Source organism: Schistocerca gregaria, chromosome 3 (genome assembly GCF_023897955.1).
Source record: "Schistocerca gregaria isolate iqSchGreg1 chromosome 3, iqSchGreg1.2, whole genome shotgun sequence".
NCBI classification, from domain to species: Eukaryota; Metazoa; Arthropoda; class Insecta; order Orthoptera; family Acrididae; genus Schistocerca; species Schistocerca gregaria.
This window is the reverse complement of record NC_064922.1, coordinates 33,551,747-33,623,835: the sequence shown is the minus strand read 5'-3', so window position 1 is coordinate 33,623,835 and position 72,089 is coordinate 33,551,747.

Genomic DNA, 72,089 nt, shown 5'->3' with positions numbered 1-72,089 from the left:
TCCATGGGTGCAATGTCTCAAACTGTCTTTGCTTTGATCGTTAACTGGAAGTCTAGTAGAAGTTTAGGAATCACAGGTGGAGGCGTTCTGTAATGTGTGGACATTCAGAGTGTTGTTGAAAATAGAAATTATATCGAAATTGAATACAACAGGCACTTTGCGGACTTTTCTCCATGGGAGTAATGTCTCAAATTGTCTACGCTTTGATCGTTCCCTGGAAGACCAGTAGTAGTTTCCGAAGCACATCTGGAGGCGTTCTGTAATCTGTGGACCTTCAGAGTGTTGATGAAACACATAAATTGCATCGGGATTGAACACAATAGGCTCCACGAAGACTTTTCTCCATGGGAGTAATTTCTCAAACTCTTATGCTTTGACCGTTCCCTGGAAGACCTGTTGTAGTTTCCGAAGCACATATGGAGGCGTGGTGTTATCTGTGGACCTTCAGAGTGGTGATGAAACAAAGAAATTGCATCGGGATTGAATACAACAGGCACCATGCGGAGTTTTCTCCATGGGAGTAATGTCTTAATCTGCCTACGCTTTGATCGTTCCCTGGAGGAACAGTAGTAGCTTCTGAAGCTCATCTGGAGACCTTTTTTAATCTATGGACAATCAGAGTGTTGATGAAACACTGAAATTGCCTTGGGATTGAAAACAACAGGCACCATGCGGACTTTTCTTTATGGGAATGATGTATCAATCTGCTTACGCTTTGATCGTTCCCTGGAAGACTGGTAGTATTTTCCGAGCACATCTGGAGGCATTCTGTAATCGTTGGACCTTCAGAGTGTTGATGAAACACAGAAAATGCATCCGGATTGAATACAACAGACAAAATGCGTATTTTTCACCATGGGAGTAATGACTCCAACTGTCTACGTTATGATCGTTCCCTGGAAGACGAGTAGAAGTTTCCGAAGCACATCTGGAGGCGTTCTGTAACCTGTGGACCTTCAGAGTGTTGATGAAACACAGAAATTGCGTCGGGATAGAATACATCAGGCACCATGCAGACTTTTCCACATGGGAGTAATGTCTCTATCTGTCTACGCTTTGATAGCTCCCTGGAAAACGAGTAGTATTTTCAGAGCACAGCTGGATTCATTCTGTAACCTGTGGACCTTCAGAGTGTTGATGAAACAGAGAAATTGTTTCGGGATTGAATACAACAGGCAGCATGGGGACTTTTCTACAGGGGAGTAACAACTCAAACTGTCTACGTTTTGATCGTTGTCTGAAAGACCAATTGTAGTTTCCGAAGCACTTCTGGTGGCGTTCTGTAATCTGTGGACCTTCAGTGAGTTGATGAAACACAGAAATTGCATCGGGATTGAATACAACAGGCACCATGCGGACTTTTGCCCATGGGAGTAATGTCTCTATCTGTCTGCGCTTTGATCGCTCCCTGGAAGACCTGTAGTATTTTCCGAGCACAGCTGGGGGCATTCTGTAACCTGTGGACCTTCAGAGTGTTGATGAAACACAGAAATTGTATCGGGATTGAATACAACATGCACCATGCGGACTTTTCTCCATCGGAATAATGTCTCAAATTGTCTACGCTTTGATCGTTCCCTGGAAGACCAGTAGTAGTTTCCGAAGCACATCTGGAGGCGTTCTGTAATCTGTGGACCTTCAGAGTGGTGATGAAACAAAGAAATTGCATCGGGATTGAATACAACAGGCACCATGAGGAATTTTCTCCGTGGGAGTAATGTCTCAATCTGACTACGCTTTGTCTTTCCCTGGAGGAACAGTAGTAGCTTCCATAGCTCATCTGGAGGCATTGTGAAGTGTATGGACCTTCAGAGTGTTAATGAAACTGAGAAATTGCATCAGGATTGAATACAACAGGCACCATGCGGACTTTTCTCCATGCGTGAAACGTCTCAAACTATCTACGATTCGATCGTTCCCTGGAAGACCAATAGTAGTTTCCGAAGCACATCTGGTGGCGTTCTGTAATCCGTGGACCTTCAGAGTGTTAATGAAACTCAGCAATTGCATCGATATTGAATACAACAGGCACCATGCGGACTTTTCTCCATGGGAGTAATGTCTCAAACTGTCTACGCTTTGACGATTCTGGCAGACCAGTAGTAGTTTCCAAAGCACATCTGAAGGCGTTGTGTAATCTGTGGACCTTCAGATTATTGCTGAAACACAGAAAGAGCAATGGGATTGAATACAACAGGCACCATGCTGAATTTTCTCCGTGGGAGTAGTGTCTCAATCTGCCTACGCTTTGATCATTCCCTGGAGGAACAGTAGTAGTTTCCGAAGCTCATCTGGATTCATTTTGTAATGTATGGACTTTCACAGTGTTGATGAAACACTGAAATTGCATCGGGCTTGAATAAAACAGGCACCATGCGGACTTTTCTCCGTTTGAGAAACGTCTCAAACTGTCTACCATTCGATCGTTCCCTGGAAGACCAATGGTAGTTTTCGAAGCACATCTGGTGGCGTTCTGTAATCCGTGGACCTTCAGAGCGTTAAAGCATCTCACAAATTGCATAGGGATTGAATACAACAGGCACCATGCGGACTTTTCTCCATGGGAGAAACGTCTCAAACAGTCTACGATTCGATCGTTCCCTGGAAGACCAATAGTAGTTTCCGAAGCACATCTGGTGTCGTTCTGTAATCCGTGGACCTTCAGAGTGTTAATGAAACAAAGAAATTGCATCGGGATTGAATACAACAGGCACCATGGGGACTTTTCTCCATGGGAGTAATCTCTGTATCTGTCTACGCTTTGATCGCTCCCTGGAAGACCAGTAGTATTTTCCGAGCACCGCTGTAGGCATTCTGTAACCTGTGGACCTTCAGAGTGTTGATGAAACACAGAAATTTTATCGGGATTGAATACAAAAGGCACCTTGGGGACTTTACTCCATCGGAGTAATGTCTCAAACTGTCTACGCTTTGATCGTTAGCTGGAAAACCAGTAGTAGTTTCCGAAGCACATCTAGAGGTATTATGTAATCTGTGGATTTTCAGAGTGTTGATGAAACACAGAAATTGCATCGGGATTGAATACAACAGGCACCATGCGGACTTTTCTCCATGGGAGTAATGTCTCAAACTGTCTACGCTTTGACGATCCCGGGAAGACCAGTAGTAGTTTCCAAAGCACATGTGGAGGCGTTGTGTAATCTGTGGACCTTCAGATTATTGCTGAAACACAGAAAGAGCAATGGGATTGAATACAAAAGGCACCATGCGGACTTTTCTCCATGGGAGTAGTGACTCAAAATATCTACGCTTTGATCGTTCCCTGGAAGACCAGTAGTAGGTTCCTAAGCAGATCTGGAGGCTTTCTGTAATCTTTGGAGCTACAGAGTGTTGATGAAACACAGAAATTGCATTGGGATTGAATACAACAGGCACAATGCTGACTTTTCTCCATGGGAGTAATGTATCAATCTGACTAGGCTTTTATCGCTCCCTGGAAGACCAGTAGTAGTTTCCGAAGCACTTCTGGACGCATTCTGTAATCTGTGGAGCTTCAGAGTGTTGATGAAACACAGAAATTGCATCGGGATTGAATACAACAGTCACCGTGCGGTCTTTTCTCCATGGGAGTAATGTCTCAATCTACCTACGCTTTGATCGACTCCCGGAAGACTAGTAGTAGTTTCCGAAGCACTTCTGGAGGCATTCTGTAATCTGTGGACCTTTAGGGTGTTGATGAAACACATAAATTGCATCGGGATTGAATACAACAGACACCATGCGGACTTTTCTCCATGGGAGAAGTGTCTCAAACAGTCTACGTTCTGATCGATTCCTGGAAGACCAGTAGTAGTTTCCAAAGCACATCTGCAAGCATTCTGTAATCTGTGGAATTTCAGAGTGTCGATGTAATACAGAAATTGCACCAGGATGGATTACAAGAAGCACAATGCGGACTTTTCTCCATGGGTGTAATGTCTCAAATTGTCTACTCTTTGATCGATTCCTGGAAGACCAGTAGTATTTTCCGAAGCTCATCTGGAGGAATTCTGTAATCTGTGGACCTTGAGAGTGTCGATGAAACACAGCAATTGCATCGGCATTGAATACAACAGGCACCATGCGGACTTTTCTCCATGGGTGCAATGTCTCAAACTGTCTTTGCTTTTATCGTTAACTGGAAGTCTAGTAGAAGTTTAGGAATCACAGGTGGAGGCGTTCTGTAATGTGTGGACATTCAGAGTGTTGTTGAAAATAGAAATTATATCGAAATTGAATACAACAGGCACTTTGCGGACTTTTCTCCATGGGAGTAATGTCTCAAATTGTCTACGCTTTGATCGTTCCCTGGAAGACCAGTAGTAGTTTCCGAAGCACATCTGGAGGCGTTCTGTAATCTGTGGACCTTCAGAGTGTTGATGAAACACATAAATTGCATCGGGATTGAACACAATAGGCTCCACGAAGACTTTTCTCCATGGGAGTAATTTCTCAAACTCTTATGCTTTGACCGTTCCCTGGAAGACCTGTTGTAGTTTCCGAAGCACATATGGAGGCGTGGTGTTATCTGTGGACCTTCAGAGTGGTGATGAAACAAAGAAATTGCATCGGGATTGAATACAACAGGCACCATGCGGAGTTTTCTCCATGGGAGTAATGTCTTAATCTGCCTACGCTTTGATCGTTCCCTGGAGGAACAGTAGTAGCTTCTGAAGCTCATCTGGAGACCTTTTTTAATCTATGGACAATCAGAGTGTTGATGAAACACTGAAATTGCCTTGGGATTGAAAACAACAGGCACCATGCGGACTTTTCTTTATGGGAATGATGTATCAATCTGCTTACGCTTTGATCGTTCCCTGGAAGACTGGTAGTATTTTCCGAGCACATCTGGAGGCATTCTGTAATCGTTGGACCTTCAGAGTGTTGATGAAACACAGAAAATGCATCCGGATTGAATACAACAGACAAAATGCGTATTTTTCACCATGGGAGTAATGACTCCAACTGTCTACGTTATGATCGTTCCCTGGAAGACGAGTAGAAGTTTCCGAAGCACATCTGGAGGCGTTCTGTAACCTGTGGACCTTCAGAGTGTTGATGAAACACAGAAATTGCGTCGGGATAGAATACATCAGGCACCATGCAGACTTTTCCACATGGGAGTAATGTCTCTATCTGTCTACGCTTTGATAGCTCCCTGGAAAACGAGTAGTATTTTCAGAGCACAGCTGGATTCATTCTGTAACCTGTGGACCTTCAGAGTGTTGATGAAACAGAGAAATTGTTTCGGGATTGAATACAGCAGGCAGCATGGGGACTTTTCTACAGGGGAGTAACAACTCAAACTGTCTACGTTTTGATCGTTGTCTGAAAGACCAATTGTAGTTTCCGAAGCACTTCTGGTGGCGTTCTGTAATCTGTGGACCTTCAGTGAGTTGATGAAACACAGAAATTGCATCGGGATTGAATACAACAGGCACCATGCGGACTTTTGCCCATGGGAGTAATGTCTCTATCTGTCTGCGCTTTGATCGCTCCCTGGAAGACCTGTAGTATTTTCCGAGCACAGCTGGGGGCATTCTGTAACCTGTGGACCTTCAGAGTGTTGATGAAACACAGAAATTGTATCGGGATTGAATACAACATGCACCATGCGGACTTTTCTCCATCGGAATAATGTCTCAAATTGTCTACGCTTTGATCGTTCCCTGGAAGACCAGTAGTAGTTTCCGAAGCACATCTGGAGGCGTTCTGTAATCTGTGGACCTTCAGAGTGGTGATGAAACAAAGAAATTGCATCGGGATTGAATACAACAGGCACCATGAGGAATTTTCTCCGTGGGAGTAATGTCTCAATCTGACTACGCTTTGTCTTTCCCTGGAGGAACAGTAGTAGCTTCCATAGCTCATCTGGAGGCATTGTGAAGTGTATGGACCTTCAGAGTGTTAATGAAACTGAGAAATTGCATCAGGATTGAATACAACAGGCACCATGCGGACTTTTCTCCATGCGTGAAACGTCTCAAACTATCTACGATTCGATCGTTCCCTGGAAGACCAATAGTAGTTTCCGAAGCACATCTGGTGGCGTTCTGTAATCCGTGGACCTTCAGAGTGTTAATGAAACTCAGCAATTGCATCGATATTGAATACAACAGGCACCATGCGGACTTTTCTCCATGGGAGTAATGTCTCAAACTGTCTACGCTTTGACGATTCTGGAAGACCAGTAGTAGTTTCCAAAGCACATCTGAAGGCGTTGTGTAATCTGTGGACCTTCAGATTATTGCTGAAACACAGAAAGAGCAATGGGATTGAATACAACAGGCACCATGCTGAATTTTCTCCGTGGGAGTAGTGTCTCAATCTGCCTACGCTTTGATCATTCCCTGGAGGAACAGTAGTAGTTTCCGAAGCTCATCTGGATTCATTTTGTAATGTATGGACCTTCACAGTGTTGATGAAACACTGAAATTGCATCGGGCTTGAATAAAACAGGCACCATGCGGACTTTTCTCCGTTTGAGAAACGTCTCAAACTGTCTACCATTCGATCGTTCCCTGGAAGACCAATGGTAGTTTTCGAAGCACATCTGGTGGCGTTCTGTAATCCGTGGACCTTCAGAGCGTTAATGCATCTCACAAATTGCATAGGGATTGAATACAACAGGCACCATGCGGACTTTTCTCCATGGGAGAAACGTCTCAAACAGTCTACGATTCGATCGTTCCCTGGAAGACCAATAGTAGTTTCCGAAGCACATCTGGTGTCGTTCTGTAATCCGTGGACCTTCAGAGTGTTAATGAAACAAAGAAATTGCATCGGGATTGAATACAACAGGCACCATGGGGACTTTTCTCCATGGGAGTAATCTCTGTATCTGTCTACGCTTTGATCGCTCCCTGGAAGACCAGTAGTATTTTCCGAGCACCGCTGTAGGCATTCTGTAACCTGTGGACCTTCAGAGTGTTGATGAAACACAGAAATTTTATCGGGATTGAATACAAAAGGCACCTTGGGGACTTTACTCCATCGGAGTAATGTCTCAAACTGTCTACGCTTTGATCGTTAGCTGGAAAACCAGTAGTAGTTTCCGAAGCACATCTAGAGGTATTATGTAATCTGTGGATTTTCAGAGTGTTGATGAAACACAGAAATTGCATCGGGATTGAATACAACAGGCACCATGCGGACTTTTCTCCATGGGAGTAATGTCTCAAACTGTCTACGCTTTGACGATCCCGGGAAGACCAGTAGTAGTTTCCAAAGCACATGTGGAGGCGTTGTGTAATCTGTGGACCTTCAGATTATTGCTGAAACACAGAAAGAGCAATGGGATTGAATACAAAAGGCACCATGCGGACTTTTCTCCATGGGAGTAGTGACTCAAAATATCTACGCTTTGATCGTTCCCTGGAAGACCAGTAGTAGGTTCCTAAGCAGATCTGGAGGCTTTCTGTAATCTTTGGAGCTACAGAGTGTTGATGAAACACAGAAATTGCATTGGGATTGAATACAACAGGCACAATGCTGACTTTTCTCCATGGGAGTAATGTATCAATCTGACTAGGCTTTTATCGCTCCCTGGAAGACCAGTAGTATTTTCCGAGCACAGCTGGAGGCATTCTGTAACTTGTGGACCTTCAGAGCGTTGATGAAACACATAAATTATATCGGGATTGAATACAGCAGACACCATGCGGACTTTTCTCCATGGGAGTAATGTCTCAAACTGTCTACGCTTTGATCGTTCCCTGGAAGACCAGTAGTAGTTTCCGAAGCACATCTGGAGGCATTCTGTAATCTGTGGAGCATCAGAGTGTTGATGAAACACAGTTATTGCATCTGGATTGAAAACAACAGGCACCATGCGGACTTTCCTCCATGGGAGTAGTGTCTCAAACTGTCTACGCTTTGACGATTCCGGGAAGTTCAGTAGTAGTTTCCAAAGCACATCTGGAGGCGTTGTGTAATCTGTGGAACTTCAGATTGTTGCTGAAACACAGAAAAAGCATCGGGATTGAATACAACAGGCACAATGCGGACTTTTCTCCATGGGAGTAATGTCTCAAATTGTCTACGCTTTGATCATTCCCTGGAAGACCAGTAGCAGTTTCCGAATCACATCTGGAGGCGTTCTGTAATCTGTGGACCCTCAGAGTGTTGTTGAATCACAGAAATTGCATCGGGATTGAATACAATAGGCTCCATGAAGACTTTTCTCCGTGGTAGTACTGTTTCAGACTGTTACGCCTGGATCGTTCCCTGGAAGACCAGTTGTAGTTTCCAGAGCACATCTGGAGGCGTTCTGTAATCTGTGGACCTTCAGTGTGGTGATGAAAGAAAGAAATTGCATCGGGATTGAATACAACAAGCACCATGCGGAATATTCTCCGTGGGAGTAATGCCTCAAACTGTCTACGCTTTGACCGTTCCCTGGAACACCAGTTGTAGTTTCCGAAGCACATCTAGAGGCATTATGTAATCTGTGGATTTTCAGAGAGTTGATGAAACACAGAAATTCCATCGGGATTGAATACAACAGGCACCATGCGGAGTTTTCTCCATGGGAGTAATGTCTCAAACTGTCTATTCTTTGACGATTCCGGGAAGACCAGTAGTAGTTTCCGAAGGACATCTGGAGGCGTTCTGTAATCTGTGGACCTTCAGAGTGTATGTGAAAAACAGAAATTTCATCAGGATTGAATACAACAGCCACCATGCGGACTTTTCTCCATGGGAGTAATGTCTCAAAATGTCTATGCTTTGATCGTTCCCTGGCAGACCAGTAGTAGTTTCCGAAGCAGATCTGGAGGCGTTCTGTAATCTGTGGAGCATCAGAGTGTTGATGAAATACAGAAATTGTATCGGGATTGAATACAACAGGCACCAAGCGGACGTTTTTTCATGGGAGTAATGCCTCATACTGTCTACGCTTTGATCGCTCCCTGGAAGACCAGTAGTAGTTTCAAAGTACATGTGGCGGCATTCTGTAATCTGTGGACCTTCTGAGTGTTGATGAAACACAGAAATTGCATCGGGATTGAATACAACAGGCACCATGCGGACTTTTTTCCATGGGAGTAATGTCTCAAACTGTCTACGCATTGATTGTTTCGTGGAAGACCTGTAGTAGATTCCGAAACACATCTGGAGGCATTCTGTAACAGAATGTTGATGAAAAACAGAAAATGCATCGGGATTGAATACAACAGGCACCATGCTGACTTTTCTCCTCGGGAGTAATGTATCATACTGTCTACGTTGTGAACGTTTCCTGCAAGACCTGTAGTAGTTTCCGAACCACATCTGGGGACATTCTGTAATCTGTGGAGCTTCAGAGTGTTGATGAAATACAGAAATTGCATCGGGATTGAATACAACAGGCACCATGCTGACTTTTCTCCACGGGAGTAATGTATCATACTGTCTACGTTGTGAACGTTTCCTGGAAGACCTGTAGTAGTTTCCGAACCACATCTGGGGGCATTCTGTAATCTGTGGAGCTTCAGCGTGTTGATGAAATACAGAAATTGCATCGGGATTGAATACAACAGGCACCAAGCGGACGTTTTTTCATGGGAGTAATGCCTCAGACTGTCTACGCTTTGATCGTTCCCTGGAAGACCAGTAGTAGTTTCAAAGCACATGTGGGGGCATTCTGTAATCTGTGGACCTTCAGAGTGTGGATGAAACACAGAAATTGCATCGGGATTGAATACAACAGGCACCATGCGGACTTTTCTCCATGGGAGTAATGTCTCAAATTGTCTTCGCTTTGATCGCTCCTTGGAAGACAGTATCAGTTTCCAACGCGCATGTGGAGGCGTCCTGTGTCTGTGGACCTTCAGAGTGTTGATGAAACACGTAAATTGCATCGGTATTGAATACGACGGGCATCATGCGGACTTTACTCCATGGGAGTAATGTCTCAAACTGACTACAGTTTGATCGAATCCCGGAAGACCAGTAGTACTTTCCAACGCACATCTAGAGGCATTCTGTAATCTGTGGACCTTCAGAGTGTTGATGAAACACATAAATTGCATCGGGATTGAATACAACAGGCACCATGCGGGATTTTCTCCATGGGAGTAATGTCTCAAACTGTCTAGGCTGTGATTGCTTACTGGAAGACCAGTAGTAGTTTCCGAAGCACATCTGGAGGCATTCTTTAATCTGTGGAGCATCATAGTGTTGATGAAATACAGTAATTGCATCATGATTGAAAATAACAGGCAGCATATGGACTTTATTCCATGGGGGTAATGTCTCAAAATATCTACGCTTTCATCGTTCATTGGAAGACCAGTAGTACATTCCGAAGCACATCTGGAAGAAACCTGTCTGTGGACCTTCAGAGTGTTGATGAAACACAGAAACAGCATCGGGATTGAATACAACAGGCACCATGCGGTGTATTCTCCACTGGATTAATGTCTCAAACGGTCTGCGCTTTGATCGTTCAATCGAAGACCAGTAGTAGTTTCCGAAGCACATCTCGACGCATTCTGTAATCTGTGGACCTTCAGAGTAGTGATGAAACACAGCAATTGCATCGGGATTGAATACAACAGGCACCATTAGGTCTTTTCTCCATGGGAGTAATGTTTCAATCACTCTTCGTTTTGATCGTTCCCTGGAAGACCAGTATCAGATTCCAAAGCACATGTGAAGGCGTCCTGTAATCTGTGGATCTTCAGAGTGTTGATGAAACACAGAAATTTCAAGGGATTGAATACAACAGGCACCATGTGGACTTCTCCCATGGGAGTAATGTCTCAAACTGACTAGGCTTTGATCGATTCCTGGAAGACCAGTAGTAGTTTCCGAACCACATCTGTAGGCATAATGTAATCTGTGGTGCTTCAGAGTGTTGATGAAATACAGAAACTGCATCGGGATTGAATACAACAGGCACCATGCGGACTTTTTGCATGGGAGTAATGCCTCATACTTTCTAAGCTTTGATCGTTCGATGGAAGACCAGTAGTAGTTTCGAAGCACATCTGGAGGCATTGTGTAATCTGTGGACCTTCAGAGTGTTGATGAAACACAGAAATTGCATCGGGATTGAATACAACTGACAATATGCCGACTTTTCTCCATGGGAGTAATGTCTCAAACTGTCTTCGCTTTGATCGTTCCCTATAAGACCAGTAGAAGTTTCCGAAGCACATCTGGAGTCATTCTGTAATCTGTGGACCTTCAGAGTGTTGATGAAACACAGAAATTGCTCGGAAGTGAATACAACAGGCCCATGCGGACTTTTCCCCATGGGAGTAATGTCTCAAACGGTCTACGCTTTGATCGTTCAATCGAAGCCAGTAGTAGTTTTCGAAGCACATCTCGACGCATTCTGTAATCTGTGGACCTTCAGAGGGGTGATGAAACACAGCAATTGCATCGGGATAGAATACAACAGGCACCATGATGACTTTTTCCATGGGAGTATGGTCTCTATCTGTCTACGCTGTGAACGTTTTGTGGAATACCAGTAGTAGTTTCCGAAGCACATCTGAGGCATTCTGTAATCTGTGGACTTTCAGAGTGTTGATGAAACACAGAAATTGCATCGGAATTGAGTACAACAGGCACCATGCGTACCTTTCTTCATGGGAGTAATGTCTCAAATTGTCTTCGCATTGATCGTTACCAGGAAGACCAGTAGCAGTTTCCAAAGCACATGTGGAGAAGTCCTGTACTCTGTGGACGTTCAGAGTGTTGATCAAACATAGAAACTCCATCGGAATTGATTACATCATACACACTTTTCTCCATGAGAGATATGTCGCAAGCTGCCTACGCTTCGATCGTTCCCTGGAAGACCTGTAGTAGTTTGCGAAGCACATCTGAGGGCATCCTGTAATCTGTGGACCCTCACAGTGTTGATGAAACACAGAAATTGCGTAGGGATTGAATACAAGGGGCAGCATGCGGACTTTAATCCGTGGGAGGAATGTCTCAAACTGTCTATGGTTTGATCGATTCCTGGAAGACCAGTAGTAGTTTCCGTAGCACATCTGGAGTTATTCTGTAATCTGTGGACCTTCAGAGTGTTGATGAAACACAGAAATTGCATCGGGATTGAATACAACATGCACCATGCGGTCTTTTCCCCATAGGTTTAATGTCTCAAACTGTCTACGCTTTGATAGTTCCCTGGAAGACCAGTAGTAGTTTCCGAAGCAAATCTGGAGGCGATCTGTAATCTGTGGAGCTTCCGAGTGTTAACGAAACACAGAAACTGCATCTGGATTGAATGCAACAGGCACCCTGCGGTATTTTCTCCATGGGAGTAATGTCTCAAACCGTCTACGCTTTGATCGATTCCTGGAAGACCAGTAGTAGTTCCGAAGCACATCTGGAGGCATTCTGTACCCTGTAGAAATTCAGAGTGTTGATGAAACACACATATTGCTTCGGGATTGAATACAACAGGCACCATGCGGACTTTTCTCCATGGGAGTGATGTCCAAAATTGTCTTTGCTTTGATCGTTCCCTGGAAGACCAATAGCAGTTTCCAAAGCACATGTGAAAGCGTCCTGTAATCTATGGATCTTCAGAGTGTTGATGAAACACAGAAATTGCAACGGATTGAATACATCACGTACCATGTGGACTTCTCCCCATGCGAGTAATGTCTCAAACTGACTACGCTTTGATCGATTCCAGAAAGACCAATAGTAGTTTCCGCAGCACATCCAGTTGCACCCTGTAATATGTGGCCCTTCAGAGTGTTGATGAAACACAGAAAATGCATCGGCATTGAATACAACAGACACCATGCGAACTTTTCTCCATGGGAGCAATGTGTCTAATTGTCTACGTTGCCAACGTTCCCTGGAAGACTAGTAGTAGTTTCCGAAGCACTTCTGGATTCATTCTGTAATCTGTGGAGCATCAGAGTGTTGATGAAATACAGAAATTGCATCGGGATTGAATACAACAGGCACCAAGCGGACTTTATTCCATGGGAGTAATGTCTCAAAATGTCTACGGTTTGATCGTTCATTGGAAGACCAGTGGTAGTTTCCGAAGCACATCTGGAGGATTTCTGTTATCTGTGGACGTTCAGAGTGTTGATGAAATGCAGAATCACCATCTGGATTGAATACAACAGGCACCATGCGGGGTATTCTCCATGGGAGTAATGTCTCAAACGGTCTACGCTTTGATCGTTCAATCGAAGGCCAGTAGTAGTTTCCGAAGCACATCTCGACGCATTCTGTAATCTGTGGACCTTCAGATGGGTGATGAAACACAGCAGTTGCATCGGGATAGAATACAACAGGCACCACGAGGACTTTTCTCCATGGGAGTATGGTCTGTATCTGTCTACGCTGTGAACGTTTTGTGGAAGACCAGTAGTAGTTTCCGAAGCACATCTGAGGCATCCTGTAATATGTGGCCCTTCAGAGTGTTGATGAAACACAGAAATTGCATCGGGATTGATACACAACACTCACCACGTGAACATTTCTCCACGGGAGTAATGTCTCTAATTGTCTACGCTGTGAACGTTTCCTGGAGGACAAGTACTACTTTCCGAAGCACATCTCGACGCTTTCTGTAATCTGTGGACCTTCAGAGTGGTGAAGAAAAACAGCAACTGCATCGGGATTGAATACAACATGCACCATGCGGTCTTTTCCAGATAGGTTTAATGTCTCAAACGGTCTACGCTTTGATAGTTCGCTGGAAGACCAGTAGTAGTTTCCGAAGCAAATCTGGAGGCGATCTGTAATCTGTGGAACTTCCGCGTGTTAATGAAACACAGAAACTGCATCGGGATTGAATGCAACAGGCACCCTGCGGTATTTTCTCCATGGGAGTAATGTCTCAAACCGTCTACGCTGTGAGCGATTCCTGGAAGACCAGTAGTAGTTCCGAAGCACATCTGGAGGCATTCTGTAACCTGTGGAAATTCAGAGTGTTGATGAAACACAAATATTGCATCGGGATTGAATACAACAGGCACCATGCGGACTTTTCTCCACGGGAGTAATGTCTCTAATTGTCTACGCTGTGAACGTTTCCTGGAGGACCAGTACTAGTTTGCGAAGCACATCACGACGCTTTCTGTAATCTGTGGACCTTCAGAGTGGTGAAGAAAAACAGCAACTGCATCGGGATTGAATACAAAAGGCACCATGCGGTCTTTTCTCCATGGGGGTAATGTCTCAAACTGTGTACGGTTTGATCGTTCCCTGGAAGACCAATAGTAGTTTCGAAGCAAATCTGGAGGCATTCTGTAATCTGTGTACCCTCAGAATTTTTATGAAACACACAAATTGCATAGGGATTGAATACAAGGGGCAGCATTAGGACTTTTATCCATGGGAGGAATGTCTCAAACTGTCTACGGTTTGATCGGATCCTGGAAGACCAGCAGTAGTTTCCGTAGCACATCTGGTGGCATTCTGTAATCTGTGGATCTTCAGAGTGTTGATGAAACACAGAAATTGCATCGGGACTGAATAAAAAATCACAATGTCGACTTTTCTCGAAGGGAGTAATGTCTCAAACTGTCTTCGCTTCGATCGTTCCCAGGAAGACCAGTAGTAGTTTTTGAAGCACATGTGGAAGCCTTCTGTAATATCTGTGGGCCTTCAGAGTGTTGATCAAACACCGAAATTGCATCTGGACTGCATACAGCAGGCACCATGCTGACTTTTTTCCATGGGAGAAATGTTCCGAAATGTCTACGCTTTTATCGATTTCTGGAAGTCCCGTAGTAGTTTCCGTAGCACATCTGTAGGCATTCTGTCATCTGTGGCCTTCAGAGTGTTGATGAAACACAGAAATTGCATCGGGATTGAATATAACAGGCACCATGCGGACTTTCTTCCATGGAAGTAAAGTCTCAGTATGTCTATGCTATGATATATTTCTGGATGACCGGTAGTAGATTCCGAAGCACATTTGGAGGCATTCTGTAACAGAATGTTGATGAAACACAGAAATTGCATCGGGTTGAATACAACAGGCACTATACGGACTTATCCCCATGGGCGTAATGTCTCAAACTGACCACGTTTTGATCGATTCCTGGAAAACCAGCAGTACTTTCCGAAGCACATCTAGAGGTTTCTATAATTTCTGGACCTTCAGAGTGTTGATGAAACACAGCAATTGCATCGGGATTGAATACAACAGACACCATATTGACTTTTCTCCATGGTAGTAATTTTATCAAACTTTCTACACTTTGATCGATTCCAGGAAGCCCAGTAGTAGTTTCCGAAGCACATCTGGAGGCATTCTGTAACAGAATGTTGATGAAACACAGAAATTGCATCGGGTTGAATACAACAGGCACGATACGGACTTTTCTCCATGGGAGTAATGTCTTAAACTACCTACAATTTAATCGTTCTCTAGAAGACAAGTAGTAGATTGAGAAGCACATCTGAGGGCATCCTGTAATTTGTGGACCATCAGAGTGTTCATGAATCACAGAAATTGCATCGGGATTGAATACAACAGGCACCATGCGGACTTTTCTCAATGGGAGGAATGTCTCAAACTGTCTACGCTTTGATCGATTCCTTGAAGACCAGGAGTACTTTCCATAGCACATCTGGAGGCATTCGGTAATCTGTGGACTTTCAGAGTGTTGATGTAATACAGAAAATGCATCGGGATTGAATACAACAGGCTCCATGCTGACTTCTCTCATCTGGAGTAAAGTCTAAAACTGTTTACGATGTGACCGTTTCCTGGAAGACCAGTAGTAGTTTCCGGAGCACATCTGGAGGCATTCTGTAATCTGTGTACCTTCAGAGTGTTGATGAAACACAGAAATTGCATCGGGATTGAATGCAACAGGCACCATGCGGACTATTCTCCATGGGAGTAATGTTTTAAACTGACTTCGCTTTGATCGTTAACTGGAAGACCAGTAGCAGTTTCCGAAGCACATGTGGAGGCGTTCTGCAAACTGTGGACCTCCAGAGTGTTGTTCAAACATAGATATTACATCGGTATTGAATACAAAAGGCACCATGCGGACTTTTCTCAACAAGAGTAATGTCTCAAACTGTCTACGCTGTAATCGTTACCTAGAAGATTAGTAGTAGTTTCCGGAGCACATCTGGAGGCATTCTGTAACAGAATGTTGATGAAACACAGAAAATGCATCGGGATTGGATACAACGGGCACTACGCGGACTTTTCTCCATGGGAGTAATGTCTCAAACTATCTACGATTTGATCGTTCCCTAGAAGACCAGTAGTAGATTGCGAAGCACATCTGGGGGCATCCTGTAATCTTTGGACCATCCGAGTGTTGAAAAAACACATAAATTGCATCGGGATTGAATGCAACAGGCACCATGCGGACTATTCTCCATGATAGTAATGTTTCAAATTGACTTAGCTTTGATCGTTCCCTGGAAGTCCAGTAGAAGTTTCCGAAGCACAGGTGGAGGCGTTCTGTAATCTGTGGACCTTCAGAGTGTTGATGAAACGTAGAAATTATATCGGAATTGAATACAACAGGCACCATGCGGACTTTTCTCACTGGGAAAAATGTTTGAAACTGTCTACGCTATGATCGGTTGCTGGACGACCAGTAGTAGTTTTCGAAGCACATCTGGATGCATTTGTAATCTGTGGACCTTCAGAGTGTTGATGAAACACAGAGATTGCATCGGGATTGAATACAACAGGCACCATGCGGAGTTTCATCCATAGGAGTAATGTCCCAAACTGTCTTCGCTATGAAAGTTCCCTGGAAGTCCAGTAGAAGTTTCCGAAGCACAGGTAGAGCCGTTCTGTAATCTGTGGACATTCAGAGTGTTGATGTAACGTAGAAATTATATCGGAATTAAATACAACAGGCACCATGCGGACTTTTCTCAATGGGAATAATGTTTCAGACTGTCTACGCTTTGATACATTTCTGGAAGACCAGTAGTAGTTTCCGAAGCACATCTGGAGGCATTCTGTAACTGAATGTTGATTAAACACAGAAATTGCAACAGGATTGAATACAACAGGCACCATGCGGAGTTTTCTCCATGGGCGTAATGTCTTAAATGGTCTTCGCTTTCATCGTTCCCTGGAAGACCAGTAGCAGTTTCCGAAGTACATCTGGAAACATTCTGTAATATCTGTGGGACTTCAGAGTGTTGATCAAACACAGAAATTGCATCTGGACTGCATACAACAGGCACCATGCTGACTTTTCTATATGGGAGTAATGTTCCGAAATGTCTACGCTTTGATCGATTTCTGGAAGTCCCGTAGTAGTTTCCGTAGCACATCTGTAGGCATTCTGTCATCTGTGGCCTTCCGAGTGTTGATGAAACACAGAAATTGCATCTTGATTGAATACAACAGGCACCATGCGGACTATTCTCCATGGGAGTAATGTTTTAAACTGACTTCGCTTTGATCGTGAACTGGAAGACAAGTAGCAGTTTCCGAAGCACATGTGGAGGCGTTCTGCAATCTGTGGACCTCCAGAGTGTTGTTTAAACATAGATATTGCATCGGTATTGAATACAAAAGGCACCATGCGGACTTTTCTCAACGCGAGTAATGTCTCAAACTGTCTACGCTGTAATCGTTACCAAGAAGACCAGTAGTAGTTTCCGAAGCACATCTGGAGGCATTCTGTAACAGAATGCTGATGAAACGCAGAAAATGCATCGGGATTGGATACAACGGGCACTACGCGGACTTTTCTCCATGGGAGTAATGTCTCAAACTATCTACGATTTGATCGTTCCCTAGAACACCAGTAGTAGATTGCGAAGCACATCTGAGGGCATACTGTAATCTGTAGACCATCAGAGTGTTGAAAGAACACATAAATTGCCTCGGGATTGAATACAACAGGCTCCATGCTGACTTCTCTCCACTGGAGTAATGTCTAAAACTGTTTACGCTGTGACCGTTTCCTGGAAGACCAGTAGTAGTTTCCGGAGCACATCTGGAGGCATTCTGTAATCTGTGTACTTTCAGAGTGTTGATGAAACACAGAAATTGCATCGTGATTGAATACAACATTCACCATGCGGTCTATTCTCCATGATAGTAATGTTTTAAATTGACTTCGATTTGAAGGTTCCCTGGAAGTCCAGTAGAAGTTTCCGAAGCACAGGTGGAGGCGTTCTGTAATCTGTGAACCTTCAGAGTGTTGATGAAACGTAGAAATTATGTCGGAATTGAATACAACAGGCACCATGCCGACTTTTCTCACTGGGAATAATGTTTCAAACTGTCTACGCTTTGATCGATTGCTGGACGACCAGTAGTAGTTTTCGTAGCACATCTGGAGGCATTTGTAATCTGTGGACCTTCAGAGTGTTGATGAAACACAGAGATTGCATCGGGATTGAATACAACAGGCACCATGCGGAGTTTCTTCCATGGGAGTAATGTCTCAGTATGTTTACGCTTTGATACATTTCTGGAAGACCAGTAGTAGTTTCCGAAGCACATCTGCAGACCTGTGGAGCTTCAGAGTGTTGATGAAATACTGAAATTGATTCGGGATTGAATACAACAGGCATCATGCGGACTTTTTTCCATTGGAGTAATGTCTCAAACTGTCTACGCTTTCATCGTTCATTGGAAGACCAGTAGTAGTTTCCGAAGCACATCTGGAGGCGTTCTGTAATCTGTGGACCTTCAGAGGGCCGATGAAACACATAAATTGCATCGGAATTGAATACAATAGGCACCATGCGGTCTATTCTCCATGGGAGTAATGTCTCCAACTGTCTACGCTTTGATCGTTCCCTGATAGACCAGTTGTAGTTTCCGTAGCACATGTGGAGGTGATCGGTAATCTGTGGACCCTCAGAGTGTTGATCACACATTGAAATTGCATCGGGATTAAATACAACTAGCACCATTGGGGACTTTTCTCCATGGGAGTAATGTCTCAAACCGTCTACGCTTTGATCTATTCGTGGAAGACCAATAGTAGTTTCCGAAGCACATCTGGAGGCATTCTGTAATCTGTGACCTTCAGAGTGGTGATGAAGCACATAAATTGCATCGGGATTGAATACAAAAAGCACCATGCGGACTTTTCTTCATCGGAGTAATGCCTCAAACTATCTACGGTTTGATCATTCCCTGGAAGATCAGTAGCAGTTTCGAAGCACATCTGGAGGTATTCTGTAATCTGTGGACCTACAGAGTGTTGATGAAACACAGAAATTTCATCGCGATTGAATACAACAGGCACCGAGCAAACTTTTGTCCATGGGAGTAATGTCTCAAAACATCTACGGTTTGATCGATTCCTGTAAGACCAATAGTAGTTTCCGAAGCACAGCTGGAGGCATTCTGTAAACTGTGGACCTTCAAAGTGGTGATGAAACACAGCAATTGCATCGTGTTTGAGTACAAATGGCGCCATGCTGTCATTTCTCCATGGGAGTAATGTCACAAACTGTCTACTGTTTGATCATTCCCTGGAAGACCAGTAGTAGTTTCGAAGCACATGATGAGGTATTCTGCAATCTGTGGACCTTGAGAGGCTTGATGGAACACTGAAATTGCATCGGGATTGAATAGAACAGGCACCATGCGGCCTAATCTCCACGGGAGTAATGTCTCAAACTGTCTACGGTTTGATCGTTCCCTGGAGGACCAGTAGTAGTTTCAAGGCACATCTGGAGGCATTCTGTAATCTAAGGACCTTTAGAGTGTTGATGAAACACAGAAATAGAATCGGGATTGAATACAACAGGCACCATGCGGAATTCTCTCCATGGGGGTAATGTCTTAACTGTTTACGCTGTGACCGTTTTCTTGAAGACCAGTAGCAATTTCCGAAGCACATCTAAAGGCATTCTGTAATATGTGGACCTTCAGAGTGTTTATGAAACACAGAAATTGCATCGGGATTGAATTCAACAGGCACCATGCGGACTTTTCTCCATGGGAGTCATGTTTTAAACTGTCTTCGCTTTGATCGTTCCCTCGAAGAAAAGTAGCAGTTTCCAAAGCACATGTGGAGGCGTCCTGTGATCTGTGGACCTTCAGAGTGTTGATGAAACATAGAAATTACATCGGGATTGAATACAACAGGCACCATGCGATCTATTCTCCACGGGAGTAATGTCTCAAACTGTCTAGGCTTTGATGGTTCCCTGGAAGACTAGTAGTAGTTTCCGAAGCACATATCGAGGCATTCTGTAATCTGAGGACCATCAGAGTGCTGATGAAACAGAGAAATTGTATTGGGATTGAAGACAACAGGCGCCATGCGGACATTTCTCCATGGGAGTAATGTCTCCAAATGTCTATGCCTTGATCGTTCCCTGGAAGACCAGTAGTAGCTGCGAAGCACATCTGGAGAAATTCTGCAATCTTTGGACCTTCAGAGTGTTTATGAAACACAAACTGCATTGGGATTGAATACAACAGGCACCGTGCGGACTTTTCCCCATGGGAGTAATGTCTCAAACTGACTACGTTTCGATCGATTTCTGGAAGACCAGTAGTACTTTCTGAAGCACATCTAGGGGCATTCTGTAATCTGCGAACCTTCATAGTGTTGATGAAAAACATAATTTGCATCGGGGTGAATACAACAGGCACCATGCGGTCTATTCTGAATGGGAGTAATGTCTCAAACTGTCTACGGTTTAAACATTCCCTGGAAGACCAGTAGTAGTTTCGAAGCACATGTGGAGTTATTCTGCAATCTGTGGACCTTCATAGGGTTGATGAAACACAGAAATTGCATCGGGATCGGATACAACAGGCACCATGCGGCCTAATCTCCAAGGGAGTAATGTCTCAAACTGTCTACGGTTTGATCGTTCCCTGGAGAACCAATAGTAGTTTCGAGGCACATCTGGAGGCATTCAGTAATCTAAGGACCTTCAGAGTGTTGATGAAGCACAGAAATTGCATCGGTATTGAATACAAAACACACCATGCGGACTTCTCTCCAATGGAGTAATGTCCTTACTGTCTACGTTGTGACCGTTTCCTTGAAGAGCAGTAGCAGTTCCGAAGCACATCTAAAGGCATTCTGTAACCTGTGGACCTTCTGAGTGTTGATGAAACAGAGAAATTAGATTGGGATTGAATAAAACAGGCACCATGCGGACATTTCTCACTGGGAGTAATGTTTCCAAATGTCTACTCCTTGATCTTTCCCAGGAAGACCAGTAGTAGTTCCGAAGCACATCTAGAGGCATTCTGTAATCTGTGGATCTTCAGAGTGTTAATGAAACACAAACTGCATCGGGATTGAATACAACAGGCACCATGCGTTCTTTTCTTCATGGGAGTAATGTCTCAAACTATCTACGGTTTTATCATTCCCTGGAAGACCAGTAGTAGTTTCGAAGCACATCTGAATGTATTCTGTAATCTGTGGACCTTCACAGTGGTGATGAAACACAGCAATTGCATCGTGATTGAATACAACAGGCACCATGCGGTCTTTTCCCCATGGGAGTAATGTCTCAAACTGTCTACGGTTTGATCATTCCCTGGAAGATCAGTAGTAGTTTCGAAGCACATCTGGAGGTATTCGGCAATGTGTTGACCTTTAGAGGGTTGATGAAACACAGAAATTGCATCGGGATTGAATACAACAAGCACCATGCGGACTTCTCTCCACGGGAGTAATGTCTCTAACTGTCTACGCTGTGATTGTCTACTGGAAGACCAGTAGCAGTTTCCGAAGCACATCTAAAGGCATTCTGCAATATGTGGACATTCAGAGTGTTGATGAAACACAGAAATTGCATCGGGATTGAATTCAACAGGCACCATGCGGACTTTTCTAAATGGGAGTCATGTTTTAAACTGTCTTCGCTTTGATCGTTTCCTCGAAGAAAAGTAGCAGTTTCCAAAGCACATGTGGAGGCGTCCTGTAATCTGTGAACCTTCATAGTGTTGATGAAAAACATAATTTGCATCGAGGTGAATACAACAGGCACCATGCGGTCTATTCTGAATGGGAGTAATGTCTCAAACTGTCTACGCTTTGATCGTTCCCTGATAGACAAGTAGTAGTTTCAAAAGCACATCTGGAGGCATTCTGTAATCTGTGGACCTTCAGAGTGGTGATGAAACACTGCAATTGCAACGGGATTGAATACAACAGGCACCATGTTGACTTTTCTCCATGGGAGTAGTGTTTTAAACTGTCTTCACTTCGATCGTTCTCTCGAAGACCAGTAGCAGTTTCGGAAGCATATGTGGAGGCGTTTTGCAATCTGTCTACCTTCAGAGTGTTGATGAAACACAGAAATTGTATCGCGATTGAATACAACAGGCTCCATGCTGACTTTTTTCCATGGGAGTAATGTCTCAAATTGTCTTGGGTTTAATCGTTCCCTGGAAGACCAGTAGCAGTTTCCAAAGCAGATGTGGAGGCGTCCTGTAATCTGTGGACCTTCACAGTGTTGATCAATCATAGAAATTGCATCGGGATTCAATACAACAGACACCATTCGCACTTTTCTATATGGGAGTAATGTTTTAAACAGTCTAAGCTGTGAATGTTTACTGGAAGACCAGTAGTAGTTTCCGAAGCACATCTGGGGGCCTTCTGTAACAGAGTCTTGATGAAACACAGAAATTGCATCGGGATTGAATGCAACAGGCACCATGCGAACTTCTTTCCATGATAGTAATGTCTTAAACTGTCTTCGCTTTGATCGTTCCCTGGAAGACCAGTAGCAGTTTCCAAAGCACATGTGGAGGCGTCCTGTAAATTGTGGACCTTGAGAGTGTTGATTAAATATAGAAATTGCATCGGGATTGAATACAACAGACACCATTCGCACTTTTCTCCATGGGAGTAATATCTTAAACTGTCTACGTTTTGATCTTTACCTGGAAGACCTGTACTAGTTGCGAAGTACATCTGAGGTCATCTTGTAATCTGTGGACCTTCAGAGTGTCGATGAAACACAGAAATTGCATCGGGATTGAATACAACAATCACCATGCGGATTTTTCTCCATGGGAGTAATGTTTTAAACTGTCTTCACTTTGATCGTTCCCTCGAAGACCAGTAGTAGTTTCCAAAGCACATCTCGAGGCATTCTGTAATCTGTGGACCTTCAGATTGGTGATTAAACACAGCAATTGCATTGGGAATGAATACAACAGGCACCATGCGGTCCTTTCTCCATTGGAGTAATGTCTCAAACGGTCTAAGGTTTGGTCGTTCCCTGGCAGACCAGTAGTAGTTTCGACGCACATCTGGAGGCACTCTGTAATCTGTGGACCTTCAGAGTGTTGATGAAACACAGAAGTTGCATCGGGATTGAATACAACAGGCACCATGCGGAGTTCTCTCCACGGGAGTAATGTCTTAACTGTCAAAGCTGTGACCGTTTCCTTGAAGACCAGTAGCAGTTTCCGAAGCACATCTAAAGGCATTCTGTAGTATGTGGACCTTTAGAGTGTTGATGAAACCAAGAAATTGCATCGGGATTGAATACAACAGGCACCATGCGGACTTTTCTCCATGGGAGTCATGTTTTAAACTGTCTTCGCTTTGATTGTTCCCTCGAAGACCAGTAGCAGTTTCCGAAGCACATGTGGAGGCGTTCTGCAATCTGTGGACCTTCAGAGTGTTGATGAAATACAGAAATTGCATCGGGATTGAATCCAACAGACACCATTCGCACTTTTCTCCATGGGAGTAATATCTTCAACTGTCTACGCCTCGATCGTTCCCTGGAAGACCAGTAGTAGTTGCGAAGCACATCTGGAGGCATTCTGTAATCTGTGGTCCTCAGAGTGTTGATGTAACACAGAAATTGCTTCAGGATTGAATACAAAATGCACCATGCGGACTTTTCCCCATGGGAGTAATGTCTCAAACTGACTACGTTTTGATCGTTTCCTGGAAGACCAGTAGTACTTTCTGAAGCACATCTGGAGGCATTCTGTAATCTGTGGACCTTCAGAGTGATGATGAACACAGCAATTGCAACGGGATTGAATACAACAGGCACCATGCAGTCTTTTCTTCATGGGAGTAATGTCTCAAACTGTCTACGGTTTGATCATTCCCTGGAAGATCAGTAGTAGTTTCGAAGCACATCTGGAGGTATTCTGCAATCTGTGGACCTTCAGAGGGTTGATGAAACACAGAAATTGCATCGGGATTGAATACAACAGGCACCATGCGGACTTTTCTCCAAGGGAGTAATGTCTCAAACTGTCTACGCTGTGATTGTTTACTGGAAGACCAGTAGTAGATTCCGAAGCACATCTGGAGGCCTTGTGTAACAGAGTGTTGATGAAACACAGAAATTGCATCGGGATTGAATGCAAGAGGAACCATGCGAACTTTTCTCAATGGGCGTAAAGTCTCTAACTGTCTAAGTAGTGAACGTTTCCTGGAAGACCAGTAGTAGTTTCCGAACCACATCTGGAGGCATTCTGTAATCTGAGGAGCTTCAGAGTGTTGATGAAATACAGAAATTGCATCGGGATTGAATACAACAGGCACCATGCAGTCTTTTCTCCATGGGAGTAATTTCTCAAACTGTCTACAATTCGATCGTTCCCTGGAATACCAATAGAAGTTTCCGAAGCACATCTGGTGGCGTTCTGTAATCCGTGGACCTTCAGGGCGTTAATGAATCTCAGAAATAGCATAGGGATTGAATACAACAGGCACCATTTGGACGTTTCTACATGGGAGTTACAACTCAAACTGTCTAATCTTTGATCGTTGTCTGGAAGACCAATTGTAGTTCCCGAAGCACATCTGGTGGCGTTCTGTAATCGGTGGACAGTCAGTGAGTTGATGAAACACAGAAATTGCATCGGGATTGAATACAACAGGCACCATGCGGACTTTTGCCCATGGGAGTAATGTCTCTATCTGTCTACGCTTTGATCGCTCCCTGGAAGACCAGTAGTATTTTCCGAGCACAGCTGGAGGCATTCTGTAATCTGTGGACCCTCAGCGTGTTGATGAAATACAGAAATTGCATCGGGATTGAATACAACAGACTCCATGCGGAGTTTAGTCCATGGGAGTAATGTCTCAAACTGTCTTTGCTTTGATCGATCCCTGGAAGACCAGTAGTAGTTTTAGAAGCACATTTGGAGGCGTTCTGTAATCTGTGGACATTCAGAGTGTTGATGAGACACAGAGATTGCATCGGTATTGAATACAACATGCACCATGCGGACTTTTCTCGTTAGAAGTAATGTCTCAAACTGTGTACGCTTTGATCGTTCCCTGGATGACCAGTAGTAGTTTCCGAAGCACATCTGGATTCATTCTGTAATCTGTGGACCTTCAGAGTGTTGATGAAACACAGAAATTGCTCTGGGATTGAATACAACAGGCACCATACGGACTTTTCTCCATGGGAGAAACGTCTCAAACTGTCTACGATTCGATCGTGCGTGGAAGACAAATTGTAGTTTCCGAAGCACATCTGGTGGCTTTCTGTAATCCGTGGACCTTCAGAGTTTTAATGAAACTCGGAAATTGCGTGGGGATTGAATACAACAGGCACCATGCGGACTTTTCTCCATGGGAATAATGTCTCAATTTTATTACGATTTGATCGTTCCCTGTAAGACCAGTAGTAGTTTCCGAAGCACATCTGGAGGCATTTTGTACTCTATAGACTTTCAGAGTGTTGATGAAACACTGAAATTGCATCGGGATTAAATACAACAGGCACGATTTGGACTTTTCTACGTGGGAGTAACGTCCCAAACTGTTTACGATTTGATCGTTCCCTGGAAGACCAGTAGTAGTTTCCGAAGCACATCTGGATGCGTTTTGAAATCTGTGGAGCTTCAGTGTGTTGTTGAGACACAGAAAAACATCGTCATTAAATACAACAGGCACCATGCGTACCTTTGTCCATGGGAGTAATGTCTCAAACTGACTACCTTTTGATCGATTCCTGGAAGACCAAAAGTAGTTTTCGAAGCACATCTGGAGGCATTCTGTAATCTGTGGACTTTCAGAGTGTTGATGAGACACAGAGATTGCATCGGTATTGAATACAACATGCACCATGCGGACTTTTCTCGTTAGAAGTAATGTCTCAAACTGTGTACGCTTTGATCGTTCCCTGGATGACCAGTAGTAGTTTCCGAAGCACATCTGGATTCATTCTGTAATCTGTGGACCTTCAGAGTGTTGATGAAACACAGAAATTGCTCTGGGATTGAATACAACAGGCACCATGCGGACTTTTCCCCATGGGAGTAATGTCTCAAACTGACTAAATTTTGATCGATTCCTGGAAGACCATTAGTAGTTTTCGAAGCACATCTGGAGGCATTCAGTAATCTGTGGACTTTCAGAGTGTTGTTGAAACACAGAAATTGCATCGGGATTGAAAACAACATGCTCCATGCGGTCTTTTCTCCATAGGAGTAATGTCTCAAACTCTCTACGCTTTGATCGTTCCCTGGAAGACCAGTAGTAGTTTCCGAAGCACATCTGGAGGCATTCTGGAATTTGTGGAGCTTCAGAGTGTTGATGAAACACAGAAATTGCATCGGGATTGAATACAACAGACAACATGCGGAGTTTTTCTCCATCGGAGTATTGTCTCAAACTGTCTTCGTTTGATCGTTCCCTGGGAGACCAGTAGTATTTTCCGAAGCTCATCTGGAGGCATTCTGTAATCTGTGGACCTTCAGAGTTTTGATGAGACACAGAAATTGCTTCGGGATTGAATACAACATGCACCATGCGGACTTTTCTCCATAGGAGTAATGTCTCAATCTGTCAACGATTTGATCGTTCCCTGGAAGACCAGCGGTATTTTCCGAAGCTCATCTGGAGGCATTCTGTAATCTGTGGACCTTCAGAGTGTTGATGAAACACAGCAATTGCATCGGGATTGAATACAACAGGCACAATGCGGACTTTTCTCCATGGGTGTAATGTCTCAAACTGTCTTTGCTTTGATCGTTCCCTGGAAGAACAGTAGTAGTTTCCGAAGCACATCTGGAGGCATTCTGTAATCTGTGGAGCTTCAGAGTGTTGATGAAACACCTAAATTGCATCGGGATAGAATACAACAGGCACCATGTGGACTTTTCTCCATGGGTGTAATGTCTCAAACTGTCTTTGCTTTGATCGTTCCCTGGAAGACCAGTAGTAGTTTCCGAAGCACATCTGGAGGCATTCTGAAATCTGTGGAGCTTCAGAGTGTTGACGAAACACAGAAATTGCATCGGTATTGAATACAACATGCACCATGCGGACTTTTCTCCTTAGAAGTAATGTCTCAAACTGTGTACAGTTTGATCGTTCACTGGAAAGACCAGTAGTAGTTTCCGAAGCACGTCTGGATGCGTTTTGTAATCTGTGGAGCTTCAGTGTGTTGATCAAACACAGAAAAGCATAGTCATTAAATACAACAGGCACCATGCGGACTTTTGTCCATGGGAGTAATGTCTCAAACTGACTACCTTTTGATCGATTCCTGGAAGACCGAAAGTAGTTTTCGAAGCACATCTGGAGGCATTCTGTAATCTGTGGACTTTCAGAGTGTTGATGAAACACAGAGATTTCATCGGGATTAAATACAATAGGCTCCACGAAGACTTTTCTAAATGGGAGTAATTTCTCAAACTGTCTACAATTCGATCGTTCCCTGGAATACCAATAGTAGTTTCCGAAGAGCATCTGGTGGCGTTCTGTAATCCGTGGACCTTCAGGGCGTTAATGAATCTCAGAAATAGCATAGGGATTGAATACAACAGGCACCATGCGGACTTTTATTTGCCTACGATTTGATCGTTCCCTGTAAGACCAGTAGTAGTTTCCGAAGCACATCTGGAGGCATTTTGTAATGTATGGACCTTCAGAGTGTTGATGACACACCGAAATTGCATCGGGATTGAATACAACAGGCACCATTTGGACGTTTCTACATGGGAGTTACAACTCAAACTGTCTAATCTTTGATCGTTGTCTGGAAGACCAATTGTAGTTCCCGAAGCACATCTGGTGGCGTTCTGTAATCTGTGGACCTTCAGTGAGTTGATGAAACACAGAAATTGCATCGGGATTGAATACAACAGGCACCATGCGGACTTTTGCCCATGGGAGTAATGTCTCTATCTGTCTACGCTTTGATCGCTCCCTGGAAGACCAGTAGTATTTTCCGAGCACAGCTGGAGGCATTCTGTAATCTGTGGACCCTCAGCGTGTTGATGAAATACAGAAATTGCATCGGGATTGAATACAACATACTCCATGCGGAGTTTAGTCCATGGGAGTAATGTCTCAAACTGTCTTTGCTTTGATCGTTCCCTGGAAGACCAGTAGTAGTTTCCGAAGCACATCTGGAGGCGTTCTGTAATCTGTGGACATTCAGAGTGTTGACGAAACAAAGAAATTGCATCGGGATTGAATACAACGGGCAACATGCGGACTTTTCTCCGTGGGAGAATCGTCTCAAACTGTCTACGCTTTGATCTTTCCCTGGAGGAACAGTAGTAGCTTCCGAATTTCATCTGGAGGCATTATGTATTCTGTGGACCTTCGGAGTGTTGATGAAACACTGAAATTGCATCGGGCTTGAATACAACAGGCACCATACGGACTTTTCTCCATGGGAGAAACGTCTCAAACTGTCTACGATTCGATCGTGCCTGGAAGACAAATTGTAGTTTCTGAAGCACATCTGGTGGCTTTCTGTAGTCCGTGGACCTTCAGAGTTTTAATGAAACTCGGAAATTGCGTCGGGATTGAATACAACACGCACCATGCGGAATTTTCTCCATGGGAGTAGTGTCTCAAACTGTCTACGCTTTGACGATTCCGGAAGACCAGTAGCAGTTTCCAAAGCACATCTTTAGGCATAGTGTAATCTGTGGACCTTCAGATTGTTGCTGAAACACAGAAAAAGCATCGGGATTGAATACAACAGGCACCATTTGGACTTTTCTACATGGGAGTAACAACCAAACTGTCTACGCTTTGATCGTTGCCTGGAAGACCAATTGTAGTTTCCGAAGCACACCTGGTGGCGTTATGTAATCTGTGGACCTTCAGTGAGTAGATGAAACACAGAAATTACATCGGGATTGAATACATCAGTCACCATGCGGACTTTTCCCCATGGGGGTAATGTCTCTATCTGGCTACGCTTTGATCGCTCCCTGGAAGACCAGTAGTATTTTCCGAGCACAGCTGGAGGCATTCTGTAATCTGTGAACCCCCAGAGTGTTGATGAAACACAGAAATTGCATCGGGATTGAATACAATAGGCTCCAAGAAGACTTTTCTCCATGGGAGTAATGTCTCAAACTTTTACGCTTGGATCATTCCCTGGATGATCAGTTGTAGTTTTCGAAGCACATCTGGAGGCGTTCTGTAATCTGTGGACCTTCAGAGTGGTGATGAAACAAAGAAATTGCATCGGGATTGAATACAATAGGCTCCATGAAGACTTTTATCCATGGGAGTAATGTCTCAGACTGTTACGCTTTGATCGTTCCCTGGTAGACCAGTAGTAGTTTCCGAAACACATCTGGAGTCATTCTGTAATCTGTGGACACAGAAATTGCATCGGGATTGACTAAAACAGACACCATGCGGAGTTTTCTCCATTGGAGTATTGTCTCAAACTGTCTTCGTTTGATCGTTCCCTGGAAGACCAGTAGTAGTTTCCTAAGTACATCTGGAGGCATTCTGTAATCTGTGGAGCTTCAGAGTGTTGATGAAACACAGATATTGCATCGCGATTGAATACAACAGACACCATGCGGAGTTTTCTCCATGGGAGTAATGTCTCAAGTTGTCTTCGCTTTGATCGTTCCCTTCAAGACCAGTAGTAGTTTCTGAAGCACATCTGGAGGCATTCTGTAATCTGTGGAGCTTCAGAGTGTTGATGAAACACTGAAATTGCATCGGGATTAAATACAACAGGCACGATTTGGACTTTTCTACGTGGGAGTAACGTCCCAAACTGTCTACGATTTGATCGTTCCCTGGAAGACCAGTAGTAGTTTCCGAAGCACATCTGGATGCGTTTTGAAATCTGTGGAGCTTCAGTGTGTTGATGAAACACATAAAAACATCGTCATTAAATACAACAGGCACCATGCGGACCTTTGTCCATGGGAGTAATGTCTCAAACTGACTACCTTTTGATCGAATCCTGGAAGACCGAAAGTAGTTTTCGAAGCACATCTGGAGGAATTCTGTAATCTGTGGACTTTCAGAGTGTTGATGAAACACAGGGATTGCATCGGTATTGAATACAACATGCACCATGCGGACTTTTCTCCTTAGAAGTAATGTCTCAAACTGTGTACGCTTTTGATCGTTCCCTGGAAGACCAGTAGTAGTTTCCGAAGCACATCTGGAGGCACTCTGTAATCTGTGGACCTTCAGAGTGTTGATGAAACACAGAAATTGCATCGGGATTGAATACAACATGCACCATGCGGACTTTTCTCCATAGGAGTAATGTCTCAAATTCTCTACGCTTTGATCGTTCCCTGGAGGAACAGTAGTAGCTTCTGAAGCTCATCTGGAGACATTTTTTAATCTATGCACAATCAGAGTGTTGATGAAACACTGAAATTGCATTGGGATTGAAAACAACAGGCACCATGCGGAATTTTCTCCATAGGAGTAATGTCTCAAACTCTCTACGCTTTGATCGTTCCCTGGAAGACCAGTAGTAGTTTCCGAAGCACATGCGGAGGCATTCTGGAATTTGTGGAGCTTCAGAGTGTTGATGAAACACAGAAATTGCATCGGGATTGAATACAACAGACACCATGCGGAGTTTTCTCCATTGGAGTATTGTCTCAAACTGTCTTCGTTTGATCGTTCCCTGGGAGACCAGTAGTATTTTCCGAAGCTCATCTGGAGGCATTCTGTAATCTGTGGACCTTCAGAGTGTTGATGAAACACAGAAATTGCTTCGGGATTGAATACAACATGCACCATGCGGACTTTTCTCCATAGGAGTAATGTCTCAATCTGTCAACGATTTGATCGTTCCCTGGAAGACCAGCAGTATTTTCCGAAGCTCACCTGGAGGCATTCTGTAATCTGTGGACCTTCAGAGTGTTGACGAAACACAGCAATTGCATCGGGATTGAATACAACAGGCACCATGCGGACTTTTCTCCATAGGAGTAATGTCTCAAACTCTCTATGCTTTGATCGTTCCCTGGAAGACCAGTAGTAGTTTCCGAAGCACTTCTGGACGCATTCTGTAATCTGTGGAGCTTCAGAGTGTTGATGAAACACAGAAATTGCTCTGGGATTGAATACAACAGGCACCATGCGGACTTTTGCACATGGGAGTAATGTCTCAAACTGACTAAATTTTGATCGATTCCTGGAAGACCGTTAGTAGTTTTCGAAGCACATCTGGAGGCATTCTGTGATCTGTGGACTTTCAGAGTGTTGTTGAAACACAGAAATTGCATCGGGATTGAATACAACATGCACCATGCGGACTTTTCTCCATAGGAGTAATGTCTCAAACTCTCTACGCTTTGATCGTTCCCTGGAGGAACAGTAGTAGCTTCTGAAGCTCATCTGGAGACATTTTTTAATCTATGCACAATCAGAGTGTTGATGAAACACTGAAATTGCATTGGGATTGAAAACAACAGGCACCATGCGGAATTTTCTCCATAGGAGTAATGTCTCAAACTCTCTACGCTTTGATCGTTCCCTGGAAGACCAGTAGTAGTTTCCGAAGCACATGCGAAGGCATTCTGGAATTTGTGGAGCTTCAGAGTGTTGATGAAACACAGAAATTGCATCGGGATTGAATACAATAGACACCATGCGGAGTTTTCTCCATTGGAGTATGGTCTCAAACTGTCTTCGTTTGATCGTTCCCTGGGAGACCAGTAGTATTTTCCGAAGCTCATCTGGAGGCATTCTGTAATCTGTGGACCTTCAGAGTGTTGATGAAACACAGAAATTGCTTCGGGATTGAATACAACATGCACCATGCGGACTTTTCTCCATAGGAGTAATGTCTCAATCTGTCAACGATTTGATCGTTCCCTGGAAGACCAGCAGTATTTTCCGAAGCTCAGCTGGAGGCATTCTGTAATCTGTGGACCTTCAGAGTGTTGATGAAACACAGCAATTGCATCGGGATTGAATACAACAGGCACCATGCGGACTTTTCTCCATACGAGTAATGTCTCAAACTCTCTACGCTTTGATCGTTCCCTGGAAGACCAGTAGTAGTTTCCGAAGCACTTCTGGACGCATTCTGTAATCTGTGGAGCTTCAGAGCGTTGATGAAACACAGAAATTGCTCTGGGATTGAATACAACAGGCACCATGCGGACTTTTGCACATGGGAGTAATGTCTCAAACTGACTAAATTTTGATCGATTCCTGGAAGACCGTTAGTAGTTTTCGAAGCACATCTGGAGGCATTCTGTGATCTGTGGACTTTCAGAGTGTTGTTGAAACACAGAAATTGCATCGGGACTGAATACAACATGCACCATGCGGACTTTTCTCCATAGGAGTAATGTCTCAAACTCTCTACGCTTTGATCGTTCCCTGGAGGAACAGTAGTAGCTTCTGAAGCTCATCTGGAGACATTTTTTAATCTATGCACAATCAGAGTGTTGATGAAACACTGAAATTGCATTGGGATTGAAAACAACAGGCACCATGCGGAATTTTCTCCATAGGAGTAATGTCTCAAACTCTCTACGCTTTGATCGTTCCCTGGAAGACCAGTAGTAGTTTCCGAAGCACATGCGGAGGCATTCTGGAATTTGTGGAGCTTCAGAGTGTTGATGAAACACAGAAATTGCATCGGGATTGAATACAACAGACACCATGCGGAGTTTTCTCCATTGGAGTATTGTCTCAAACTGTCTTCGTTTGATCGTTCCCTGGGAGACCAGTAGTATTTTCCGAAGCTCATCTGGAGGCATTCTGTAATCTGTGGACCTTCAGAGTGTTGATGAAACACAGAAATTGCTTCGGGATTGAATACAACATGCACCATGCGGACTTTTCTCCATAGGAGTAATGTCTCAATCTGTCAACGATTTGATCGTTCCCTGGAAGACCAGCAGTATTTTCCGAAGCTCACCTGGAAGCATTCTGTAATCTGTGGACCTTCAGAGTGTTGATGAAACACAGCAATTGCATCGGGATTGAGTACAACAGGCACCATGCGGACTTTTCTCCATAGGAGTAATGTCTCAAACTCTCTACGCTTTGATCGTTCCCTGGAAGACCAGTAGTAGTTTCCGAAGCACTTCTGGACGCATTCTGTAATCTGTGGAGCTTCAGAGTGTTGATGAAACACAGAAATTGCATCGGGATTGAATACAACAGTCACCGTGCGGTCTTTTCTCCATGGGAGTAATGTCTCAATCTACCTACGCTTTGATCGACTCCCGGAAGACTAGTAGTAGTTTCCGAAGCACTTCTGGAGGCATTCTGTAATCTGTGGACCTTTAGGGTGTTGATGAAACACATAAATTGCATCGGGATTGAATACAACAGACACCATGCGGACTTTTCTCCATGGGAGAAGTGTCTCAAACAGTCTACGTTCTGATCGATTCCTGGAAGACCAGTAGTAGTTTCCAAAGCACATCTGCAAGCATTCTGTAATCTGTGGAATTTCAGAGTGTCGATGTAATACAGAAATTGCACCAGGATGGATTACAAGAAGCACAATGCGGACTTTTCTCCATGGGTGTAATGTCTCAAATTGTCTACTCTTTGATCGATTCCTGGAAGACCAGTAGTATTTTCCGAAGCTCATCTGGAGGCATTCTGTAATCTGTGGACCTTGAGAGTGTCGATGAAACACAGCAATTGCATCGGCATTGAATACAACAGGCACCATGCGGACTTTTCTCCATGGGTGCAATGTCTCAAACTGTCTTTGCTTTGATCGTTAACTGGAAGTCTAGTAGAAGTTTAGGAATCACAGGTGGAGGCGTTCTGTAATGTGTGGACATTCAGAGTGTTGTTGAAAATAGAAATTATATCGAAATTGAATACAACAGGCACTTTGCGGACTTTTCTCCATGGGAGTAATGTCTCAAATTGTCTACGCTTTGATCGTTCCCTGGAAGACCAGTAGTAGTTTCCGAAGCACATCTGGAGGCGTTCTGTAATCTGTGGACCTTCAGAGTGTTGATGAAACACATAAATTGCATCGGGATTGAACACAATAGGCTCCATGAAGACTTTTCTCCATGGGAGTAATTTCTAAAACTTTTATGCTTTGACCGTTCCCTGGAAGACCAGTTGTAGTTTCCGAAGCACATCTGGAGGCGTGGTGTTATCTGTGGACCTTCAGAGTGGTGATGAAACAAAGAAATTGCATCGGGATTGAATACAACAGGCACCATGCGGAGTTTTCTCCATGGGAGTAATGTCTTAATCTGCCTACGCTTTGATCGTTCCCTGTAGGAACAGTAGTAGCTTCTGAAGCTCATCTGGAGACCTTTTTTAATCTATGGACAATCAGAGTGTTGATGAAACACTGAAATTGCCTTGGGATTGAAAACAACAGGCACCATGCGGACTTTTCTTTATGGGAATGATGTATCAATCTGCTTACGCTTTGATCGTTCCCTGGAAGACTGGTAGTATTTTCCGAGCACATCTGGAGGCATTCTGTAATCGTTGGACCTTCAGAGTGTTGATGAAACACAGAAAATGCATCCGGATTGAATACAACAGACAAAATGCGTATTTTTCACCATGGGAGTAATGACTCCAACTGTCTACGTTATGATCGTTCCCTGGAAGACGAGTAGAAGTTTCCGAAGCACATCTGGAGGCGTTCTGTAACCTGTGGACCTTCAGAGTGTTGATGAAACACAGAAATTGCGTCGGGATTGAATACATCAGGCACCATGCAGACTTTTCCACATGGGAGTAATGTCTCTATCTGTCTACGCTTTGATAGCTCCCTGGAAAACGAGTAGTATTTTCAGAGCACAGCTGGATTCATTCTGTAACCTGTGGACCTTCAGAGTGTTGATGAAACAGAGAAATTGTTTCGGGATTGAATACAACAGGCAGCATGGGGACTTTTCTACAGGGGAGTAACAACTCAAACTGTCTACGTTTTGATCGTTGTCTGAAAGACCAATTGTAGTTTCCGAAGCACTTCTGGTGGCGTTCTGTAATCTGTGGACCTTCAGTGAGTTGATGAAACACAGAAATTGCATCGGGATTGAATACAACAGGCACCATGCGGACTTTTGCCCATGGGAGTAATGTCTCTATCTGTCTGCGCTTTGATCGCTCCCTGGAAGACCTGTAGTATTTTCCGAGCACAGCTGGGGGCATTCTGTAACCTGTGGACCTTCAGAGTGTTGATGAAACACAGAAATTGTATCGGAATTGAATACAACATGCACCATGCGGACTTTTCTCCATCGGAATAATGTCTCAAATTGTCTACGCTTTGATCGTTCCCTGGAAGACCAGTAGTAGTTTCCGAAGCACATCCGGAGGCGTTCTGTAATCTGTGGACCTTCAGAGTGGTGATGAAACAAAGAAATTGCATCGGGATTGAATACAACAGGCACCATGAGGAATTTTCTCCGTGGGAGTAATGTCTCAATCTGACTACGCTTTGTCTTTCCCTGGAGGAACAGTAGTAGCTTCCGTAGCTCATCTGGAGGCATTGTGAAGTGTATGGACCTTCAGAGTGTTAATGAAACTGAGAAATTGCATCAGGATTGAATACAACAGGCACCATGCAGACTTTTCTCCATGCGTGAAACGTCTCAAACTATCTACGATTCGATCGTTCCCTGGAAGACCAATAGTAGTTTCCGAAGCACATCTGGTGGCGTTCTGTAATCCGTGGACCTTCAGAGTGTTAATGAAACTCAGCAATTGCATCGATATTGAATACAACAGGCACCATGCGGACTTTTCTCCATGGGAGTAATGTCTCAAACTGTCTACGCTTTGACGATTCTGGAAGACCAGTAGTAGTTTCCAAAGCACATCTGATGGCGTTGTGTAATCTGTGGACCTTCAGATTATTGCTGAAACACAGAAAGAGCAATGGGATTGAATACAACAGGCACCATGCTGAATTTTCTCCGTGGGAGTAGTGTCTCAATCTGCCTACGCTTTGATCATTCCCTGGAGGAACAGTAGTAGTTTCCGAAGCTCATCTGGATTCATTTTGTAATGTATGGACCTTCACAGTGTTGATGAAACACTGAAATTGCATCGGGCTTGAATAAAACAGGCACCATGCGGACTTTTCTCCGTTTGAGAAACGTCTCAAACTGTCTACCATTCGATCGTTCCCTGGAAGACCAATGGTAGTTTTCGAAGCACATCTGGTGGCGTTCTGTAATCCGTGGACCTTCAGAGCGTTAATGCATCTCACAAATTGCATAGGGATTGAATAAAACAGGCACCATGCGGACTTTTCTCCATGGGAGAAACGTCTCAAACAGTCTACGATTCGATCGTTCCCTGGAAGACCAATAGTAGTTTCCGAAGCACATCTGGTGTCGTTCTGTAATCCGTGGACCTTCAGGGTGTTAATGAAACAAAGAAATTGCATCGGGATTGAATACAACAGGCACAATGGGGACTTTTCTCCATGGGAGTAATCTCTGTATCTGTCTACGCTTTGATCGCTCCTTGGAAGACCAGTAGTATTTTCCGAGCACAGCTGTAGGCATTCTGTAACCTGTGGACCTTCAGAGTGTTGATGAAACACAGAAATTTTATCGGGATTGAATACAAAAGGCACCTTGGGGACTTTACTCCATCGGAGTAATGTCTCAAACTGTCTACGCTTTGATCGTTAGCTGGAAAACCAGTAGTAGTTTCCGAAGCACATCTAGAGGTATTATGTAATCTGTGGATTTTCAGAGTGTTGATGAAACACAGAAATTGCATCGGGATTGAATACAACAGGCACAATGCTGACTTTTCTCCATGGGAGTAATGTATCAATCTGACTAGGCTTTTATCGCTCCCTGGAAGACCAGTAGTATTTTCCGAGCACAGCTGGAGGCATTCTGTAACTTGTGGACCTTCAGAGCGTTGATGAAACACATAAATTGTATCGGGATTGAATACAGCAGACACCATGCGGACTTTTCTCCATGGGAGTAATGTCTCAAACTGTCTACGCTTTGATCGTTCCCTGGAAGACCAGTAGTAGTTTCCGAAGCACATCTGGAGGCATTCTGTAATCTGTGGAGCATCAGAGTGTTGATGAAACACAGTTATTGCATCTGGATTGAAAACAACAGGCACCATGCGGACTTTTCTCCATGGGAGTAATGTCTCAAACTGTCTACGCTTTGATCATTCCCTGGAAGACCAGTAGCAGTTTCCGAATCACATCTGGAGGCGTTCTGTAATCTGTGGACCCTCAGAGTGTTGTTGAATCACAGAAATTGCATCGGGATTGAATACAATAGGCTCCATGAAGACTTTTCTCCGTGGTAGTACTGTTTCAGACTGTTACGCTTGGATCGTTCCCTGGAAGACCAGTTGTAGTTTCCAGAGCACATCTGGAGGCGTTCTGTAATCTGTGGACCTTCAGTGTGGTGATGAAAGAAAGAAATTGCATCGGGATTGAATACAACAAGCACCATGCGGAATATTCTCCGTGGGAGTAATGCCTCAAACTGTCTACGCTTTGACCGTTCCCTGGAACACCAGTTGTAGTTTCCGAAGCACATCTAGAGGCATTATGTAATCTGTGGATTTTCAGAGAGTTGATGAAACACAGAAATTCCATCGGGATTGAATACAACAGGCACCATGCGGAGTTTTCTCCATGGGAGTAATGTCTCAAACTGTCTATTCTTTGACGATTCCGGGAAGACCAGTAGTAGTTTCCGAAGGACATCTGGAGGCGTTCTGTAATCTGTGGACCTTCAGAGTGTATGTGAAAAACAGAAATTTCATCGGGATTGAATACAACAGCCACCATGCGGACTTTTCTCCATGGGAGTAATGTCTCAAAATGTCTACGCTTTGATCGTTCCCTGGCAGACCAGTAGTAGTTTCCGAAGCAGATCTGGAGGCGTTCTGTAATCTGTGGAGCATCAGAGTGTTGATGAAATACAGAAATTGTATCGGGATTGAATACAACAGGCACCAAGCGGACGTTTTTTCATGGGAGTAATGCCTCATACTGTCTACGCTTTGATCGCTCCCTGGAAGACCAGTAGTAGTTTCAAAGTACATGTGGCGGCATTCTGTAATCTGTGGACCTTCTGAGTGTTGATGAAACACAGAAATTGCATCGGGATTGAATACAACAGGCACCATTCTCCACTGGGAGTAATGTCTCAAACTGTCTACGCATTGATTGTTTCGTGGAAGACCTGTAGTAGATTCCGAAACACATCTGGAGGCATTCTGTAACAGAATGTTGATGAAAAACAGAAAATGCATCGGGATTGAATACAACAGGCACCATGCTGACTTTTCTCCTCGGGAGTAATGTATCATACTGTCTACGTTGTGAACGTTTCCTGCAAGACCTGTAGTAGTTTCCGAACCACATCTGGGGACATTCTGTAATCTGTGGAGCTTCAGAGTGTTGATGAAATACAGAAATTGCATCGGGATTGAATACAACAGGCACCATGCTGACTTTTCTCCACGGGAGTAATGTATCATACTGTCTACGTTGTGAACGTTTCCTGGAAGACCTGTAGTAGTTTCCGAACCACATCTGGGGGCATTCTGTAATCTGTGGAGCTTCAGCATGTTGATGAAATACAGAAATTGCATCGGGATTGAATACAACAGGCACCAAGCGGACGTTTTTTCATGGGAGTAATGCCTCAGACTGTCTACGCTTTGATCGTTCCCTGGAAGACCAGTAGTAGTTTCAAAGCACATGTGGGGGCATTCTGTAATCTGTGGACCTTCAGAGTGTGGATGAAACACGGAAATTGCATCGGGATTGAATACAACAGGCACCATGCGGACTTTTCTCCATGGGAGTAATGTCTCAAATTGTCTTCGCTTTGATCGCTCCTTGGAAGACTGTATCAGTTTCCAACGCGCATGTGGAGGCGTCCTGTGTCTGTGGACCTTCAGAGTGTTGATGAAACACGTAAATTGCATCGGTATTGAATACGACGGGCATCATGCGGACTTTACTCCATGGGAGTAATGTCTCAAACTGACTACAGTTTGATCGAATCCCGGAAGACCAGTAGTACTTTCGAACGCACATCTAGAGGCATTCTGTAATCTGTGGACCTTCAGAGTGTTGATGAAACACATAAATTGCATCGGGATTGAATACAACAGGCACCATGCGGTATTTTCTCCATGGGAGTAATGTCTCAAACTGTCTAGGCTGTGATTGCTTACTGGAAGACCAGTAGTAGTTTCCGAAGCACATCTGGAGGCATTCTTTAATCTGTGGAGCATCATAGTGTTGATGAAATACAGTAATTGCATCATGATTGAAAATAACAGGCAGCATATGGACTTTATTCCATGGGGGTAATGTCTCAAAATATCTACGCTTTCATCGTTCATTGGAAGACCAGTAGTACATTCCGAAGCACATCTGGAAGAAACCTGTCTGTGGACCTTCAGAGTGTTGATGAAACACAGAAACAGCATCGGGATTGAATACAACAGGCACCATGCGGTGTATTCTCCACTGGATTAATGTCTCAAACGGTCTGCGCTTTGATCGTTCAATCGAAGACCAGTAGTAGTTTCCGAAGCACATCTCGACGCATTCTGTAATCTGTGGACCTTCAGAGTAGTGATGAAACACAGCAATTGCATCGGGATTGAATACAACAGGCACCATGAGGTCTTTTCTCCATGGGAGTAATGTTTCAATCACTCTTCGCTTTGATCGTTCCCTGGAAGACCAGTATCAGTTTCCAAAGCACATGTGAAGGCGTCCTGTAATCTGTGGATCTTCAGAGTGTTGATGAAACACAGAAATTTCAAGGGATTGAATACAACAGGCACCATGTGGACTTCTCCCATGGGAGTAATGTCTCAAACTGACTAGGCTTTGATCGATTCCTGGAAGACCAGTAGTAGTTTCCGAACCACATCTGTAGGCATAATGTAATCTGTGGTGCTTCAGAGTGTTGATGAAATACAGAAACTGCATCGGGATTGAATACAACAGGCACCATGCGGACTTTTTGCATGGGAGTAATGCCTCATACTTTCTAAGCTTTGATCGTTCGATGGAAGACCAGTAGTAGTTTCGAAGCACATCTGGAGGCATTGTGTAATCAGTGGACCTTCAGAGTGTTGATGAAACACAGAAATTGCATCGGGATTGAATACAACTGACAATATGCCGACTTTTCTCCATGGGAGTAATGTCTCAAACTGTCTTCGCTTTGATCGTTCCCTATAAGACCAGTAGAAGTTTCCGAAGCACATCTGGAGTCATTCTGTAATCTGTGGACCTTCAGAGTGTTGATGAAACACAGAAATTGCTCGGAAGTGAATACAACAGGCCCATGCGGACTTTTCCCCATGGGAGTAATGTCTCAAACGGTCTACGCTTTGATCGTTCAATCGAAGCCAGTAGTAGTTTTCGAAGCACATCTCGACGCATTCTGTAATCTGTGGACCTTCAGAGGGGTGATGAAACACAGCAATTGCATCGGGATAGAATACAACAGGCACCATGATGACTTTTCTCCATGGGAGTATGGTCTCTATCTGTCTACGCTGTGAACGTTTTGTGGAATACCAGTAGTAGTTTCCGAAGCACATCTGAGGCATTCTGTAATCTGTGGACCTTCAGAGTGTTGATGAAACACAGAAATTGCATCGGAATTGAGTACAACAGGCACCATGCGTACCTTTCTTCATGGGAGTAATGTCTCAAATTGTCTTCGCATTGATCGTTACCAGGAAGACCAGTAGCAGTTTCCAAAGCACATGTGGAGAAGTCCTGTACTCTGTGGACGTTCAGAGTGTTGATCAAACATAGAAACTCCATCGGAATTGATTACATCATACACACTTTTCTCCATGAGAGATATGTCGCAAGCTGCCTACGCTTCGATCGTTCCCTGGAAGACCTGTAGTAGTTTGCGAAGCACATCTGAGGGCATCCTGTAATCTGTGGACCCTCACAGTGTTGATGAAACACAGAAATTGCGTAGGGATTGAATACAAGGGGCAGCATGCGGACTTTAATCCATGGGAGGAATGTCTCAAACTGTCTATGGTTTGATCGATTCCTGGAAGACCAGTAGTAGTTTCCGTAGCACATCTGGAGTTATTCTGTAATCTGTGGACCTTCAGAGTGTTGATGAAACACAGAAATTGCATCGGGATTGAATACAACATGCACCATGCGGTCTTTTCCCCATAGGTTAAATGTCTCAAACTGTCTACGCTTTGATAGTTCCCTGGAAGACCAGTAGTAGTTTCCGAAGCAAATCTGGAGGCGATCTGTAATCTGTGGAGCTTCCGAGTGTTAACGAAACACAGAAACTGCATCTGGATTGAATGCAACAGGCACCCTGCGGTATTTTCTCCATGGGAGTAATGTCTCAAACCGTCTACGCTTTGATCGATTCCTGGAAGACCAGTAGTAGTTCCGAAGCACATCTGGAGGCATTCTGTACCCTGTAGAAATTCAGAGTGTTGATGAAACACACATATTGCTTCGGGATTGAATACAACAGTCACCATGCGGACTTTTCTCCATGGGAGTGATGTCCAAAATTGTCTTTGCTTTGATCGTTCCCTGGAAGACCAATAGCAGTTTCCAAAGCACATGTGAAAGCGTCCTGTAATCTATGGATCTTCAGAGTGTTGATGAAACACAGAAATTGCAACGGATTGAATACATCAGGTACCATGTGGACTTCTCCCCATGCGAGTAATGTCTCAAACTGACTACGCTTTGATCGATTCCAGAAAGACCAATAGTAGTTTCCGCAGCACATCCAGTTGCACCCTGTAATATGTGGCCCTTCAGAGTGTTGATGAAACACAGAAAATGCATCGGCATTGAATACAACAGACACCATGCGAACTTTTCTCCATGGGAGCAATGTGTCTAATTGTCTACGTTGCCAACGTTCCCTGGAAGACTAGTAGTAGTTTCCGAAGCACTTCTGGATTCATTCTGTAATCTGTTGAGCATCAGAGTGTTGATGAAATACAGAAATTGCATCGGGATTGAATACAACAGGCACCAAGCGGACTTTATTCCATGGGAGTAATGTCTCAAAATGTCTACGGTTTGATCGTTCATTGGAAGACCAGTGGTAGTTTCCGAAGCACATCTGGAGGATTTCTGTTATCTGTGGACGTTCAGAGTGTTGATGAAATGCAGAATCACCATCTGGATTGAATACAACAGGCACCATGCGGGGTATTCTCCATGGGAGTAATGTCTCAAACGGTCTACGCTTTGATCGTTCAATCGAAGGCCAGTAGTAGTTTCCGAAGCACATCTCGACGCATTCTGTAATCTGTGGACCTTCAGATGGGTGATGAAACACAGCAGTTGCATCGGGATAGAATACAACAGGCACCACGAGGACTTTTCTCCATGGGAGTATGGTCTCTATCTGTCTACGCTGTGAACGTTTTGTGGAAGACCAGTAGTAGTTTCCGAAGCACATCTGAGGCATCCTGTAATATGTGGCCCTTCAGAGTGTTGATGAAACACAGAAATTGCATCGGGATTGATACACAACACTCACCACGTGAACTTTTCTCCACGGGAGTAATGTCTCTAATTGTCTACGCTGTGAACGTTTCCTGGAGGACAAGTACTACTTTCCGAAGCACATCTCGACGCTTTCTGTAATCTGTGGACCTTCAGAGTGGTGAAGAAAAACAGCAACTGCATCGGGATTGAATACAACATGCACCATGCGGTCTTTTCCAGATAGGTTTAATGTCTCAAACGGTCTACGCTTTGATAGTTCGCTGGAAGACCAGTAGTAGTTTCCGAAGCAAATCTGGAGGCGATCTGTAATCTGTGGAACTTCCGCGTGTTAATGAAACACAGAAACTGCATCGGGATTGAATGCAACAGGCACCCTGCGGTATTTTCTCCATGGGAGTAATGTCTCAAACCGTCTACGCTGTGAGCGATTCCTGGAAGACCAGTAGTAGGTCCGAAGCACATCTGGAGGCATTCTGTAACCTGTGGAAATTCAGAGTGTTGATGAAACACAAATATTGCATCGGGATTGAATACAACAGGCACCATGCGGACTTTTCTCCACGGGAGTATTGTCTCTAATTGTCTACGCTGTGAACGTTTCCTGGAGGACCAGTACTAGTTTGCGAAGCACATCACGACGCTTTCTGTAATCTGTGGACCTTCAGAGTGGTGAAGAAAAACAGCAACTGCATCGGGATTGAATACAAAAGGCACCATGCGGTCTTTTCTCCATGGGAGTAATGTCTCAAACTGTGTACGGTTTGATCGTTCCCTGGAAGACCAATAGTAGTTTCGAAGCAAATCTGGAGGCATTCTGTAATCTGTGTACCCTCAGAATTTTTATGAAACACACAAATTGCATAGGGATTGAATACAAGGGGCAGCATTAGGACTTTTATCCATGGGAGGAATGTCTCAAACTGTCTACGGTTTGATCCGATCCTGGAAGACCAGCAGTAGTTTCCGTAGCACATCTGGTGGCATTCTGTAATCTGTGGATCTTCAGAGTGTTGATGAAACACAGAAATTGCATCGGGACTGAATAAAAAATCACAATGTCGACTTTTCTCGAAGGGAGTAATGTCTCAAACTGTCTTCGCTTCGATCGTTCCCAGGAAGACCAGTAGTAGTTTTTGAAGCACATGTGGAAGCGTTCTGTAATATCTGTGGGCCTTCAGAGTGTTGATCAAACACCGAAATTGCATCTGGACTGCATACAGCAGGCACCATGCTGACTTTTTTCCATGGGAGAAATGTTCCGAAATGTCTACGCTTTGATCGATTTCTGGAAGTCCCGTAGTAGTTTCCGTAGCACATCTGGAGGCATTCTGTCATCTGTGGCCTTCAGAGTGTTGATGAAACACAGAAATTGCATCGGGATTGAATATAACAGGCACCATGCGGACTATTCTCCATGGGAGTAATGTTTTAAACTGACTTCGCTTTGATCGTTAACTGGAAGACCAGTAGCAGTTTCCGAAGCACATGTGGAGGCGTTCTGCAATCTGTGGACCTCCAGAGTGTTGTTCAAACATAGATATTACATCGGTATTGAATACAAAAGGCACCATGCGGACTTTTCTCAACAAGAGTAATGTCTCAAACTGTCTACGCTGTAATCGTTACCTAGAAGATTAGTAGTAGTTTCCGGAGCACATCTGGAGGCATTCTGTAATCTGTGTACTTTCAGAGTGTTGATGAAACACAGAAATTGCATCGGGATTGAATACAACATTCACCATGCGGTCTATTCTCCATGATAGTAATGTTTTAAATTGACTTCGATTTGAAGGTTCCCTGGAAGTCCAGTAGAAGTTTCCGAAGCACAGGTGGAGGCGTTCTGTAATCTGTGAACCTTCAGAGTGTTGATGAAACGTAGAAATTATGTCGGAATTGAATACAACAGGCACCATGCCGACTTTTCTCACTGGGAATAATGTTTCAAACTGTCTACGCTTTGATCGATTGCTGGACGACCAGTAGTAGTTTTCGTAGCACATCTGGAGGCATTTGTAATCTGTGGACCTTCAGAGTGTTGATGAAACACAGAGATTGCATCGGGATTGAATACAACAGGCACCATGCGGAGTTTCTTCCATGGGAGTAATGTCTCAGTATGTTTACGCTTTGATACATTTCTGGAAGACCAGTAGTAGTTTCCGAAGCACATCTGCAGACCTGTGGAGCTTCAGAGTGTTGATGAAATACTGAAATTGATTCGGGATTGAATACAACAGGCATCATGCGGACTTTTTTCCATTGGAGTAATGTCTCAAACTGTCTACGCTTTCATCGTTCATTGGAAGACCAGTAGTAGTTTCCGAAGCACATCTGGAGGCGTTCTGTAATCTGTGGACCTTCAGAGGGCCGATGAAACACATAAATTGCATCGGAATTGAATACAATAGGCACCATGCGGTCTATTCTCCATGGGAGTAATGTCTCCAACTGTCTACGCTTTGATCGTTCCCTGATAGACCAGTTGTAGTTTCCGTAGCACATGTGGAGGTGATCGGTAATCTGTGGACCCTCAGAGTGTTGATCACACATTGAAATTGCATCGGGATTAAATACGACTAGCACCATTGGGGACTTTTCTCCATGGGAGTAATGTCTCAAACCGTCTACGCTTTGATCTATTCGTGGAAGACCAATAGTAGTTTCCGAAGCACATCTGGAGGCATTCTGTAATCTGTGACCTTCAGAGTGGTGATGAAACACATAAATTGCATCGGGATTGAATACAAAAAGCACCATGCGGACTTTTCTTCATCGGAGTAATGCCTCAAACTATCTACGGTTTGATCATTCCCTGGAAGATCAGTAGCAGTTTCGAAGCACATATGGAGGTATTCTGTAATCTGTGGACCTACAGAGTGTTGATGAAACACAGAAATTTCATCGCGATTGAATACAACAGGCACCGAGCAAACTTTTGTCCATGGGAGTAATGTCTCAAAACATCTACGGTTTGATCGATTCCTGTAAGACCAATAGTAGTTTCCGAAGCACAGCTGGAGGCATTCTGTAAACTGTGGACCTTCAAAGTGGTGATGAAACACAGCAATTGCATCGTGTTAGAGTACAAATGGCGCCATGCTGTCATTTCTCCATGGGAGTAATGTCACAAACTGTCTACTGTTTGATCATTCCCTGGAAGACCAGTAGTAGTTTCGAAGCACATGATGAGGTATTCTGCAATCTGTGGACCTTGAGAGGCTTGATGGAACACTGAAATTGCATCGGGATTGAATAGAGCAGGCACCATGCGGCCTAATCTCCACGGGAGTAATGTCTCAAACTGTCTACGGTTTGATCGTTCCCTGGAGGACCAGTAGTAGTTTCAAGGCACATCTGGAGGCATTCTGTAATCTAAGGACCTTTAGAGTGTTGATGAAACACAGAAATAGAATCGGGATTGAATACAACAGGCACCATGCGGAATTCTCTCCATGGGGGTAATGTCTTAACTGTTTACGCTGTGACCGTTTTCTTGAAGACCAGTAGCAATTTCCGAAGCACATCTAAAGGCATTCTGTAATATGTGGACCTTCAGAGTGTTTATGAAACACAGAAATTTCATCGGGATTGAATTCAACAGGCACCATGCGGACTTTTCTCCATGGGAGTCATGTTTTAAACTGTCTTCGCTTTGATCGTTCCCTCGAAGAAAAGTAGCAGTTTCCAAAGCACATGTGGAGGCGTCCTGTGATCTGTGGACCTTCAGAGTGTTGATGAAACATAGAAATTACATCGGGATTGAATACAACAGGCACCATGCGATCTATTCTCCACGGGAGTAATGTCTCAAACTGTCTAGGCTTTGATGGTTCCCTGGAAGACTAGTAGTAGTTTCCGAAGCACATATCGAGGCATTCTGTAATCTGAGGACCATCAGAGTGCTGATGAAACACAGAAATTGTATTGGGATTGAAGACAACAGGCGCCATGCGGACATTTCTCCATGGGAGTAATGTCTCCAAATGTCTATGCCTTGATCGTTCCCTGGAAGACCAGTAGTAGCTGCGAAGCACATCTGGAGAAATTCTGCAATCTGTGGACCTTCATAGGGTTGATGAAACACAGAAATTGCATCGGGATCGGATACAACAGGCACCATGCGGCCTAATCTCCAAGGGAGTAATGTCTCAAACTGTCTACGGTTTGATCGTTCCCTGGAGAACCAATAGTAGTTTCGAGGCACATCTGGAGGCATTCAGTAATCTAAGGACCTTCAGAGTGTTGATGAAGCACAGAAATTGCATCGGTATTGAATACAAAACACACCATGCGGACTTCTCTCCAATGGAGTAATGTCCTTACTGTCTACGTTGTGACCGTTTCCTTGAAGAGCAGTAGCAGTTCCGAAGCACATCTAAAGGCATTCTGTAACCTGTGGACCTTCTGAGTGTTGATGAAACAGAGAAATTAGATTGGGATTGAATAAAACAGGCACCATGCGGACATTTCTCACTGGGAGTAATGTTTCCAAATGTCTACGCCTTGATCTTTCCCAGGAAGACCAGTAGTAGTTCCGAAGCACATCTAGAGGCATTCTGTAATCTGTGGATCTTCAGAGTGTTAATGAAACACAAACTGCATCGGGATTGAATACAACAGGCACCATGCGTTCTTTTCTTCATGGGAGTAATGTCTCAAACTATCTACGGTTTTATCATTCCCTGGAAGACCAGTAGTAGTTTCGAAGCACATCTGAATGTATTCTGTAATCTGTGGACCTTCACAGTGGTGATGAAACACAGCAATTGCATCATGATTGAATACAACAGGCACCATGCGGTCTTTTCCCCATGGGAGTAATGTCTCAAACTGTCTACGGTTTGATCATTCCCTGGAAGATCAGTAGTAGTTTCGAAGCACATCTGGAGGTATTCGGCAATGTGTTGACCTTTAGAGGGTTGATGAAACACAGAAATTGCATCGGGATTGAATACAACAAGCACCATGCGGACTTCTCTCCACGGGAGTAATGTCTCTAACTGTCTTCGCTGTGATTGTCTACTGGAAGACCAGTAGCAGTTTCCGAAGCACATCTAAAGGCATTCTGCAATATGTGGACATTCAGAGTGTTGATGAAACACAGAAATTGCATCGGGATTGAATTCAACAGGCACCATGCGGACTTTTCTAAATGGGAGTCATGTTTTAAACTGTCTTCGCTTTGATCGTTTCCTCGAAGAAAAGTAGCAGTTTCCAAAGCACATGTGGAGGCGTCCTGTAATCTGTGAACCTTCATAGTGTTGATGAAAAACTTAATTTGCATCGAGGTGAATACAACAGGCACCATGCGGTCTATTCTGAATGGGAGTAATGTCTCAAACTGTCTACGCTTTGATCGTTCCCTGATAGACAAGTAGTAGTTTCAAAAGCACATCTGGAGGCATTCTGTAATCTGTGGACCTTCAGAGTGGTGATGAAACACTGCAATTGCAACGGGATTGAATACAACAGGCACCATGTTGACTTTTCTCCATGGGAGTAGTGTTTTAAACTGTCTTCACTTCGATCGTTCTCTCGAAGACCAGTAGCAGTTTCGGAAGCATATGTGGAGGCGTTTTGCAATCTGTCTACCTTCAGAGTGTTGATGAAACACAGAAATTGTATCGCGATTGAATACAACAGGCTCCATGCTGACTTTTTTCCATGGGAGTAATGTCTCAAATTGTCTTGGGTTTAATCGTTCCCTGGAAGACCAGTAGCTTTTTCCAAAGCAGATGTGGAGGCGTCCTGTAATCTGTGGACCTTCACAGTGTTGATCAATCATAGAAATTGCATCGGGATTCAATACAACAGACACCATTCGCACTTTTCTATATGGGAGTAATGTTTTAAACAGTCTAAGCTGTGAATGTTTACTGGAAGACCAGTAGTAGTTTCCGAAGCACATCTGGGGGCCTTCTGTAACAGAGTCTTGATGAAACACAGAAATTGCATCGGGATTGAATGCAACAGGCACCATGCGAACTTCTTTCCATGATAGTAATGTCTTAAACTGTCTTCGCTTTGATCGTTCCCTGGAAGACCAGTAGCAGTTTCCAAAGCACATGTGGAGGCGTCCTGTAAATTGTGGACCTTGAGAGTGTTGATTAAACATAGAAATTGCATCGGGATTGAATACAACAGACACCATTCGCACTTTTCTCCATGGGAGTAATATCTTAAACTGTCTACGTTTTGATCTTTACCTGGAAGACCTGTACTAGTTGCGAAGTACATCTGAGGTCATCATGTAATCTGTGGACCTTCAGAGTGTCGATGAAACACAGAAATTGCATCGGGATTGAATACAACAATCACCATGCGGATTTTTCTCCATGGGAGTAATGTTTTAAACTGTCTTCACTTTGATCGTTCCCTCGAAGACCAGTAGTAGTTTCCAAAGCACATCTCGAGGCATTCTGTAATCTGTGGACCTTCAGATTGGTGATTAAACACAGCAATTGCATTGGGATTGAATACAACAGGCACCGTGCGGTCCTTTCTCCATTGGAGTAATGTCTCAAACGGTCTAAGGTTTGGCCGTTCCCTGGCAGACCAGTAGTAGTTTCGAAGCACATCTGGAGGCACTCTGTAATCTGTGGACCTTCAGAGTGTTGATGAAACACAGAAGTTGCATCGGGATTGAATACAACAGGCACCATGCGGAGTTCTCTCCACGGGAGTAATGTCTTAACTGTCAAAGCTGTGACCGTTTCCTTGAAGACCAGTAGCAGTTTCCGAAGCACATCTAAAGGCATTCTGTAGTATGTGGACCTTTAGAGTGTTGATGAAACCAAGAAATTGCATCGGGATTGAATACAACAGGCACCATGCGGACTTTTCTCCATGGGAGTCATGTTTTAAACTGTCTTCGCTTTGATTGTTCCCTCGAAGACCAGTAGCAGTTTCCGAAGCACATGTGGAGGCGTTCTGCAATCTGTGGACCTTCAGAGTGTTGATGAAATACAGAAATTGCATCGGGATTGAATCCAACAGACACCATTCACACTTTTCTCCATGGGAGTAATATCTTCAACTGTCTACGCCTCGATCGTTCCCTGGAAGACCAGTAGTAGTTGCGAAGCACATCTGGAGGCATTCTGTAATCTGTGGTCCTCAGAGTGTTGATGTAACACAGAAATTGCTTCAGGATTGAATACAACATGCACCATGCGGACTTTTCCCCATGGGAGTAATGTCTCAAACTGACTACGTTTTGATCGTTTCCTGGAAGACCAGTAGTACTTTCTGAAGCACATCTGGAGGCATTCTGTAATCTGTGGACCTTCAGAGTGATGATGAACACAGCAATTGCAACGGGATTGAATACAACAGGCACCATGCCGTCTTTTCTTCATGGGAGTAATGTCTCAAACTGTCTACGGTTTGATCATTCCCTGGAAGACCAGGAGTAGTTCCGAAGCACATCAGGAGGTATTCTATAATCTGTGGACCTTCAGAGTGTTGATGTAACACAAAAATTGCATCGGGATTGAATACAACAGGCACCATGGGGATTTTTTTCCATGGGAGTAATGTAGATCGATTCCTGTAAGACCAGTTGTAGTTTCCGAAGACCATCTGGAGGCATTCTGTAATCTGTGGACCTTTCAGAGAGGTGATGAAACACAGCAATTGCATCGTGATGGAATACAACAGTCACCATCGCCATGCGGTCTTTTCTCCATGGGAGTAATGTCTCAAACTGTCTACGGTTTGATCATTCCCTGGAAGATCAGTAGTAGTTTCGAAGCACATCTGGAGGTATTCGGCAATGTGTTGACCTTTAGAGGGTTGATGAAACACAGAAATTGCATCGGGATTGAATACAACAAGCACCATGCGGACTTCTCTCCACGGGAGTAATGTCTCTAACTGTCTACGCTGTGATTGTCTACTGGAAGACCAGTAGCAGTTTCCGAAGCACATCTAAAGGCATTCTGCAATATGTGGACATTCAGAGTGTTGATGAAACACAGAAATTGCATCGGGATTGAATTCAACAGGCACCATGCGGACTTTTCTAAATGGGAGTCATGTTTTAAACTGTCTTCGCTTTGATCGTTTCCTCGAAGAAAAGTAGCAGTTTCCAAAGCACATGTGGAGGCGTCCTGTAATCTGTGAACCTTCATAGTGTTGATGAAAAACATAATTTGCATCGAGGTGAATACAACAGGCACCATGCGGTCTATTCTGAATGGGAGTAATGTCTCAAACTGTCTACGCTTTGATCGTTCCCTGATAGACAAGTAGTAGTTTCAAAAGCACATCTGGAGGCATTCTGTAATCTGTGGACCTTCAGAGTGGTGATGAAACACTGCAATTGCAACAGGATTGAATACAACAGGCACCATGTTGACTTTTCTCCATGGGAGTAGTGTTTTAAACTGTCTTCACTTCGATCGTTCTCTCGAAGACCAGTAGCAGTTTCGGAAGCATATGTGGAGGCGTTTTGCAATCTGTCTACCTTCAGAGTGTTGATGAAACACAGAAATTGTATCGCGATTGAATACAACAGGCTCCATGCTGACTTTTTTCCATGGGAGTAATGTCTCAAATTGTCTTGGGTTTAATCGTTCCCTGGAAGACCAGTAGCAGTTTCCAAAGCAGATGTGGAGGCGTCCTGTAATCTGTGGACCTTCACAGTGTTGATCAATCATAGAAATTGCATCGGGATTCAATACAACAGACACCAATCGCACTTTTCTATATGGGAGTAATGTTTTAAACAGTCTAAGCTGTGAATGTTTACTGGAAGACCAGTAGTAGTTTCCGAAGCACATCTGGGGGCCTTCTGTAACAGAGTCTTGATGAAACACAGAAATTGCATCGGGATTGAATGCAACAGGCACCATGCGAACTTCTTTCCATGATAGTAATGTCTTAAACTGTCTTCGCTTTGATCGTTCCCTGGAAGACCAGTAGCAGTTTCCAAAGCACATGTGGAGGCGTCCTGTAAATTGTGGACCTTGAGAGTGTTGATTAAACATAGAAATTGCAACTGGATTGAATACAACAGACACCATTCGCACTTTTCTCCATGGGAGTAATATCTTAAACTGTCTACGTTTTGATCTTTACCTGGAAGACCTGTACTAGTTGCGAAGTACATCTGAGGTCATCTTGTAATCTGTGGACCTTCAGAGTGTCGATGAAACACAGAAATTGCATCGGGATTGAATACAACAATCACCATGCGGATTTTTCTCCATGGGAGTAATGTTTTAAACTGTCTTCACTTTGATCGTTCCCTCGAAGACCAGTAGTAGTTTCCAAAGCACATCTCGAGGCATTCTGTAATCTGTGGACCTTCAGATTGGTGATTAAACACAGCAATTGCATTGGGATTGAATACAACAGGCACCATGCGGTCCTTTCTCCATTGGAGTAATGTCTCAAACGGTCTAAGGTTTGGTCGTTCCCTGGCAGACCAGTAGTAGTTTCGAAGCACATCTGGAGGCACTCTGTAATCTGTGGACCTTCAGAGTGTTGATGAAACACAGAAGTTGCATCGGGATTGAATACAACAGGCACCATGCGGAGTTCTCTCCACGGGAGTAATGTCTTAACTGTCAAAGCTGTGACCGTTTCCTTGAAGACCAGTAGCAGTTTCCGAAGCACATCTAAAGGCATTCTGTAGTATGTGGACCTTTAGAGTGTTGATGAAACCAAGAAATTGCATCGGGATTGAATACAACAGGCACCATGCGGACTTTTCTCCATGGGAGTCATGTTTTAAACTGTCTTCGCTTTGATTGTTCCCTCGAAGACCAGTAGCAGATTCCGAAGCACATGTGGAGGCGTTCTGCAATCTGTGGACCTTCAGAGTGTTGATGAAATACAGAAATTGCATCGGGATTGAATCCAACAGACACCATTCGCACTTTTCTCCATGGGAGTAATATCTTCAACTGTCTACGCCTCGATCGTTCCCTGGAAGACCAGTAGTAGTTGCGAAGCACATCTGGAGGCATTCTGTAATCTGTGGTCCTCAGAGTGTTGATGTAACACAGAAATTGCTTCAGGATTGAATACAACATGCACCATGCGGACTTTTCCCCATGGGAGTAATGTCTCAAACTGACTACGTTTTGATCGTTTCCTGGAAGACCAGTAGTACTTTCTGAAGCACATCTGGAGGCATTCTGTAATCTGTGGACCTTCAGAGTGATGATGAACACAGCAATTGCAACGGGATTGAATACAACAGGCACCATGCCGTCTTTTCTTCATGGGAGTAATGTCTCAAACTGTCTACGGTTTGATCATTCCCTGGAAGACCAGGAGTAGTTTCGAAGCACATCAGGAGGTATTCTATAATCTGTGGACCTTCAGAGTGTTGATGTAACACAAAAATTGCATCGGGATTGAATACAACAGGCACCATGGGGATTTTTTTCCATGGGAGTAATGTAGATCGATTCCTGTAAGACCAGTTGTAGTTTCCGAAGACCATCTGGAGGCATTCTGTAATCTGTGGACCTTTCAGAGAGGTGATGAAACACAGCAATTGCATCGTGATGGAATACAACAGTCACCATCGCCATGCGGTCTTTTCTCCATGGGAGTAATGTCTCAAACTGTCTACGGTTTGATCATTCCCTGGAAGATCAGTAGTAGTTTCGAAGCACATCTGGAGGTATTCTGCAATCTGTGGACCTTCAGTGGGTTGATGAAACACAGAAATTGCATCGGGATTGAATACAACAGGCACCATGCGGACTTTTCTCCAAGGGAGTAATGTCTCAAACTGTCTACGCTGTGATTGTTTACTGGAAGACCAGTAGTAGATTCCGAAGCACATCTGGAGGCCTTGTGTAACAGAGTGTTGATGAAACACAGAAATTGCATCGGGATTGAATGCAAGAGGAACCATGCGAACTTTTCTCAATGGGCGTAAAGTCTCTAACTGTCTAAGTAGTGAACGTTTCCTGGAAGACCAGTAGTAGTTTCCGAACCACATCTGGAGGCATTCTGTAATCTGAGGAGCTTCAGAGTGTTGATGAAATACAGAAATTGCATCGGGATTGAATACAACAGGCACCATGCGGACTTTTCTCCATGGGAGTAATGTCTTAAACTGTCTACGCTATGAGCGACTCCTGGAAGACCAGTAGTAACTTCCGAAGCACATCTGGAGGATTTCTGTTATCTTTGGAACCACTGAGTGTTGATCAAACAGAGAAATTGCATCGGTATTGTATATATCAGGCACCATCCGAACTTTTCTCCATGGGAGTAATGTCTCAAACTGTCTACGATTTGATCGATTCGTGGAGGACCAGTAGTAGTTTCCGAAGCACATCAGGAGAAATTCTGCAATTTGTGGACCTTCAGTGTGTTGATGAAACACAGAAATTGCATCGCAATTTATTACAATAGGCCCCATGCGGCTTTTCTCCATGGGAGTAATGTCTCAATCTGTCTACGTTTTGATCGTTCCCTGGAAGACAGGTAGTAGTTTGCTAAGCACATCTTAGGGCATTCTGTAATCTGTGGACCTTCAGAGTGTTGATGAAACACAGAAATTTCTTCGAGATAGAATTCAATAGGCACCATGCGGAATTTTCTCCATGTTAGAAATGTCTCAAACTGTCTACGATTTGATCGATCCCTGGAAGACCAGAAGTAGTTTCCGAAGCACATCCGTAGGCATTCTGTAATCTGCGGACCATCAGAGTGCTGATAAAACAAAAAATTGCATCTGGATTGAATACAACAGGCACCATGCGTACTTTTCTCCATGGGAGTAATGTCTCATACTGTCTACGGTTTGATCGTTCCCTGGATGACCAGTAGACGTTTCCAAAGCACATCTGAGGGCATTCTGTAATCTCTGGACCTTCAGGGTGTTGATGAAACACAGACACTGCTTCTGGATTGTTTACAACAAGCAACGTGAGGACTTTTTTCCATGGGAGTAATATCTCAATCTGTCTACGCTGTGATCGTTTTCTGGAAGACCAGTAGTAGTTCCCGAAGCACATCTGGAGGCATTCAGTAATCTGTGGATGTTCAGAGTGTTGGTGAAACACAGAAAAATCATCGAAATTGAATACAATAGGCACCATGCGGACTTTTCTACACGGGAGTAATGTCTCAAACTGTCTACGATGTAATCTTTACCTGGAACAACAGTAGTAGTTTCAGTAGCACATCTGGAGGCATTCTGTAATCTGTTGATCTTCAGAGTGTTGATGAAACAGAAATTGCATCGGGAGTTGAATACAGCAGGCACCATGCGGTCTATTTCCATGGGAGTACTGTCACAAACTGTCTACGATTTGATCGTTCCCTAGAAGACCAGTAGCAGTTTCCGAAGCACATGTGGAGGCGTTCTGCAATCTGTGGACCTTCAGAGTGATGATCAAACATAGAAATTGCATGGGGATTGAATACAACAGGCACCATGCGGACTTTTCTTCACGGGAGTAATGTCTCAAACTTTCTACGCTGTAATCGTTCCCTGGAAGACCAGTAGTTGTTTCGAAGCACATCTGGAGGCATTCTGTAATCTGTGGACCATGAGAGTGTTGATGAAACACAGAAATTGCATCGGGATTGAATACAACAGGCACCATGCGGTCTTATCTCCACAGGAGTAATGTTTCAATCTGTCAACGCTGTAATCGTTACCTGGAAGACCAGTAGTAGTTTACGAAGCACATCTGTAGGCGTTCTGCAATATTTGGACCTTCAGAGTGTCGATCAAACATAGAAATTGCATCGGGATTGAATACAACATGGACCATGCCGACATTTCTCCTTTGGAGTAATGTCTCAAACGGTCTACCCTTTGATCGATTCCTGGAAAACCAGTACTAGTTTCCGAAGGACACCTGGAGGCATCCTGTAATGTCTTCACCTTCAGAGTGTTGATGAAACACAGAAATTGCAATGGGATTGAATACAACAGGCACCCAGCGGACTTTTCTCCATGGGAGTAATGTCTCAAACTGTCTACGCTTTGATCGTTCCCTGGAAGACCAGTAGTAGTTTCCGATGCTGATCTGGAGGATTTCTGTAACATGTATAACTTCAGTGTTGATAAAACACAGAAATTGCATCGTGATTGAATACTAAAGGCACCATGCTGAATTTTCTATATGGGGGTAATGTCTCAAGCTGGCTACTCTTTGATCGTTCCTTGGAAGACCAGTAGTAGTTTCCGAAGCACAAATGGAGGCGTTCTGTAATATCTGGACCTTCTGAGTGTTGATGAAACACAGAAACTGCAGCAAGGTTGAATATTAACGGCACCATGCCTGCTTTTCTCCATGGGAGTAATGCTTCAAACTGTCAACGCTTTGATCGACTCCTGGAAGACCATTAGTAGTGTCCGAAGCACATCTGGTGGCATTCTGTAATCTGTGGACCTTCAGAGTGATGATGAAACACAGAAAATGCGTCAGGATGGAATACAACAGGCACCATGCGGACTTTTCTCCAAGGGAGTAATGTCTCAAACTGTCTACGATTAGATCGTTCCCTGGGAGACTAGTAGTAGTTTCGGAGCTCATGTGGAGCCGATCTGTAATCTGTGGACTTTCAGAGTGTTGATGAAACACGGAAATAGAAGCGGGAGAGAATACAACAGGAACCATGTGGACTTTTCTCCATGGGAAAAATGTCACACACTGTCAACGCATTGTTCGACTCCCGGAAGCCCAGTAGAAGTTTCTGAAGCTCATCTTGAGGCATCCTGTAATCTGTGGACCTTTAGAGTGTTGATGAAACACAGAAATTGCATCGGGATTGAATACAACATGCACCATGCGGGCTGTTCTCCAAGGGAGTAATGTCTCAAACTGTCTGAGATTTAATCGTTTTCTGAAAGACCAGTAGTAGTTTTCGAAGCACATCTGTAGTCATTCTGTAATCTGTGGACCTTCAGAGTGTTGATGAAACACAGAAATTGCATCGGGATTGAATACAACAGGCACCATGTGGACTTTCCTCCATGGGAGTAATGTCTCAAACTGTCTGAGATTTAATCGTTTTCTGAAAGACCAGTAGTAGTTTTCGAAGCACATCTGTAGTCATTCTGTAATCTGTGGACCTTCAGAGTGTTGATGAAACACAGAAATTGCATCGGGATTGAATACAACAGGCACCATGTGGACTTTCCTCCATGGGAGTAATGTCTCAAACTGACTACGCTTTGATCGTTCCCAATAAGACCCGGAGGTAGTTTCCGAAGCACATCTGTAGGCATTCTGTAATCTGTGGACCTTGAGAGTGAGGATGGACTACAGAAATTGCATCGGGATTGAATACAACAGGCACCGTGTGGACTTTTCTCCATGGGAATAATGTCTCAAACTGTCTACGCTTTTATCGTTCCGATTAAGACCAGTAGTAGTTTCTAAAGCACGTCTGAAGGCATTCTGTAATATGTGGACCTTCAGCGTGTTGATGAAACACAGAAATTCCATCAGGTTTGTTTACAACAGGCACCATGCGAACTTTTCTCCATGGGTGTAATGTCTGAAAGCGTCTACGCTTTGCTCGTCACCTGGAAGACCAGTAGTAGTATCCTATGCACATCTGGTGGCATTTCGTTATCTGTGGACCTTCAGAGTTTTGATGAAAATCAAAAATTTCATCTTCATTGAATCTAATAGGCACCATGCTGACTTTTCTCCATGGGAGTAATGTCTCAAACTGTCTACGGTGTGATCGATTAATGGAACAGATTTAGTAGCATCCGAAGCAGATATGGAGGCATTGTGTAATTTGTGGTTCTTCAGAGTGTTGATGAAACACAGAAATTGCATCGCGATTGAATACAACAGGTACCATGCGGACCTTTTTCCATGGAAATAATGTCTCAAACCGTCTATTGTTTGTTTGTTCCCTGGAAGATCAGTATGAGTTTCCAAAGCACATCTGGAGACATTGTGTAATCTGTGGACCTTCAGAGTGTTGGTGAAACACAGAAGTTGCATCGGGATTGAATACAACAGGCACCACGCGGACTTTCCTACATGGGAGTAATGTCTCAAACTGTCTACGATTCGATTGTTCCGTTCAAGGCAAGTGGCAGTTTCTGAAGCACATCTGGAGGCATTCCGTAATCTGTGGACCTTCAGAGTGTTGATGAAACACTGAAATTCCATCGGGATAGAATACAACAGGCACCATGCGATCTTTTCTCCATGATAGTAATGTCTCAAAACGTCTACGCTTTGCTCGTCACCTGGAGGACCAGTAGTAGTTTCCGAAGCACATCTGGAGGCATTTCGTAATCTGTGGACCTTCAGAGTGTTGGTGAAACACAGAAATTGCATCGGGATTGAATACAACAGGCACCATCGGACTTTCCTCCATGGGAGTAATGTCTCAAACTGTCTACGCTTTGATAGTTTCCTGGAAGACCAGTAGTAGTTTCCGAAGCACATCTGGAGGCATTCTGTAATCTGTGGACCTACAGAGTGTTGATGAAACACAGAAATTTCATCGGGATTCTATACAACAAGCACATTGTGGACTTTTCTCCATGGGAGAAATGTCTCAAACTGCGTACGCTTTGATCGTTCCCATGAAGACAGGTAGTAGTTCCCGGAGCACATTTGGTTGGATTTTGTAATCTGTGGACTACCAGATTGTTGATGAAAGACAAATATTGCACCGGGATCGAATACAACAGGCACCATGCGGAATTTTCTCCAAGGGAGTAGTGTCTCAAACTGTCTTCGCTTTGATCGATATCTGGAAGACCAGTAGTGGTTACCGAAGCACATCTGTAGTAATTCTGTAATCTGTGGACCTTCAGAGTTTTGATGAAACAAAAAAATTGCATCGGCATTGATTACAATAGGCTCCATGCTTACATTTGTGATAGGGTGTAATGTCTCAAACCGTCTACGCTTTTGATCGATTTATGGAAGACCAGGAGTAGTTTCCGAAGCACATCTGGAGGCATTCTGCAATCTGTGGACCTTCAGAGTGTTGATGAAACACAGAAATTCAATCGGCATTGAATACAAAAGGCACCATCCCGACCTTTCACCATGGGAGTAATGTCTCAAATTGTCTAACTTTTGACAGATTAATGGAAGACCACTATAGTTTTCGATGCACATCTGGAGGCATTGTGTAATTTGTGGATCTTCAGAAATTGCATGGACATTGAATACAACAGGCACCATGCGAAATTTTCTAAATGGGAGTAATGTCTCAAACTGTCTACGCTTTGATCGTTCCCTGGAAGACGAGGAAGCAGTTTCCGAATCACATCTGTAGGCATTCTTTAATCTGTGGACATTCAGAGTGTTGATGGAACACAGAAATTGCATCGGGATTGAATACAACAGGCACCATGAGGACCTTACTCCATGGCAGTAATGTCTCAAACTGCCTACACTTTGATCGTTCCGTTCAATACCAGTGGTAGATTCAGTAGAACATCTGGAGGCATTCCGTATTCTGTGGACCTTCACAGTGTTGATGAAACACAGAAATTCCATCGGGATTGAATACAACAGGCACCATGCAAACTTTTTACCATTGGCGAAATGCCTCAAACTGTCTACGCTTTGATCGATTTCTGGAAGACCAGTACTAGTTTTCGAAGCACATCTGAAGGTATTCCGTAATCAGTGGACCTTCAGAGTTTTGATGAAACACAAAAATTGCATCGGCATTGAATACAACAGGCACCATGCGTACTTTTCTCCATGGGAGTAATTTCTCAAACTGTCTACTTTTTGATAGCGCTATGAAAGACCAGTAGTAGTTTATGAAGCACATGTGGGGGCATTCTGTAATCTGATAACCTTCAGAGCGTTGATGAAACACAGAAATTGCATCGTAATTGAATACAACAGGCACCATGAGGACTTTTCTCCATGGGAGTAATGTCTCAAACTGTCTACCCTTTGATAGATTCATGGAAGACCAGTATAGTTTCCGAAGCACATCTGGAGGCATTGTGTAATTAGTGGATCTTAAGAGTGTTGATGAAACACAGAAATTGCATGGAGATTGAATACAACAGGCACTATGCGGACTTTTCTGTATGGGAGAAATGTCTCAAACTGTCTACGCTTTGATCGTTCCTTGAAAGACCAGTAACATTTTCCGAAGAACATCTGGAGGCATTGTGTTATATGTGGACCTTCAAAGTTTTGATGAAACACAAAAATTGCATCGGCATTGAATCCAGTAGGCACCATGCGGACTTTTCTGATTGGGTGTAATGTCTCAAACCGTCTACGCTTTGATCGACTCGTGGAAGACCAGTAGTAGTTTCCGAAACACATCTGGAGGCATTCTGTAATCTGCGGACCTTCAGAGTGTTTATGTAACACAGAAATTGCATCAGGACTGAATACAACAGGCACCATGCAGACTTTTCTCCAAGGGAGTAATGTCTCAAACTCTCTACGATTAGATCGTTCCCTGGAAGACCAATAGTAGTTTCCGAAGCACATGTGGAGGCGATCTGTAAACTCTGGACTTTAAGAGTGTTGATGAGACACAAAAATTGAAGCGGGATTGAATACAACAGGCATCACGTGGGCTTTTCTCGAAGGGAGTAATGTCACAAACTGTCTACGCATTGATCGACTCGTGGAAGACCAGTAGAAGTTTCCAAAGAACATCTGGAGGCATCCTGTAATCTGTGGACATTCAGAGTGTTGATGAAACACAGAAATGGCATCGGGATCGAATACAACAGGCACAATGCGGACTTTTCTAAATGGGAGTAATGACTCAAACTGTCTTCGCTTTGATCGTTCCCTGGAACTCCAGTAGAAGTTTCCGAAGCACAGGTGGACGCGTTCTGTAATCTGTGGACCTTCAGAGTGTTGATGAAACATAGCAATTATATCGTAATTGAATACATCAGGCACTATGCGGACTTTTCTCACTGGGAGTAATGTCTCAAACTGTCTACGCTTTGTTCGATTCGTGGGAGACCAGTAGTAGTTTCTGAAGCACATCTGGATGCATTCCGTAATCTCTGGATCTTCAGAGTGCTGACGTAACACAGAAATTGCCTCGGGATTGAATACAACAGGCACCATGCGGACTTTTCCCCATGGGAGTAATGTCTCAAACTGACTACGTTTTGATCGATTCCTGGAAGACTAGTAGTATTTTCCGAAGCACATCTAGAGGCATTCCGTAATCTGTGGACCTTCAGTGTGGTGATCAAACAAAGAAATTGCATCGGGATTGAATACAACAGACACCTTTTGACTTTTCTCCATGGGCGTAATGTCTCACACTGTTTACCATTTGATCGTTCCCTGGAAGACCAGTAGTAGTTTGCGAAGCACATGTGAGGAAATCCTGTAATCTGTGGACCTTCAGAGTGTTGATGAAACACAGAAATTGCATGCGGATTGAATGCCACAGGCACCATGCAGACTTTTCTCTATAGGAGCAATGTGTCAAACTGTCTACGCTTTGATCGATTCCTGGAAGAACAGTAGTAGTTTCCGTAGCACATCTGGAGGCATTCCTTAATCTCTGGACCAACAGGGTGTTGATGAAGAACAGAAATTGCATCGGGATTGAATACAACAGGCACCATGCGGACTTTTCTCCACGGGAGTCATGGCTCAAACTGTCTACGCTGTGATTGTTTACTGGAAGACCAGTAGTAGTTTCCGAAGCACATCTGGAGGCATTCTGTAACAAGAGTGTTGATGGAACACAGAAATTGCATCTGGATTGAATACAACAGGCACCATGCGGACTTTTCTCCATGGGAGTAATGTCTCAAATTGTCTTCGCGTTGATCGTTCCCTGGTAGACCAGTAGAAGTTTCCGAAGCACATGTGGAGACATTCTGCAATCTGCAGACCTTCAGAGATTATGAAACACAGAAATTGCTTCGGGATTGATCACATCAGACACCATTAGGACTTTTTTCCATTCGAGTAAGGTCTCAAACTTACTACGATTTGATCGATTCCCGGAATACCTGTAGTACTTTCCGAAGCACATCTAAAGGCATTCTGTAATCTGTGGACCTTCAGAGTGTTGATGAAACACAATAATTGCATCGGGGTTGAAAACATCAGACACAATGCGGACTTTTCTCTACGCGAGTAATGTCTCAAACTGTTTACGCTTCGATCGTTCACTGGAAGACCAGTAGTAGTTCGAAGCACATCTGGAGGCATTCTGTAATCTGTGGACCTTCAGAGTGATGATGAAACGCAGAAATTGTATCGGGATAGAATACAACAGGCACAATGTGGACTTTTCTCCATTGGAGTAATGTCTCAAACTGTGTACGCGTTGTTCGTTCCCTGGAAGACCAGTAGAAGTTTTCGAAGCACATCTGGAGGCATTCTGTAATCTGTGGACTCTTAGACTGTTGATGAAACACGGCAATTGCATCGGGATTGTGTACTACAGGCACGATGCAGTCTTTTCTCCGTGGGAGTAATGTCTCAAACTGTCTACGGTTTGATTATTCCCTGTAAGACCAGTTGTAGTTTGCGATGCACATTTGAGGGCATTCTGTAATCTGTGGACCTTCAGAGATTAAATGGAACACAGAAATTGCTTCGGGATTGATTACATCAGACACCATTATGACTTTTATCCATGGGAGTAATGTCTGTAACTGTCAACGGTTTGATCATTCCCTTAAAAACCAGTAGTAGTTTCGAAGCACATCTGGAGGCATTCTGAAATCTGTGGACCTTCAGAGTGTTGATGAAACATAGAAATTATATCGGAATTGAATACAACAGACACCATGCGGACTTTTCTCCAAAGGAGTAATGTTTCAACTGTCTACGTTTTGATCGATTCCTGGAAGACCAGTAGTACTATCCGAAGCACATCTAGAATCATTCTGTAATCTCTGGACCGTCAGAGTGTTGATGAAACACATAAATTGCGTCGGGATTGAATAAAACAGACACCATGCGGACTTTTCTCCATGGAAGTAATGTGTCAAACTGTCTACGCTTTGATCGATTCCTGGGAGGCCAGAAGTAGTTTCCGAAGCACATCTGGAGGCATTCTGTAATCTGTGGACATTCAGAGTATTGATGAAACTCAGAAATTGCATCAGGATTGAATACGACAGGCACCATGCGGACATTCCTCCATGGGAGTAATGTCTCAATCTGCCTACGCTTTGATCGTTCCCTGGAAGACCAGTAGTAGTTTGCGAAGCACCTCTGAGGGCATTCAGTAATCTGCGGACCTTCGGAGATTTGAAGAAACACAGAAATAGCTTCGGGATTGATTACATCAGACATCATTAGCACTTTTTTCTATGGGAGTAATGTTTTAAACTAGTTACGATTTGATCGATTCCTGGAAGACCAGTAGTAGTTTCCGAAGCATGTCTGTAGGCTTTCTGTAATCTGTGGACCTTCAGATTGGTGATGAAATTTAGCAATTGCATCGGGATTGAGTACAACAGGCACCATGCAGTCTTTTCTCCATGGGAGTAATGTCCCAAACTGTCTACGGTTTGATTATTCCCTGTAAGACCATTAGCAGTTTCGAAGCACATTTAGAGGCATTCAGTAATCTCTGGACATTCAGAGTATTGATGAAGCACAGAAAATGCATCGGGATTGAATACAACTGCACCATGCGGATTTCTTTCAATGCGAGTAATTTCTAAGGCTGTCTACGCTTTGATCGATTCCTGGAAGACCAGTAGCAGTTTCGAAACACATCTGGAGGCATTCTGTGACCAGTGGACTTTCAGAGTGTTGATGGAACACAGAAATTGAATCGGTATTGAATACAAAAGGCACCATGCGGATCTTTCTCCATCGGAGTAAAGGCTCAAACTGTCTTCGCTTTGATGGTTCCCTGGAAGTCCAGTAGCAGTTTCCAAAGCACATGTGGCGGCGTCCTGTAATCTGTGGACCTTGAGAGTGGTGATGAAACCCAGGAATTGCATCGCGATTGAATACAAGGGGCAGCATGCGGACTTTTCTCCATGGGAGGATTGTCTCAAACTGTCTACGCTTTGATCGATTCCTGGTAGACCAGTAGTAGTTTCCGTAGCACATCTGGAGGCATTCTGTAATCTGTGGACCTTCAGAGTGTTGATGAAACACAGAAATTGCTTCGGGATTCAATACAAGAGGCACCATGCAGACATTTCCCCACCTGAGTAATGTCTCAAACTACTACGTTTTGATCGATTCTGGGAGACCAGTAGTACTATCTTAAGCACATGTAGAGGCATTCTATAACCTTTGGACTGTTAGAGTGTTGATGAAACACATAAATAGCGTCGGGATTGAATTCAACAGCACCATGCGGTCCTTTATTCATGGGAGTAATGTGTCAAACTGTCTACGCTTTGATCGATTCCTGGGAGGCCAGTAGTAGTTTCCGAAGCACATCTGAGGGCATTCTGTAAACTGTGGACCTTCAGAGATTTGATGAAACACAGAAATTGCTTCGGGAGTGATTACATCAGACACCATTAGGCCTTTTTTTCCATGGGAGTAATGTTTCAAACTGTCTACGGTTTGATCATTCCCTGGAAGACCAGTAGTAGTTTCCGAAGCACATCTGGAGGCATTCTGTAATCTGTGGACCCTCTGAGTGTTGATGAAACACAGAAATTGCATCGGGATTGAATACAAGATGCACCATGGTGACTTTTCAATATAGGAGTAATGTCTCAAACTGTCTACGCTTTGATCGTTCTCTGAAAGACCAGTAGTAATTTTCGAAGCACATCTGGAGGCATTCTCTAATCTGTGGACCTTCTGAGTGTTGATGAAACACAAAAATTACATCGGGATTGAATACAACATGCAGCATGCGGACTTTTCCCCATGGGAGTAATGTCTCAAACTGTCTACGGTTTGATCGTTCCCTGGAAGACCAGTATAGTTTCGAAGCGCATCTGGACTCATTCTGTAATCTGTGGACTGTCAGAGTGTTGATGAAACACATAAATTGCATCGGGATTCAATACAACAGGCACCATGCGGACTTTTCCCCATTTGAGTAATGTCTCAAACTGACTACGTTTTGATCGATTCCAGGAAGACCAGTAGTACTATCCGAAGTACATCTAGAGGCATTCTGTAATCTGTGGACCGTCAGAGTGTTGATGAAACACAGAAATTGCATCGGGATTGAATACAACAGACACCATGCGGACTTTTCCCCATGGGTGTAATGTCTCAAACTGTCTACGCTTTGGTACATTCTTTTAAGATCAGTAGTAGTTTCCGAAGCATATCTGGGGGCTTTCTGTAATCTGTGGACCTTCAGATTGGTGATGAAATTTAGCAATTGCCTCGGGATTGAGTACAAAGTGGCACCATGCTGTCTTTTCTCCATGGGTGTAATGTCCCAAACTGTCTACGGTTTGATCGATTCCTGGAAGACCAGTAGTAGCTTCCGAAGCACATATGGATTCATTCTGTAATCTGTGGACCTTCAGAGTATTGATGAAACACAGAAATTGGATGGGGATTGAATACAATAGGCTCCATGCAGACTTTTCTCCATGGGAGTAATGTCTCAAACTGTCTTCGTTTAGATCGTTCCCTGGAAGTCCAGTAGATGTTTCCGAAGCACAGTTGGAGGCGTTCTGTCATCTGTGGGCCTTCAGAGTGTTGATGAAACACAGAAATTGCATCGGGATTGAATACAACAGACACCATGCGGACTTTTCTCCGTGGGTGTAATGTCTCAACCTGTCTACGCTTTGATCGATTCCTGAAAGACCAGTAGTAGTTGTCGAAGCACATCTGAAGACATCCTGTAATCTGTGGACTTTCAGAGTATTGATGAAACACAGAAATTGCATCGGGATTGAATAAAACATGCACCATGTTGACCCTTCTCTATAGGAGTAATGTCTCAAACTGTGTTCGCTTTGATCGTTCCCTGGAAGACCAGTAGTAATATCCGAAGCACATCTGGAGGCATTCTATAATCTGTGGACTTTCAAAGTGTTGATGAAACACAGAAATTGCATCGGGATTGAATACAACATGCACCATGCTGACTTTTCTCTATAGAAGTAATGTCTCAAACTGTCTACGGTTTGATCGTTCCCTGGAAGACCAGTACTATTTTCCGAAGCACATCTGGAGGCATTCTGTAATCTGTGGACTTTCAGAGTATTGATGAAACACAGAAATTGCATCAGGATTGAATACGACAGGCACCATGCGGTCATTTCTCCATGTTAGTAATGTCTCAAACTGTCTACGCTTTTATCTTTCCCTGAAAGACCAGTAGCAGTTTCCGAAGCACATCTGGAGGCATTCTGCAATCTGTGGACTTTCAGAGTGTTGATGAAACACAGAAATTGCATCGGGATTCAATACAACCGGCAACATGCGGACTTTTCACCATGGGAGTAATGTCTCAAATTGTCTATGCTTTGATCATGTCCTGAAAGACTAGTAGTAGTTTCCGAAGCACATCTGGAGTCATTCTGTAATCTGTGGACCTGCAGAGTTTTGATGAAACACGGCAATTGCATCGGGATTGAGTACAACAGGCACGATGCCGTCTTTTCTCCATGGGAGTAATGTCCGAAACTGTCTACGGTTTGATTATTCCCTGTAAGACCAGTATTAGTTTCGCAGCACATTTAGAGGCATTCAGTAATCTCTGTACCTTCAGAGTGTTGATGAAGCACAAAAAATGCATCGGGATTGAATACAAATGCACCATGCGGATTTCTTTCAATGCGAGTTATTTCTAAGGCTGTCTACGCTTTGATCGATTCCTGGAAGTTCAGTAGAAGTTTCGAAACACATCTGGAGGCATTCTGTAAGCAGTGGACCTTCAGAGTGTTCGAGGAACACAGAACTTGAATCGGTATTGAATACAACATGCACCATGCGGGTCTTTCTCCATAGGAGTAAAGTCTCAAACTGTCTTCGCTTTGATGGTTCCCTGGAAGACCAGTAGCAGTTTCCAAAAGCACATGTGGCGGCGTCCTGTAATCTCTGGACCATCAGAGTGTTGATGAAACACAGGAATTGCATCGCGATCGAATACAACAGGCAGCATGCGGACTTTTCTCCATGGGAGGAATGTCTCAAACTGTCTACGCTTTGATCGATTCCTGGAAGACCAGTAGCAGTTTCCGTTACACAACTGGAGGCATTCTGTAATCTGTGGACCTTCAGAGTATTGATGAAACACAGAAATTGCATCGGGATTGAATACAACATGCACCATGGTGACTTTTCCCAATAGGAGTAATGTCTCAAACTGTCTACGCTTTGATCGTTCCAGGAAAGACCAGTAGTAATTTTCGAAGCACATCTGGAGGCATTCTGTAATCTGTGGACCTTCAGAGTGTTGATGAAACACAGAAATTGCATCGGGATTGAATACGACAGGCACCATGCGGATTTCTTTCAATGCGAGTAATTTCTAAGGCTGTCTACGCTTTGATCGATTCCTGGAAGACCAGTAGCAGTTTCGAAACACATCTGGAGGCATTCTGTGACCAGGGGACCTTCAGATTGTTGATGGAACACAGAAATTAAATCGGTATTGAATACAAAAGGCACCATGCGGATCTTTCTCCATAGGAGTAAAGGCTCAAACTGTCTTCGCTTTGATGGTTCCCTGGAAGACCAGTAGCAGTATCCAAAGCACATGTGGCGGCGTCCTGTAATCTGTGGACCTTGAGAGTGGTGATGAAACACAGAAATTGCTTCGGGATTCAATACAAGAGGCACCATGCGGACTTTTCCCCACCTGAGTAATGTCTGAAACTGACTACGTTTTGATCGATTCCTGGGAGACCAGTAGTACTATCTTAAGCACATGTAGAGGCATTCTATAACCTTTGGACTGTTAGAGTGTTGATGAAACACATAAATAGCGTCGGGATTGAATTCAACAGACACCATGCCCACTTTTCTCCATTTGAGTAATGTCTCAAACTGACTACGTTTTGATCGATTCCTGGAAGACCAGTAATACTATCCGATGCACATCTAGACTCATTCTGTAATCTCTGGACCGTCAGAGTGTTGATGAAACACATAAATTGCGTCGGGATTGAATACAACAGCACCATGCGGTCCTTTATCCATGGGAGTAATGTGTCAAACTGTCTACGCTTTGATAGATTCCTGGGAGGCCAGTAGTAGTTTCCGAAGCGCATCTGAGGGCATTCTGTAAACTGTGGACCTTAAGAGATTTGATGAAACACAGAAATTGCTTCGGGAATGATTACATCAGACACCATTATGCCTTTTTTCCATGGGAGTAATGTTTCAAACTGTTTCCGATTTGATCGATTCCTGCAACACCAGAAGTACTACCCGAAGTGTGTTGATGAAAAACATAAATTGCATTGGGATTCAATACAACAGGCACCTTGCAGTCTTTTCTCCATGGGAGTAATGTCTCTAACTGTCTACGGTTTGATCATTCCCTGGAAGACCAGTAGCAGTTTCCGTAACACAACTGGAGGCATTCTGTAATCTGTGGACCTTCAGAGTATTCATGAAACACAGAAATTGCATCGGGATTGAATACAACATGCACCATGGTGACTTTTCCCAATAGGAGTAATGTCTCAAACTGTCTACGCTTTGATCGTTCCAGGAAAGACCAGTAGTAATTTTCGAAGCACATCTGGAGGCATTCTGTAATCTGTGGACCTTCAGAGTGTTGATGATACAGAAATTGCATCGGGATTGAATACGACAGGCACCATGCGCACTTTTCCCCATCTGAGTAATGTCTCAAACTGACTACGTTTTGATCGATTCCTGGAAGACCAGTTGTACTATCCGTAGCACATCTAGAGGCATTCAGTAATCTTTGGACCGTCAGAGTGTTGATGAAACACATAAATAGCGTCGGGATTGAATCCAACAGACACCATGCGGACTTATCTCCATGGGAGTAATGTCTCAAACTGTCTACGTTTTGATCGATACCTAGAAGACCAGTAGTAGTTTCCGAAGCACATCTGGAAACATTCTGTAATCTGTGGACTTTCAGAGTGTTGATGAATCACAGACATTTCATCGGGATTGAATACAAATGCACCATGCTGAATCCTCTCAATGCGAGTAATTTCTAAGGCCCTCTACGCTTTGATCGATTCCTGGAAGACCAGTAGCAGTTTCGAAACACATCTGGAGGCATTCTGTAACCAGCTGACCTTCCGGGTGTTGATGGAACACAGAAATTTAATCGGTATTGAATACAACTGGCACTATGCGGATCTTTCACCATGGGAGTAAAACATCAAACTGTCTTCGCTTTGATCGTTCCCTGGAAGACCAGTAGCAGTTTCCAAAGCACATGTGGCGGCGTCCTGTAATCTGTGGACCTTGAGGATGGTGATGAAACACAGCAATTGCATCGCTATTGAATACAACGGGCAGCATGCGGACTTTTCTATATGGGAGTAATGCCTCAAACTGTCTACGATGTGATCGTGTACTGGAAGACCAGTAGTAGTTTCCGAGGCACATCTGGAGTCATTCTGTAATCTGTGGACCTTCAGAGTGTTGATGAAACACAGAAACTGCATCGGGATTCAATGCAAAAGGCACCATGCAGTCTTTTCCCCGTCTGAGTAATGTCTCAAACTGACTACGTTTTGATCGATTCCTGGAAGACCAGTAGTACTATCCAAAGCACATCTAGAGGCAATCTGTAATCTTAGGACCGTCGGAGTGTTGATGAAACACATAAATGGCATCGGGATTGAATCCAACAGACACCATGCGGACTTTTTTCCATGGGAGTAATGTCTCAAACTATCTACGCTTTGATCGATTCCTGGAAGACCAGTATTAGTTTCGGAAGCACATATGGAGGCATTCTGTAATCTGTGTACCTTCAGAGTGTTGATGAAACACAGAAATTGCTTCCGGATTCAATACAACAGGCTCCATGCGGACTTTTCCCCATTTGAGTAATGTCTCAAACTGACTACGTTTTGATCGATTCCTGGAAGACCAGTAGTACTATCCAAAGCATATCTAGAGGCAATCTGTAATCTTAGGACCGTCGGAGAGTTGATGAAACACATATATAGCATCGGGATTGAATCCAACAGACACCATGCGGACTTTTTTCCATGGGAGTAATGTCTCAGACTGCCTACGCTTTGATCGATCCCTGTAAGCCCAGTAGTAGTTTGCAAAGCACATCTGGTGGAATTCTGTAGTCCGTGGACCTCAAGAGTGTTGATGAATCACAGAAATTTCTTCGGGATTCAATACAACGGGCACCATGGGGACTTTTCCCCATTTGAGTAATGTCTCAAACTGACTACGGTTTGATCGATTCCTGGAAGACCAGTAGTACTATCCGAAGCACATCTAGAGGCATTCTGTAATATGTGGACCGTCAGAGTGTTGATGAAACACATAAATTGCATTGGGATTGAATACAAATGCATCATGCGGAATTCTCTCAATGCGAGTAATTTCTAAGGCTCTCTACTCTTTGTTCGATTCCTGGAAGACCAGTAGCAGTTTCGGAACACATCTGTAGGCTTCTGTAACCAGTTGACCTTCAGAGTGTTGATGAAAGACAGAAATTGAATCGGTATTGAATACAACAGGCACCATGAGGATCTTTCTCCATGGGAGTAAAGCTTCAAACTGTCTTCGCTTTGATCGTTCCCTGGAAGACCAGTAGCAGATTCCAAAGCACATGTGGCGGCGTCCTGTAATCTGTGGACCTTGAGGGTGGTGATGAAACACAGCAATTGCATCGCGATTGAATACAACGGGCAGCATGCGGACTTTTCTATATGGGAGTAATGTCTCAAGCTGTCTACGATGTGATCGTTTACTGGAAGACCAGTAGTAGTTTTCGAAGCACATCTGCAGGCATTCAGTATTCTGTGGACCTTCAGAATGTTGATGAAACACAGAAATTACATCGATATTGAATACAACAGGCACCTTGCGGACTTTTCTTACTGGGAGTAATGTCTCAAACTGTCTACGATTTGGTCGTTCCCTGGAAGACTAGTAGTAGTTTCTGAAGCACATCCTTAGGAATTCTGCAATTTGTGGACCTTCAGAGTGTTGATGGAACACAAATATTGCATGGGAATTGATTACATCAGGCACCGTGCTCACTTCTCTCCATGGAGTAATGTCTTAAACTGTCTACGCTTTGATCGATTCCTGGAAGACCAGTAGTAGTTTCCGAAGCACATCTGGAGTCTTTCTGTAATCTGTGGACCTTCAGAGTGTTGATGAAACACGGAAACTGCATCGGGATTCAATGCAAATGGCTCCACGCAGATTTTTCCCCGTCTGAGTAATGTCTCAAACTGACTACGTTTTGATCGATTCCTGGAAGACCAGTCGTAATATCCGAAGCCCATCTAGAGGCATTCTGTAATCTTTGGACCGTCAGAGTGTTGATGAAACACATAAATTGCATCGGGATTGAATACAAAAGACACCATGCGGACTTTTCTCCATTTGAGTAATGTCTCAAACTGTCTACGATTTGATCGATTCCTAGAAGACCAGTAGTAGTTTCCGAAGCACATCTGGAATTGTTCTGTTATCTGTGGACTTTCAGAGTATTGATGAAACACAGAAATTGCATTGGGATTGAATACAACAGACACCATGTGGACTTTTCTCCATGGGAGTAATGTCTCAAATTGTCTACGTTTTGATCGATTCCTAGAAGACCAGTAGTAGTTTCCGAAGCACATCTGGAAGCATTCTGTAATTTGTGGCCTTTCAGAGTGTTGATGAATCACAGACATTTCATCTGGATTGAATGCAACAGACACCATGCGGACTTTTCATCATGGGAGTAATGTCTCAAACTGTCTACGCTTTGATCGTGCCCTGGAAGACTAGTAGTTTTTCCGAAGCATATCTGAAGGCTTTCTGTAATCTGTGGACCTTCAGAGTTGTGATGAAACACAGCAATTGCCTCGGGATTAAGTACAACAGGCACCATGCAGTCTTTTCTCCATGCGAGTAATGTCACAAACTGTCTACGGTTTGATCGATTCCTAGAAGACCAGTAGTAGTTTCCGAAGCACATCTGGAAGCATTCTGTAATCTGTGGACTTTCAGAGTGTTGATGAATCACAGACATTTCATCGGGATTGAATACAAATGCACCATGCGGAATTCTCTCAATGCGAGTAATTTCTAAGGCCCTCTACGCTTTGATCGATTCCTGGAAGACCAGTAGCAGTTTCGAAACACATCTGGAGGCATTCTGTAACCAGCTGACCTTCCGGGTGTTGATGGAACACAGAAATTTAATCGGTATTGAATACAACAGACACTATGCGGATCTTTCTCCATGGGAGTAAAACATCAAACTGTCTTCGCTTTGATCGTTCCCTGGAAGACCAGTAGCAGTTTCCAATGCACATGTGGCGGCGTCCTGTAATCTGTGGACCTTGAGGATGGTGATGAAACACAGCAATTGCATCGCGATTGAATACAAAGGGCGGCATGCGGACTTTTCTATATGGGAGTATTGCCTCAAACTGTCTACGATGTGATCGTGTACTGGAAGACCAGTAGTAGTTTCCGAGGCACATCTGGAGTCAT